We start from the raw sequence: 55,022 nt of genomic DNA on the forward strand, positions 1-55,022 counted from the left end.
TTGTCTTTCTTCGAGGGGTGAGAAAAATTAATGATTGCTGGCAGATGAGCATGAGATCAGCTGCTTTGGAGTGACACTCTCATCACAGGTGTGACACTTATATTAGTAGGTCTGATAAAACTGCCAAGATTTGATGTGTAGACAACTCAACTGAAAATTCATACATGGACTCATATCATACAAACATAAAAGGCCTATAAGGGTGTGGGTTGGAATTGTAACGTTCCATGAAAAAAAAAAAGATAATAAATCCATAATTAGCTTCATACAATGACCAAAGACTTCCCATTAACAAACATTGACATGGGGGTGACATATTTTTTTAAGAGTGATAAAGGTGAACAAAGTGAGATCTTTTTTTCCTCCTCACCAAAACTCTTGATATGATGCACTGGTGTGGAGTAAATCATACCCAGCAATTATGTCAACTTTCTCCAAGGAAATGGGGTTGTTGCTGTGCAATGTACCCTTTGACATTACACAAGGGGGGCTATGTCATATTTTTCTGACCAACAGCTAAGAGGGCCAAAATGTGAATAGTTCAAATCAATATTGCCCCTTGTATTTTACCCATAATGACCAGAACATTGCTGTATGGGTCACAGCTAAAATATTGGTCCCAAGTTAATAAGTTAATCATGATATTACAATTGTACTCTGTACTATGTATGAAAGATGTCAGCAAGTGCCTACCCAGGATGGAAGCGCAAAAACATGTATGCACATGTACGATTAAATGAAGACTCTTCTGGTAACTACTTGGCACTATCTGAAGTTCATTTGGATACGTTTTCAACAATGCCCAGTCAAGCTGAAAAGATATGTACAGACATGTAGCAGCCGCAGATGAAGATGGTGGTCACGATGTATTGAGTAGGGTAAGAGCTGTAGAAAACAAACAGACAGTTGTATACAGCAAAAATTACTTTCCTGTGGGATAAAAATACTGTAGAGTTAAATCCATTTTTAGCATTGTAAAACAAAGGTATCTGCAATATCCCAAAGCACATCTACAATGGTCACTTTCAATATTGAATAGACAACTGTAAACAGCTTTTTACAATAACGATGTTCCAATTTGGTATTTATTGTTTTCAAAAATATACCTGTGAGTCTCTGTGTCTTTCTTTTGATCCATACATGTTTTTTAAAATGAGTATGGTGTATAAATATCAAGATTTCCACATGTCATCATCCCCCTACACATACACACATTTACATTGGTATATCTCACCACTTGCCATATGTGTGGTACGTAAGTGTGCATCTGTAAGCTATTGGAATGGGTTGGGTACATAATATCTGTAGAGTGTAGTGGAAGATAGTCATAAGAAGATAAAACAAGTGAGTCAGTAAACATACAATAAGTCCTGAATAAGTCTTTCCTACGAAATAATGACATAATGACTATCATTACACTACATACAACGCGTACATACACGTAGTACAGAACAGGCAGATCCAGGAATTTTTTTTTTTAAGGGGGTGCGTTTACAAACGCGCACTACTCCCCAATTTTTTTTTCTTTCAAAAATAAATAAAATAAAAATAAGGGGGACAAGCATGTGACCGGTGAGGTCCTCCCTGGATCCGCTACTGCAGAAACATCTTGCCAATATTACTAGTAACTATTGTACTAGCAACTACCCCACCAATAGCAGCGAATGTACCCAAGCTTACAAAACCAGACACATCCTTCATGTCTTTGACTCAAGGATCGAATACAATGTACATGTAAGCCCTATGTATTTATTTATTTAGCTACATCGTACTTAGCTTTGCAGCAATGTGCTAGAACAAGACAAAGGGTTGTTGAGACCGTTCTACACGATACATCCTTTTTGGGAAGTTCTATGATGTTTCATGTATCTTACATTGTCACGCCCAGTGTACGAGTGTATGTGGTTGATTGACCCTCTTTTCATAAAGACCTCAATTTACAGGTACTAGCTTTCATCATAATTCATAATCATACATCATTATAGCTATGATGCAATCTGCAGGATTGAAATTCTTTTTATTCTGGAACAGCAAATGTTGATAATTCCATGAAAAGTAAAAATACAACTATGGGTTAAAAAAAGAAAAAAGAAAAGAAAAGACAATCTTACACGTAGAATCTAGTACGTTCAATTTCATGATTGACAATATGTAAGCATTCAAATACAAATGTAGTTTCTACCAAAATTCTAGATGTACGATCAAATTCTTAGAAGTAGGAGGATCCAGTGTCAGTGAGTGGCTGTGCATTAACAATTTCAATGTTGTGAAACTCTGGAATGACCTCCCCCTGAAATTGCATAATTATTATGGTATCTTCACACTCAGCTAATCCACTCTGGTCATACACAAGCTCTCCCAGTTAGAGGTTTCTATAATATACATGTAGATTCTAACCTTAGGCCTACTCATAGCTCATTTGTATTCTGGAGTCTTGGACTCTTAGTCGGATTTGAGTGGCAGCTGGTTGGAGTGAAAACTAAACCACGTCGAACAACTATAGCCATTTGAAAAAAAAAAAAATGTCAAGAACTAGGCTTGGGTATGACGTCAGTGGATGAGCCGAGTGTGAAGATACCATAATAATTATGCAATTTCAGGGGCAGGTCATTCCAGAGTTTTACAACATTGAAATGGTTGCTGACCGCACGGCCACTCACTGACACTGGATTCTACTTCTAAAAATTAAATCATAGTATAGGTCTACATCTAGAAATGTAGAAACTATTCAAATGCATGTATACTTGGTTCTAACTATCAACTGTACAAGGCACAAGGTGGGGCCTACAAGAATGTAGATTGCAAGCTGTCAACCAGTCGCCACATTAGATCTGATTAGGATAGGATGAAATTATCAACAGTGCAGTAGAGGGGTCTATATCTCCACAAGCACTAACAAGTTACATGTTAGTTCCTAGCTAGATATAATGTCACGACTACTTAGTAAACAGCTTTACTACTACAGCCAAGGATGCAAGGTTAGTAGGTACTACCAAGGAGGTTTTAAACATGGAATAACAACAAAGTTATTCCCTTTGATCTCTGTTGGAAGCCACCGCTCAAAAATGTTTGAAGCACGTGCCAAACAGGACCTGCTGAGCCGATACGAAAACAATTGACTCGTGTCTCATTGCATAATCACCACCCACTTTCAAAAGGTAGATAACAGGTCTTTGTGATGGCAATTACTTTTTGCTGATTCCTTTCTAAAGCTAGGTGGTACAGATACGGAATGCGCGAACAGAAATCAAGGAAAAAATGTTGAAATTAAGTTGAAAATTACTCGACTGGGCATACGCGGGTACAAATCTGATATATTCATCAATAAAGAATTTGTTTGGAAGATTATTACATGTTAATTTTATTTCGGGAAATTGGGTTGAAAAGTGATAAAACCAGCTGATTCTACTCCCTCTCATTCCCAGACCCTGTAACCAGGAGTAGGGTGTATCTAACATTCAATATTTTCAACTAGAGGGTCTACATTAGTGTAACTTTAGTGATTTATTGTAACATACAGTTGTAATGTCACGCTCCCTCCATGCATATAAAGTATGAAATTCACGTCCATCTTTCGTCCATGTGCACACTGTCATCAGCTACGACGCCCAGCACATGACACCGAACTATGTTAGAATTTGTAGAAATACAGTAGGCTATGGTATACCAGATAATTTGGTAATGGACTATTCGGTGGTACTCTGGTCTGCACCATATGAATGGGCGCTAGGTCCTACCATGCGAAATGTTTATTTCTACGATTCTAGCCGGGGAAAAAAAAAACATTAAGAGATGGAGAATGATCTAACAAAAAAAAAAGTGTTAGTGTTAGGGCCTAAATCTAACATTAGCCCGACCAGATGCTGTGAACACGCTGTGGCGCTACGTACGTACAGCAACTGGGCTGTGTATAGTTAATCTAACGTTAGAAGTTTACTCGAGGCTACTAACATAACAGTAGGCGTGTGTTACTATAACACGTTAGAGCTAAACTAAACGGTCTCTAACATTGCTATTTATAATTCTACTACTAATAGCCAAGAAGCCAAAGGCAAATACTAAATCCCAAGAGTAGTAAGACTGAGAGTGCAGTTGTATTATTGTGCGGGCCATTATCAGACAGATTCGCCGGATTTCCACCATCATAAAAAAAAGTAATAAAAAATTGAACATGTTTGTCCCCCCCCCCAAAAAAAAAAAAAAAAAAAAATGAAATAATTGGCGATAGTTGTTTGACGTCGGTTGGTTGTTTTTCACCACAACCAGCCGCCACTCAAAACTCAACCAAGCCCTGCTGTCGCTGTAAGAGTTACACGTGCAAGTGTAAGTTGCTATTGCACGGTGTCTGGTCAGGCTACCAAGACTCCAGAATACAATTACCAGTACAAGTTTCAACTCCCTTGTTATTATTACCTTCTTCTTCTTCTTCTTCCGGCTATAGATACTGTGCAGAACCATATAACTAACACAAGTAAGGTTAAAGAGTATACCAATGACAATGTACAAGTGTATACTCGCGTAGGTCACACCACATTTTTATAGTTAGGCTTAGCTTAGCACAATAAACAAAACAAGGCTGATGAGTGATGGATTACCTCTTCAACTGAGTCGGCCGTTGGTGGCTACATCATGACATAGATAGGCCTAATCTAACATTCATTGATTAGTATTACTAATACTAGTAAGCGTTTTCCAAAAACAGATTTGACTAGCTCAGTAAACTAGGCCCTACCTTTGTAACATTGTCATTGGCCCTACAGTACAGCTACATTGTAGCTACACTCGACTCTCATAGTTACCCTATGAGGCTAGTTACCCTACAGGTACAGCATCGCCATAATTGCTCTGCCGAGACACTGCAGGATACTCACTTCTGTGAGCTGTAAGAACAAATCGAGGCCCTACTTCTAATCAAAGTGGGCGTACCGTATGATCTCTGTTTCACCAAGGGAGGTTTGAGAGAGAGTATACCTCCTTGTTTTCAATGTCGATCTTCCGTCGTAAATACGTACCGATGGGCGATTATCCCTTCGACATCGGTGCATGCGATATGCAGCGCAGCACAGTCAGTGTAGTAGCTGGACGGACGTGACTCCCATGGCCCAGTAGGCTACAGTGCTGGTCTTCCGGTACCGGAGGTGCTGCTGCGCTGTCGCCGATTACCTACACGCGTACGGACGGTAAACCGGTAGGCCAGTAGTAGGGGCGAACGAATGAAGCCAGCCAAGAAGTTGCACGTAGTACAACGTAGTGCAGTGTATGCGCGATCTCACCGAGCTGTGCGTGAAGATCGTGTTGTGTCGATGTCACGGCTCTTTGCATGCTGTAACTGCTGCTGCTGCTAACTAGTACTCTATCTCTAGTGGTATCCGGAAAACCGAATTTGTGACTGCGCGCAGCTTGACCACGAGATGGCGCAATGAAATTCTCGTGAATCACACTCACAACCAATTTTCTTCGTTCAAAAACTAACCGTTATTTTGCGACCACCGATGCTGAAGGTGCTAGCTAAATGGACACTTTACTGGTCAGATATGATTTATTTTGCTCCCCAAGCATCATGTGCTCAATAGTGATGTACCATACTACTTAAAATCACAGTTTTAGTCTCGGATTTTGACTCAAACAGTTACTCTTTATTATCTTTAATCAAAGGTAAAGGGTTACTGCACACTTTCCTTAGAAAAAGTCATTTCAAATCAGTACTTTGACTAAAAATGCCCAGTGGTGATATTATATGCAGGTAGGCAAGGAAGAAATAACTTGACTAATATTTATCCCATATGTACACTGTAGGCCTACATGATAATGGTAATAGGGCAAAGGTTGTGGTTTAAGTTTGCTGTAATCTGGTGAAAATGTCATTTCTAACCATTACCTCGGTTAGGAATGTTCAGTGGTGATACAGCATGGTAAGGAGAATAGGAATGATATACCTAGTTGTTTTAAGCATCATGGATGAAAGGTCAAGGGCCAAGGTCAGAGGTCACCTAGAATTTAATAGTTAATCTTTCATTTGTGGCCATGCTGCACCTGTGGGCGCCTTTGAATGTTTCTACAACAGATATATGGCGCTATACGAATGCTGTGGATCATCATCATCATCATCATCATACAAAGTATATTCCTCAAGATAGGTCCAGTAAAATACATCCTCTGTGATGAGAGGTGTAAAGGTCAATCCTCAGTCAGTGAGTCGAGATCAGTGAACTTCATCATAATGTGAATGAAAGGCCATGCGCAGTATGGAAGATTATTGATTGCATGGGATGTGCAATTGTCAGTTGGAAGTACTGAGTATGGTTTGTTGGGTTACCCAGAAGTTTTTGCTTTTTTGAGTCATTTAGCATTTATTTAACCCTGCACTGTATATTCTCATGGCTTCATATCTGGACACTATTGGGAATTCTAGTAGCACATAGGACAGTGACGCTCAGATTTTTCAAACTGGAAGCATTGTTCGACAACATCTTCAAGGTCCAGAGTAAGTCACTTCATGTGAGCCGCTCAGTCCTGAACTGTCGTCAACTTCCCCAAATGTAGCCAAACACACTGTACACCCAGGATCAGACAACAGACATGCATAACAAGGAGGATGAACTTGACATCAGTAAAATAGTCTAGAAGGAACTCGCACACACACACACTCACACGCACACACACAATCATGCCAGTTGCTCTCGAGATCATGCTTGCGATTAAAGGAGATGTCTAAACCTCCGATGAGAGAAGTCTGGTTTTGATTACTTGACGCAGCAGCAGCAGGACAACAAATTGATGGCACTGGATGTTGATTAAATGCAGCATACACAGTACTCACATCATAGATCTTGAGCACAGCCTTGAGAGGTATGATTTTTTTTTCTCGCCTACGTAGTGGAAGTGAGACATAGCCATCACTTTTTCTGTCATTGGCGTCGGAGTTGTCAACGATTTGGTGTACTCTCTATAACTTTTCATAACTTTGAACTGTGACCACCGAACTCCCACCACAGGTAGAAAATCTAAAAATGCCAGTCAGGTTCGAATGTGGGTGAAATCTGGCAAGGTTGAAGGTCAAAAGGTCAATGAACTTAAGGAGCCTATAGTGGTGTACTCTCAATAACTTCCCACAGATTGCTATGACCACCAAATTCACTCTACCTGCTCAAAAACTATATTTTTCTTGTTTTTTTTTTTCACTTCATTTGAATTTACAGCTTGCCTTCTCTGTATTGCTGCATGTGGTATTGGTATGATACACTGACACCGGTAGCGAAAACTTGCATTTAGTACAGAATGTGAGAAGACATAACTTGTAAATTTTCTGTACTGCAGTACTGAGTTACATGGAAGACCAACAACAGTTTGAGTCTGCCTTTATCATCTTTCTCTTGTTTGAAACATGTTTCAGTACCCACTATCAAAATGTGTTTTCAAACGCCTTTCGGATCACATTTCTTGAGTTGTTGCATTTATCGTCTTTATCATCTCTGTCGTGCTTCTATTAAAATAACTTTGTGTTTATCAGCTCCACTGAATAGCATTTCTGGGTCAAACACATTTGTATAATAGTTTTTTGGTGTTTCTGAAATGCATTTCTATTCTAACACTATAATCAAAACAGCTTTGCATTTACCCTTCTCCCTGAAAGTTGTATGGATACCTTAATTCTGTGCCAGAAGTGAGTTGTTAAAGGCATCCTGAAATAAACATTTCTGCATTCAAATCTGATACCTGACATTGCTTTCAGACGAACTTATGTAGCAAGTGAACATGACTTGCAGAAGAGGACTTTCAACTATTTCAATAGAGATTCTCCATTTACCAAGGATAGGTAACATTGTCATAGATTTGACCAGTTTAGAGGCAGAAGGGCATTTATCCGTATCACTGATGACTTTAGATGTGCATGCTGTATAGCAGATGACCATGAGTGTCTCTCTGCAGGGAAAGCAATGGAATCATATATTTCCTGTTCTAAGGAGCAATCTTTGAACTTAATATGACCTGGAAGTAACCAGTTCCTATTTTGGTCTGTTTGCCTTGTCATTATTTATTCATATTTCTGAGTTCGTCTACATGTACCTCCCCTTTGGCAATCAATATTGGTGTTGTTGTTGGTTTGTTTGTTTTTTGTCCTGAGTGATCTTCTTGACCTTGTTCAAATCAAATCACCCAATTTGTCATGCAAAAATTATAAAGAAACCCTGAAACATTTAAACCAAGTATTCCAATTTATTGATAATCTTGCTACTGAGGTAATGCAAATAATGAGATTTATCATGGACTTCTCTCAGTGATCATTATAACTGCATTTTATGAAAAATGAATTTGTGCAGCAAGTAATGTGTGAAATCTCACTTGAGAGACAGTATTGCACAAATCATATTTCGTTTTCAGCTGCAAACTCAAACCTCCAAGATTCAATGAATGTAACCAAGTGCAGAGGTTTTCATGCCAAAGTTCATGACGACATGTTCTGCTCTGGCATATCGTTTTATTATTATGGAACTCATGATATTTTGTTGTCATTGTCGTTGAAAATATGGTCACACGAATTAAAATTCGCATTAATGATTTATATGAAGTATTATTTGTTTCGTATTGCCACTAAGAAAACAACTTATGCCTGTATAACAGTATGCAAGAAACCACGGGACCAGCAGGGCTGCCTTTAATGAGCTGAATGTATTTTGATGTAATTTCTGAATGCTATCCTATTCTATGATCAGTTGATATCCAATCAATTTACTCTTCACCACAAGCAGAACTTTGGTTTGTACATGTAGAAATACAACTCTAGACTCAGACACTTTGTCTACATATTACAATTACATAATATGAGATAATTTTGTTAAATGTCTGTAAACGAAGGATGGCCAAGGAAACAAAGCAATTTAATGAGACCTCAAAAAGATGATTGTTTTATCACAAGTACCAGTACATGTAGGTGTACATGTACAATGTATGTCATTACATCAAGCCTCTCCATGCTCAAGTTTTTACGGAACATTCATTTCGTGCCCTGAGTTGGGAACTTGCTCTTAAGAAGGAGAGCGATCAGGGAAGTGAGAGACAGTTCGCCTTGATGCCAGCATTCATTTCCTGATCGGGAAGATGTGTCCTCTCTTCCTACGCTTTCTTGTAGGTGTTGGCCGGCACGCCATCCATTTTGTTTTGTTTTGTTTTATTTTGTTTTTAATATGCCAAGACGCCTGGCAAGCAACTTTATTGGCAAATCTTGAAAAATTCCGACCAAGAGTGTGGCAGCTCTGTCCTTGTGCTAGGCTTTGCCTAGTTCTATGTAGTACATGTAGAGAAAAACAGAATTAAAATTTTGAAGTAATCATTGAGATCTTTTCGTTTGTAAACTTTATCTGTTACTTTTTGCGGGTATTGCAGACTGAGGATATTTTACAAAGTACTTTAAGTAACAGTTTGCTACTAAGTAAAGGGATATGACATGCAACAATGCTCTAAATAGTTCCCACAAAGGCATCCTTTCTTTGCTACAAAAATCAAGAATACCATGGAAAAGAGTCTAATTGTCATGCCCACATGTTGCGCTGCTAATGTGGCCATAATCTGTATGACATAAGATGAATCCATCCCCCCCCCCAAAAAAAAAAAAAGATAAAAAATAAAAAATAAAAAAATGGGGGGGGGAATAGAACATGGTTCAGAGATTCAATGAGCAGACGAATCAAAACATGTTTTAGAAAAAAAAAAGAACCTTAACAAATGGAAGAAACTGTAGATTTACCAGTATTTTCTTATCTGAAAATGCATGAATTTGGTATCATAGACGATAAATCTGTACATATCTTAGGATCTATAGGAGGACAAGAGGTTACAGTAATGCAATAAGTGTCATTGAGTTACATGCATGTGGAGGTGCAATAGGGGTCATGGTAGCAGCTGTTGGAAAGCACCTCAGCATTAATGCACCGTGACACGAGATGCTAAAAAAGTAATTTTACCTGATTCCTTCTCCTCCAATGGGGGGGGGGGGGGGGGGGGGGGGGGGGATCACAACAGTGTGCTTGCTGTGCGTAAATGTTCCGAAGAATCTGTTCACACAGATTAGCCGGTAAATGATTATTCAACAGTTCTGTGAGCAAGTTTTCTGTGGGTAATCACTTGGCTTTGATTCTCAAGCAATCTTGCCATTTTTCACCATATAAATCAATCAGCGATCTGTGTTTTGTGTTATGGAGATTAAAATAATTTTATACCCTGTTGCAGTTGTACACCATATCATTTGAGTGACTCAGTGGGCAGGTTTATGTTTGCTGGTGGGCCATACGGCAATGCTGCACATTCGTCACTGGCACTGGTCCAACCATGGAGCTACTGTAGCTCCATGGTCCAACGGTCCAGGACCAGTAAAAATCACTGTCACTCAGTGTCAGACCAGTGACTTTTTCAGGAATGGACCAGTAAAAAATTGAAAAACTGAGTACCTACTGGTCCGACAGAAAGGTCAGACCAGTAGAAAAAATGGGTTATTGTGCAGCCCTGCATACGGGCATGTGGGCTCATCGTGTCCTTTGTTGACATGTTGGGGAAATCAGGTAGTTGGTCGTACTCTATACATAAACTTCCCGATTCATGAGATTACTAAGGTAGACTCCCGTCTGGACAGGATGCAGGAGATTTTGCACTCACAGGTTTCCCAATGCGTACAGGAATGGCAGCACAGATTATGCAATGCTAGCACAAATGTGATTCACTCGAGGCTTTATGTGTGCATGCAGCCCGTCACACGCTGTATTACATTAAGGCTACACCAGGACAAGATTGACAACATAGCACTCATACTCTCTGATGTACACTGTAGACTGGTAGATTAACCTTGCAGATTGCTACTACCAAGTATCTCTTCTTGTGAGGACTACCACTAGTACCAGTGATTGACTGTGAAGGAAGAGAAAGATGAAGACGAGGGACAAAAGAGGGAAGGAACAAAGTGATACATGTAGATGGAGGAGGAAAAGAAGTGAATGAAGGTGGAGATGCAGAATTATATTGCCCCCCTCCACAATGAATGTGATTACATTATGATGTGAAACTGTAATTATTGTTGTTTTTAATGTGGAAATAAATAATACTATTACTGTATATGCTATTATTTTCACGTACAGATATTTTCGCGAATGAGGAGGTCATGGAAATTTTTGTGAGAGGTTTTCGCTTTGACACAGACGCCTTCATATTAAGTGCACTATCACTCTAGCGCGTGGTGACATTTTTGTGTGTTGTGAAATTTGCGGGGCAACTGTGATTCGCGAAATTCGTGAAAATTAAACCCTTGTGAAAATAACAGCTCATACAATAACCTGTTGAAGACAGACTGATTTTGCTACAACATGCATTTCCCATAGACACCTGCCCGAATATGCTCGGGACTCGTCCTCAACGGGTTAAATTAATAAAAGGAGATGAAAAAGAGGAGGAAAAGAGAATAGCAAAAACATTTATAGGCCTAGAGTTTAAAGAGGGAGAAAAATTGAATGAATTAAGAAGAATAAATTGAAGAAGATGAATAGAAGGTGAAAGTGGGATAAGAGGGATGAGAAGAGTGAGAGAAAATACCAGGCACTGTTTTTTTTTTTTATAAAGCAATGACAAAACTGCCAAGTACCCCCACCCCCCACCCCCCTCTCCCATTCTACTGATGGAAGCTCCTTGAAAACTTGATCGTGATATGTCTGACATGAAAATGTCACAGCCTCTCAGATTTGGGATTTTTTATTTTTTTTGCCACTGGTGGAGACCCATGTTCAACACATGTTTCTTCCAGATGGCTCTTTGGATTTCCCTGAATTTGGTGTTTTCTAGAGTGTTGGCAGCCCCATAATGATTAATTGTCATTATCAAGCGTTGTGATGCTTTTGTTTAAAATACATTTTTTAGTACCTTTTGAGTGATTGCCCTTTGAAAACAAAATTGACAGATGAGTTTATCGTACACTTATTTGTTCAGGAAATTATGCACTCTAGTGTCATGTCCTTAAGCCACGATAGGCGTGCACAGGAATATTTGCCTTCCGATAATTCGTGTTCGGGTCCCTGTGCATCGAGGGAAGAAGAGAGGATTTTATTTGGTAGGGTGTTACACAAACATTAAGGCAGCTGAGTGCTATTTGGCATAATCAAAAACTTGATGGAATCTGAAAAATAATTATGAAGTTATTGTAGGCCACTGAAATAGGTATATTTTCCACTTGCCCAAATTGTCCTCAGGTTGAAGGTCCCATATTTTTGGCAGGCAGGTACCCATTCATTTTATTTGCCTCACAGCAAAGTGTTAGTTGCCCCTGGGCAAGCGGGCAAGTGAGTTTGTCGTGCCCTGTAGTTTGTGTGTGTGTGCTCTTCCACTTTTCTGTGGCTGGATCCTGATCTATGGATCAAGTCCTGTGCCAAGACACTCACACATTTTGCCAAATCATGTATTCAAGGCTACTATCCATCACAGTTATGTAGACCTGTGTTGGTATGTCATTTACAACAGTGAAATATTGCAACATTGGAAAAATCGTGGCATTTGAGCGAACCCTGCCAGGCGAGTGTGCCAAAAGCCAGTGGGAACATCGCCAGAAAAATTGCACAGCAGAGTATGATTGTCCCCAAACTTCATGCAAAGTTTTCCATCACGATTTCAAGCTCAACCCAGAAAACTTGCAGATTTTGTCCAGTGGTTTCTTCATGCACTCTGCATGACCACACACAAAATGCATAGAGCTCTTCAACCTGACCAGGCTCTTGTTATGAATACCATATGTACGACAGACTGCTGAGACAACTGCATATGGGCGTTAAGGTTGCAAAAAAATAACAATTTTTCTCAAATTCCATTTCAACATCACAATATTTCGTTACACTGCAGCATGGAAGCGAATGTTAAAATGGTTCCATGACATTTGCTCAGGACTGCGACAATAGCTCCCATGAAATTTCTGCACGCGAAGCCAATCATAAATTCTACCCACAAGCATTTACCTTAACCCTAATCCGTGAATGTCGAACTAAACCTAAAATCCTGTCACAATCCTAACCCAAACCCTGAGTCCTTGGAGAAAATAAGACCGAAGCAATCGTCGCAGGAGCAAATGTCATGTTAAAACATCACAATTTCTTTGATATCACAGTATTCTCCAATGAGAATGGGCCTAGTTCTGTGAGTTACTTGTTGCATCTGTTTCTTGCTATTGCCAAGCTCTCTTCACCTGAGTGAAATAAAACTAGAGCCACATGTTTCTGCTAGGAATCATGCTGAGCCTCTATAAATAGGTTGACATCTTTCACACAGACACTATTGTGGTCGACCCTGTCTAACCTGCAATACAGTAGGTGTCATGGATCCCCTGTGCTCACCAGTTTGTGTGTGAAGCGTGTGTTAAACATAAAGTTTATGTTATGTAAGCAGGTAGACATGTAAACCAAAGGATATTGACTCTGTACTCCATACATACATGTACATGTCAACCACAATCTTATTTCCATGAAACATATCACAATAGAGCACAGACAGATATATTGACAATGAGAACCCTGGAAGAATAAATATTTGTGAAAAGGAGGATATCTTTGTTGGTTCTTGATACCTTTAACTCTACCTGTGTAACCCTCCTGGAGCCAGCACTACTGTGATCATTTCTACATTCTACTAGATTGCTTGTGGTGCTCAGAATTTTAAAGCTAAAACACCAATTCGAATTTGCTTGCAATATACAGTATCGGATCAAAGATCTACCAAGAAACTTGTTTTGCTGATGCGACTTACCAGAATAATGAGTCATTTTTGTGACATTGTGATGTTAAAAGTGTGAAATAAGGAAAGTCAGTATACAGACTTTTATTCCAGAAGAATGATATTTCTGAGCCATTTTTTTTTTCATCATGTAAAGAAGACGCAAGCACTGTTTAATCACGAAGTATTTCCTGATGAGAAAGGGCCGATGATATTTTTTCTAGGCGGAAGAATGCTCACTTAGAGGTGGAAGCACTTTACTTTTTGCAGGGCATGAGGAGGGGATTTAATTCCATATTATGTTAATTTCAGCTGTAAAGGATGGTTTCCCCAATAGAACATCACTCCGTTTTATTCATATTAAAGGGATGGTACAGTATTGGTGGAGATGAGAATTGGGATTTTTATTTTTTGCGAGATACCAAGAAAACACTTATGAAATAGTACAGAGCATACCATTTTAAGAGGAATTCAAAGTTTATTTGATGAAAATCGGGTTTAGAATGACTGAAAAATCCAAAAACAAAGTTTTTAATTTAATTCCATATTATGTTAATTTCAGCTGTAAAGGATGGTTTCCCCAATAGAACATCACTCCGTTTTATTCATATTAAAGGGATGGTACAGTATTGGTGGAGATGAGAATTGGGATTTTTATTTTTTGCGAGATACCAAGAAAACACTTATGAAATAGTACAGAGCATACCATTTTAAGAGGAATTCAAAGTTTATTTGATGAAAATCGGGTTTAGAATGACTGAAAAATCCAAAAACAAAGTAAAACAAAGCGATCGTAATAAAATGTGGGTCCCACACTTTATTAGAATCGCTCTGTTTTGGATATCTCAGCTATTTCAAAACCAATTTTCATCGAATAAACGTTGAATTCCTCGAGGAATTACATGCTCTTTCATATTTCATAAGAGGATTCTCATTATCTCACCAAAAAAAATGTTAGAAACATGAAATTAGGTCTCCACCAAAACTATACAATCCCTTTAATGCTTTGAATGTTTACATGAAGTGCAACAGTGTCTGCAGAGTGTGATAAATTGACATTGCAGGTGGTACAAGCTTTCAAAGAAAATGACTGTAAATGCAGCAATATTTTGGTGATGCTGTGGTCATTTTTATGCCTCCGCCAGGAAGTAGTGCCGGAGGCATTATTTTTCTCACGTTTAATTCCCATTCTGAAATGTGTAAGAATATCGAGTGTTGATGGAAAGAAAAAGAGATTATTAGGAGGAGGATCTCCAGTCAGATAAAGGAAAGATCATTAATTGATTGATTAATGATCAAACTGAACTTCTTCTGATATTGAGGGGAAATTAATGCAATTTTTATCTTCCTCGTGAAGACTTAAATGTTGAAAGGGGAGGTGCTTCCTGATGTCAGAAAGTGACTCAAGATACAGATTCGGAAATATGAGAGAAATAAGAGCATGAATATCAGACATTATTTGAAGTTGATTGTGCTCTGTTTGATGGCATCCTATGGAACCACCAACTGAGGATAAGTTACTGTCTTTGAGGGGAAACTGTCCATTAACCTTGGGTACTTCCCTTTCACTATCAAGAAAATCCTGTGGAACATTTTGCTGAACTGAGCGAGTCTTCCCTTCTTTCAGGCACAGAAAAGGTCAGAACTACACAGGTAAAACAGATGTCTTCATCTGTGAAAGGGGTGGGGCAGCTTCAGGGTTTGATACCCAACATTCAACAGGTTTCTAGTGTCGACGTGAAGAAGGTAGAAGGGACAGTGGACCCTTGTAGCATCTTGTTTTCATCCACAGCTAGTCTGCGTAAACAGACCCTTGAATCTGTCGTACTCAACAGTACCAATCGCACGCCATTCTAGTCACTGATAATCAGAGCATGTAGTCCCATCATTGCAGCAAAAGAGCTGTGAATTGCGTTCCTTGTGGCAGAAACTCATCACAAGAACCAAAGTCCCTCAAGAAAATGGGAACGTCATACTTGGAGGAGGTCTGTAGAAATGCTTGATCACAACTATCCCTTCTACTTAGGGGAGTTATCAACACTATTGACTTGTGAGGCATCCTCATAGAAATCGCTAGCTGTGTGTGTACTCGCTTGAATTACAAAAGGATTGGAAAGAAGACACGTACATGTACATACACGTGCTGTGCTGTACAAGCCACAAGCCAGACTGATGATGCAGGAAAGCAGAGATTATAGCTTGGTACAGTGTTGTTGATAAGGAAGAAAATACACAACTTGAATAATCTGACTGGACATGAAGCAGTTGTATTGGTCATTTCTACTGACCTCTTCACATGCTGATGACTGCATTCAACAACCCTCCTGTACATGTATGATATTAGTTTCTGGCACCCCCTTTAATCTCCTCCTAGTTTATTGTAACGCCAGGGGTGTTCTTTTTAGGGGAACCACCATCATCAGTTGAAAATTGGGACTATGGCTTAAATAAAGCTATCTATATTTTTCAACCATTCATTTTTTAAGGGGTTGTCAAGTTTCAATCAAAAATCATTGTAAGACCACTGTTCAATCATATCAAAAGAACTATCTCGCTCATAAAGTGTTATTCCACCTACAAAACTCTGTGCGTTTTTTATTACATGGCCTTTTGTCAAGTAGGCATGTATCGTCAAAGTCTCATGGCTTACCCATACCGCTCATGTTCTCTAGCAGATTCATGGATCTGGTACAAAACCCTTTGTTCATGGCAAAGCTCATGTAATTTCCTATTAAGTTCACACTCAGCTGGATATGAAAGGAAATGCCAGAAACTGAACAAAACCATTTTTTCTCCTCTGTACTTGGTTCTTCTCGTACATGTGTGCGTTTTGTTACTTATATAACAGGAAGCAAGCGCACATGCATACGTCAGTGGAAACTTTGGAGAAAATCCGAATGAGGCCTAGCTATTAGATATTACCTATTAAGATGTCGTGTCTTTATGTTGGTATCATACTGTATCTAGCCGTGGTACAAAATTAAATTAATTAGCCTCTCCCCCACCCCCTCACCCCCCCCCCCCCCCCCCCCACCTCCATCAGTTGCATGCTAGAAATGGTGCAGTGCATCATAACCGATGTTTTGGGAGAAGATATTACACGCCCAGCGAGCCAGGGTAAACATCATTGACAGAAATCTGTGGGCAATGAACAAACATTAGATGGAGTAAATGAGTCAGGCAGTAGAAGCTCCACCACGTACAGGATACGATAAGCAGTGATGGAGATCTACACTGTGTGCATCCAGGGTTGTGAGATCAACTCCTGAGTGGGGGTGGGAGGACTCTCCTAGGCAGGAGTCTGTGGGTCGTGGCATTTATTCATCAGACGAGGGTTATTGCATCATCCCCTCCTCCCCTTGTCTGTTTGTGTGTGAGTGTGTGTGTGTGTGTGTGTGTGTGTGTGTGTGTGTGTGTGTGTGTGTGTGTGTGTGTGTGTATTGTTTAGTTTTCTTTATGGAGCTATTTCAGAGGCACAGTAGATTTAGCGGGTCTAGGGTTTATACATGCAGCAGAAGATGGAGAAAGCATCACATAGCTGTTGCATCTACCTGATTCTGCAGTCCGAGACTCCCAACATGTCCCATGCAAAATCAAAGAACAGAAATAGGAAGGGAATGGGGTTTCAAAGTTCACTTTAAAATAGTCATCCCACAAACTAAGTGTTGCACACAGTCATGTATAATTATATGCAGTTTCATTTTCCTATGGAGGACTCATAACTACATTTCCATATGAAATAAATTCATGAAGCAAACTGTACATCTATTTATTATGCACACCATGTTCTCTTGCCTTCCATATGCCATGTTGGTTGAGTATCAATGTCAATGAAAGTCTATCCCAAGAACCACATGGTCTTGTCATACCATTTTTGATCACATGATTTATAACCAGAGAGTAGGGCTTGGTGAAATGGAGTGGAGATGGATACCCAGTCCACAGTGTTGGAGATAGTTCTAAGTCATTACATTTTTTTTTTTATTTGCTTGCATGAAAAATATCTTATTTTGCAGAGTTTTGACTCCATTCTTGCTGATGTCTTGAAGGGAAGCCCTCTGTAGAGATGTTTTATAAATATCTCTCTGATGACTGGTATCAAAATATCAGGCTATATGTGTTTCATTCATTGATAGAATAGTAAAGTTAATATCTATAATGAATTTTCTAGGAAATTGAGACATGTTGTTTCACCTTGTACTTTAAAACAACAACAACAAAGATTATTTAATATATGCCATGCTATGAACGCATATCTATTTTATAGTACCATTATTGCCTTGCCGAATATTAAATCAACATCTCGAGTTGAAGGATGTGGTTCGTACCCATTAGAAACCAAGGTACTGCCACGTACTGGTAAGTGAAACAAATTTTCTATAACAGTTCCAATGTGTGTCAAGAACGAGGAAAAGTCACGTTAGTCCTCAATTGTTGTTTTTTTTTCCTCTTGTTTTCATTCATTCATCCCAATGCAGAGTGAAGAAGGCACAGATGTGGAAAAGAGGACAGCTTCAGTTTCTGAACTCATGGGAGATGGAGAACAGATGACCTCAAGTGACCCTTCACCTTCCTCTAACAAGAATGAGGCTCAGACAGATAAAAAGAGGTGGGAAAAAAAGAGAGATTTTGGACCATTTCCCTCTCACTCTTGCTACTCTTGTGTTTTTATAGTCAGTGCTATCAAATCATCTAGACTTTTTCTTTTCAGTCTAAATCCAAACAGAATACCCGCAGATTTCACGCAGAGTATGTTGTAATTCATCATAAAACTTTAGCATTAACTTATCATTATATCATGCTTATTTTCATATTTATGTTTGTATGTATGTATACACTCAACTCCAAGAAAAGTAAATCTTGATGGGACTTGGGAAAATGCATTACACTTTGCTAGCTAATTATTTGGCATATGCACCATCGACTTTAATACACAGAGTTGACTGAATGTGAAATAGGCATCATACATGTACGTGGAAGTTTTGACATGCATTACCTATGACATAAATTCCTCACTTAATATTGTGTAATACTTTGTGACCATATATTTTCAGTAAATGGTACTCTGAATTTACAGTACCATAATTTTTAGTCTCATCAAGATGTTGCTGTTTAACAAAAGAATTGGTTGTCTGTCCGTCATACAAGGTCAAAGGTTGGAAGCCAGAATGCATCTGGGAAGAAGGAAGAAGGCGTAGATGCTGAGAAGGATTCCATATCCCAGTCAGCATCCAAGACCAGGCAAGTTTTCTGTGTAACTCAGTAACTCATCAAGTTTCGGGAAATTTTGCTGTAGAAATTAAGCATCTTGCCATCATTAAATTGGCAACACTGAATTTCTCTGCGCATCTTACTTTGGAGAAAGGCTAGATGGAACTAGTTAAAGTTATTCAATCTGCACACAATCAGAAAGAAAAGTTCGCTAAGATTTACTGATCTGGGAAAGGAACGGGAATTGTAATCTTTTTTTACAAGCGTTGCCAATTTAAGGATCAGTTATCAATTTTAGCAATTTTGAGACTTTCAACAATTCTTCAATGGACAGTAGAAACAAAAAAGAAAAAACAAACAATGCAATGTTATATGACCCAAAATCATGCTACAATGAAGGAGAAACATCAATTCAGCTATTTATGAAGTAATTATGATGAATTGTCCAAATTATAATACCTATACAAAGATTCAGCCATAAACTAGTAAATGGTTTCAGGGACTTGATAGGGTTTAAACCCCCTCTGCACCTTAATCTCAAACTGCCATTGGCTTTGTGCACAGGTGTGGTCAGTGTGGGATGGGAGTGAAGGGGTTTCAACAGGATACTTTATGTTCTGGTGACAATGGAGTACAAGTTGCTATGTGGTTATGTGTATGGTATGTATTTGCATGAGTTTGAATGGAGGAGGGACGGTTGCTGCTCGCGGACTATTTTGTTGTATATCTGAGGAACCTCAGGACAGTGCAGTAGAGTTTTGCTCTTTCTTGTCTCTCGCTCTATACATCATCTTGATTCATTGGATTACTGTAGTGTGACTTCCAACAGAGTCCCTCTCAGAAGGCAAGGCAGTTGTTTTGTGGTGGGTTACAGTATGCGTCATATATCGTTCTGTGGTTTTCTATCTTGTGAACTTCACAAGACAGCTAATATTTGCCAAAGGAACAATGCACCAAAATGTTGCCTCATGTTACACAAATGCAAACTTTATTGTCTCCAAGGTGGGAAATTGCAGAATTTTACATCTCAGATGGGGATGGTACAATTCATTATCAATCATTCCATCAATGTGGTTCTTGATTGCAAACTTATATGTTCAGAAAATTGTCTAAGCAAGTCGTAAATCACTAGATTTTTCTGCATTGCAGAATGGATGGGATGATTTTATACAGTAATTCCTCTTGTATCCAAGGACATGTAATTATGTAGGCTTTTAGCGGTTGTCCTCCTGGGTGTGATTTTGTTAGTGTAAATGAGCATGTGCCTGTATGTGTGCATAATATTGCTTTTTTTGTGTGTAGGTGTGTATTAGTATGTATGTTGTACAGTCATATTAAAGTGTATTTTGAAATGTATGTGAAAATGTGTGTCATTGTTCATGTGTGAGTGTATATACTTGTATCCTTGAGAAGTGTCGCATCTTGGTTTATCTTTTCTTTCTTTCTTTTCTTTTTTTTTTTTGCTTCTTTTTTTTTCCTTGTTTTCTTTGTTTTGTTTTATTGTCTACACCAGGCAATGTGGGCTGCAAGAAAAGTGTAACTTCAAATTTCGATAATGACCCAACATGATGCTGGTTGAAAATCAAAACTCAAACTGTTCCCACAGTCTAATTTACTACTGAATCAATCTACTACTGAATCAATTTATCAAGGCCATATGCTCAGACCAATGTGCATGCATAACAGGTTCTTTTCATACCCTTGTACACTGGGTGCTTTTCACAATTTCTTTCAGTATGCATCTTAGGTCCAAGTGAATTTGTATTGAGGTGTTGAGGGAAAAAAAAGAAGTGGGAGTTACAGTGAAGTCTTTCCATTTAGTCATGCTACTTTTAAAGTGGCCATTTTTCTGTGCTCAGATAAAGACTTCCATGCTGAAGCTGTGACTTGGAAAGGTCATTTGTAGAACTTGCTGATTTGTGATGCAATAGCATGAAGGATGTGGTCAGTGGTCACTCTGGTCAGTGGCTGTACAGCGTTAGATGGCAGGTCAGGTATTTATTGTGGTGTGTCATTCATATTTATGGTTCAATATTCTTTTTTTTTTTTTAGCTCACCTGAGCCAAAGGCTCAAGTGAGCTATTGCGATCGCCCTTCGTCCGGCGTCCGTCGTGCGTCGTGCGTCGTGCGTCGTCCGTCGTCCGTCGTCCGTCGTCCGTCGTCCGTCGTGCGTCGTCCGTCGTGCGTCGTGCGTAAACTTTTTACATTTTCATCTTCTTCTTGAAAACCCCAAGACCGATTTTCATCAAACTTGGCAGGTAGCATCCCTAGGGGGTTAGGAACTCAATTTGTTAAAATGGGCACCATGCCCCGCCCAGGGGGCCCCCAGGGGGGCCCAAACCCCCCAAAATTAAGGAATCTGTAAAAATCTTCTTCTCTAGAACCAGAAGTGATAGAGCTAAGTTAATACTATGAGTTAGTACATTGATGACTGTAGTTTCAAGTTTGTTCATGGCAGAATCAGGGGTGCCCCCCTTGGGACCCAGGGGAGGGGGGTGGGGAAGGGTTCTAATGGGGCCTAAATTGTACATTTTCATCTTCTTCTTGAGAACCCCATGACCCATTTTCACCAAACTTGGCAGGTAGCATCCCTAGGGGGTTAGGAACTCAATTTGTTAAAATGGGCACCATGCCCCACCCAGGGGGCCCTCAGGGGGCCCAAGCCCCCCAAAATTAAGGATTCTGCAAAAATCTTCTTCTCTAGAACCAGAAGTGATAGTGCTTAGTTAATACTATGAGTTAGTACATTGATGACTGTAGTTTCAAGTTTGTTCATGGCAGAATCAGGGGTGCCCCCCTTGGGACCCAGGGGAGGGGGTGAGGAGGGGTCCTAATGGGGCCTAAATTGTACATTTTTATCGTCGTCTTGAGAACCCCATGACCCATTTTCACCAAACTTGGCAGGTAGCATCCCTAGGGGGTTAGGATCTCAATTTGTTAAAATGGGCACCATGCCCCACCCAGGGGGCCCCCAGGGGTCCCAAACCCCCCAAATGAAGGAATCTTTATAAATCTTCTCTAGAATCAGAAGTTATAGAGCTGAGATAATACTATGAGTGAGTACATTAATGACTGTAGTTTCAAGTTTGTTCATAGGAGATCCAGGGGTGCCCCTCTTGGGTGGGGGGGGGGGTGGTTGGAAGGGTCCAAATGGGGGCCTGAATTGTACATTTTCATCTTCTTCCTGAAAACCTCATGATGGATTTTTGTCAAACTTGGCACGTAGCATCCCTAGGGGGTCAGGATCTCAATTTATCAAAATGGGCACCATGCCCCACCCAGAGGGCCCCAGGGGGCCCCAATCCCCCCAAATTAAAGAATCTTAAAAAAATTAGGCCTTTATTGTACATTTTCATCTTCTACTTGAGAATGCCTGGTCAAATTTTGGTGGAGCTGTAAATAATTTAGATTTGTGACTGCGTGAAAGGTGAACTTGCGATACTCAGGTGAGCGCTAGACCCGCGGGTCTCTTGTTTTTAATAGCTGTACTTGCCCGTGATACTGAGCAAAAGTTACAGAGCCCTAAAGCTATTTTTTTTTTCCGAAGGGGGGGGGGGGGGGCATAGTTATTTTTTCCGGTCCAGGAACTTCTTCGCTCTCTTGGGGTGTGTATATGCTCAATTTGCGAAGGCAGAATCAGCGTTTTGAAATGCTGATTTAAAACGCTGATTCAAAACACCATTCACGGGAGCACTGTTTATGCTCACTTCCTTCGAGCCTTGGAAAGAGCGTTTGCAATTGCTTCGCTGACCTCAGCAGAGGCAGGTCAAATTGGGGCGCGCACTGCGATTAATGGCCTGGCCTGGGAGAGCAGCTGGGAAAGACATGCGTATGCACAGTACATGGGAAAATTGCACAGGCCAGGGTAGCTGGCTGGCCGGGCGCGCGCTTTTTCACGTGAACCAGAAAGGCATTTAGATGACGTCACTCTAAACGCGTATAGAAACGCTGTTGCGTTTATGCTTCCCCGTCAAACGTGATCAGTCAGAAACGCTGATCGTAAACGCACCTTTTTGTGCGTTTTGGATCGGCGTTTTGAATCAGCGTTTCTATGGAAATGGGCATGAACGCAACGGCGTTTTGCACTAATCACGTTTCAAAAGCCTGATTTTGGCCCCCAAAATGGAAGCATAAACGCACCCTTGGTTGGCTGCTCTGTGTATCTTATCTCACTGCATGCATGTAGACGACGGTATTTGCCAGGGGATAAAGCTTTGCCTGATAAGGGGTTTATCGTCATTCATAGATTCCCCCTTTAAAGTTTAAAGTTGCACTCCTTTTTTTATCTCCCCTTAGATGTATTTGGTAAACAGGATTTCTGTTGTCTTTTGTACATATGACATTTCCCTTTTACCTTCTCTCATTGCAGAGGTACTTGTATATAGAAGTAACAGTCTGCACGGAGAAAAGATATAAATCAAAATGCACAGTAAAAACAACATTTATCGGGGGGGGGGGGGAGGACGGGATGTAAAGGCACTTACGGAAGAGAAGCAGTGAAGCATTCCTAATGGTAAGCCTTCAGACCGATCACTATTTGATCTGTTTAGATTTCAACTCGTGACCTTTTACGGGCCCTTTTTTAAAAGTCAAGTGCTCAAACCTTTCAACACAGTGGTGCCAGTGGAAAGTCAAGGATGCTGCTATACACATAGATGACAAAGCCCCCTCTCACCCACACCCACCCATTGAACTCAGCCCCTTTGCAGTGGGAGAAACTTTGTCTTGTTCTCAAAAGAAGGAAAGAAAAAAAAACTTCAGTGTGCCCAGACAAACAAAGGTTCAGTTTACTTCAGTAAACTTTCTCATTCGTGGTATCGAGATGATCTCCCGTACCATTTGAAGATGATGAATTCAAACCCAGGAGAAGTGAAGGTCCGGAGTAAGAATTCACTCTAATGAATCCAGTACACTCAAATAAACAGAAGAGTAGAGGTGTCACTGAAATAAGATATGAAAATAAGATATGCGTATAATAATTGATATCAAAGTTTCAAATATTCTCACAAAACAGTGATATTGTTGGCAGTCATACATGCAAACTAAATAATGTGACGTCATTGTATCACCAGTCTCACATTAACCTGCTCACAGATTTTTACTAGTGTATAATTTCCTTTTTTGAAATGAAATATAAAGATAAATCATTTCCATCCTGTCCAGAGATTTAGAGTTTTAATGGCAGCTGGGAGGATTTTGGTCATAGTGAAGTTCAGTTCAGATTATTCCATAAAGTACCATAAACGATTTTAGGATGGACACTCAAATAATAATCTATTCATATCCTCCACCAAGGATGTTATGTTCTAGTTGGCGTTTGTTTGTTTATTTGTCTCTTTATCATTTCAAAAAGTTGTGAGCAGATGTGGATGAAACTTACAAGAAAAGTTGATAATGACACAAGGAATAGATAAATTGATAACCGTCTGGATCCAGGATACTTTATGAATATTTTTGAAGGATTATCATTGACGAATAGGGCCAACAGATGAGGGAGTTCACGTCGCACGTATTTGAGGTGTGCATATTATGTGCACTGAGTGCGTGCTCGAGACGCAGCGTTGCAGTTAGCTGCTAATGAGGTACACAGGTAGATGCAACAGACAGGCTTCTGTACCATTGGGAAATAGGTATTTAAATTTTCAGCATGCGTGTACAAGAGTATGAGTGGAAATGAGCTGCTTGGTGGAGGTCTGTGCTCCCTGAGTACTTTTCTAGTGTATGTCTGTTTTTGGTCGTATTCCAGTGTTTATAAATATCACCCTCTTTCTCTTTCTTCTGTCTGTCTGTCTGTCTGTCTGTCTCCCATGCATGCACACACACACACACACACACACACACACACACACATGTCTGTCTGTCTCCCATGCATGCACACACACACACACACACACACACACACACACACACATACACATCTCTGTTATCTCCAGATGTATAAATCTCATCAGACTAGGAGTATGATTCAAGAATCAATTACTTTTTAAGGATGTGCTGGTGAACAAACTCATCAAGTAGGCTGTTCTTCTTTGTATTTGACTTGAATGTTCCTTTTTATATCCATGGAGGATAGTAAAAGGTATTGATGTCTCAGTAGAAGTAATCAATTACTTTATGTTAAGATTTATCTTTCTTCTTGTTACTGAGATGAAGACATGATATGAGATAAGTGAAAGAAGTGAGGAAGAAACTGATACTTTCTATTTTCGTACCTACCAGTATTATTGTCAGGAAGAGATATGTGAATTTTGAAACTTTTGCTGGTAGGTCTCATAGGAAGTATGTTTCCAGTGTGCTTAAAATGATTAAAACACAGACACACACATGCATATTTATATACTACATTACTCTGTCACTCTCTCTCTCTCATGCTCTCTCTTTATATATTGTGATACGTGTCTATGTATTGTACAAGTGCATACGTTTATATATTATTTGTATATCTCACATATGTTTACCTATTATATCTAGAAATGTCACACCCAATTTTAGCACAATCTGTCAAACAAATTGAGATGTATATTGGAAATGAATAAAAATGTAACCAATGAAATCATTGAAGCAAGTCAACACTATTAATGTGTTACATTCATGTGCTTTGTGAGCCATCCATGCTGTTCAGCAAGTGCAATTACTTTTCAAAACAGTTATGGCTTTGTGAAATCGTCACTTCATATTCTTTGTGAAGGTGTAGTGTTGTAAATGGGGAAAATTTATGTGAAGGTTGAGTTTTCAGATGAAATTCTATAAATCATAAACATACTCTTGTTACCTGCAGAAATGTGCCATATGGATATTTCATACCATTGGTAAAATGAGTCCCTAAAGTGGATATCATAATGTACAAAATTGTCAATATTGTAACTCATATTCCTCGAGTCATTTTCACACGTTTGGCTTTCTTATTAAAAATCAAGATGAATTTTCAGACAAAATTGCGTTGTGGAATGACTGTGCTTCTCAGATTTCAGTGATGCAGTAGATTAACAAAACATGCAAACAAACAGACAGACAGACAAACAAACAAACAAACAAACAGACAAACCATCATTACAGAGCTTGTGGCATCCACAAAAAAAAAAAAAAAATGATGAAAACCACACACAAAAGTGAAGAAACAGCTGATCTGTAGCTCCATGTCTGGTTGCGGCAATTACACATGTGGAATGGATTTGAGGGTCTGTCTTTGTGAGCAGCTGGTGAGGAATTTTCAGCCACGCCCACCTGTTGCACTGTTTATATTCGCCATAGGCGGAGTTTCCAGCGAAGGTGTGAAGTGTTCCATTGACATGTGTGCCGACAAGTGGAATGCTCGACAGGTTTCCGGTAAGACCTTCCTGCAGATCCAAAAATAGGTATTCCCATCACTTGGAATTCAACCGTCACTTTGAGCGCTTTCACACTTGCGGAAGAACTTGTGTTTCATGATCCGCATTTCTGAAACGTGTTTCTAACCATGTTTTGAGTTTTGGGATGCTTGGACACTGAAAGGAATCTCCTCACTGACTACTGACTGCATTTGGCATTCCATACGTCGGCTGCATTACCGGGCTCACATGGGTAAACAATTCCCCATAGAGAAGTGTGTTAAAATTCAAATTTCAAAAAACTATGTAAAATAGCTAGGAGAAATGAGGTGTTTCATCTTCACTAACCTGGATAAGTGAGATATATCCTTTCAGACATCAAATTTCCAGGGTGGGTTCTTCTGCTCAAATTCTGTCCAAGCGTCCGCAAAGCCAGAGTACGAGTTCTTGTCACTCAAAAAATCACCTATTTTCTGTACACGTACCCAATGAAATATAGTCCCCTCAAATTCCATTAGAAGAGCTTTCATCTTCCAACCAAAATGCAGTTTGTAGAGGAATTCATACTCAATATCTACAGCTATTCGGTTTTTTGCCAAACTACATCATTGACTTTAATCAATTTTTTTCTTCATTTATTTTGGTATCTTTGGTACGAATTTGTGAAGGGGTCTGGGACAGTCCATTTTATTTACAGGTGTGAGCCCTATACCAGTACATCTCCCTGCAAGGGGCCTACATTCTACAAGCTTTGCCTTTTTAGTGGGTCCCTCCATTTTTCAAAGTTTGCATATTGTTATTTCATCTTTGTCAACCTGCAGTTTTCATGACGTGTTATTACTACAAGGTTCCACAATTACATTCTTCTCAGTTTACTTTGTTATGCTTATTTACCTTATTCTCTGTTTAATACCAAGGGAAGTGAAATGTCTATGTTCTTTTCGAAAAAATGAAATGAAATTTGAATTTGAATTGAATTCCTAACCTGTCAATCATTCACACAGCTCTCTATGCATTTATACTTCTGAGGTAATGCCTATACAAGGTCTAGTCAAGCTTCATCCCTTGCATCGTTGTACATGTTGGATGGTTCAGGTTACAAATTTGTGCCCCAAATTGAGCAAAATTAGGTAGGCAAATGCCTCCAAACCACAATTGCACAAATGCAATTTCTAGAATAAGAAATGCACTTGGTAGGAACATGATTTATAAAATGGGTTCAAGAATGTAGCCAATTGGAGGCGCTGAAATGAGTCACGTGTGCGTGCATTATTTTTTACGATCATGCACGGCCTGACGTCACAATGTTTACACTAGCAGTGCGCAATCAATCATTTGTTACAAGTGCATCACGCGCTACTATAAGCGCTGTCAATCCTGTAAACAACTTCTAGTTCGGGCTGCCAGCCAGCCTTTCTTGTGCATAACATGTGGCGTACGTATACTCTTATACGTACAGTACTTATATGTGCGGGATTTCCGAGTGCGACGCGCGTAAATGTTTGGGACGAACATCTTCGGACATCTTGACTTTTGAACGAGTGCTACATGTACTGATGTAGTTGACTGGTATTGACCCACAAAGGTACGTGAAAAATGCTGTTAGTTTTCGACCCATTTTATAAAACAAATGATGCACAGGATTATTTCTTGGCGTTAGTGAATGTGCGGTGCACTCTCGAGTATTGAGCATCATTTGTATATCATTCAACGAGTTTGCTTGCAGACTTAGAAGAAAAACCTGACAAGTGTGAAACGTGGTTCAATATTGTCTATGTGGAAAGATTGGTTTATGCTGTTATGTACCTGGTCCTGGTAAACAAAACAACCACCAAACGAACAAACATACCAAACACACACACACACACACAATGTTTATAATGTGACCATTACTGCCTTCTAAAGCATACAATTTTTTCATTGCCGCTGTTATTATTTCTCTTCTGCCAAACTTGATATGGAGAGGGATATCTGGTGTGGCAATAGAAAAAAACAAACAAACAAACAAACTTTTAACCAGAGCTCTGTTGCATAAAAGTTGAGATCAAACATAAGTTAGAAGATGAAACGTAAGTCTCTGAATACTTGCTTTTGATCGGCCGACACCTGAGCTATATTTGATTTTCTGACTTATGCTTGATTGTATCTTTTTATGCAACAGGGCCTTGTCACCAGAATTGAGAAAGTAATTCTGTACATTTCCAGCCAACCTGACGATGTTGACACGTAACTCAGCTTTGCCACAGAGACAGAGTCATCACTCTCGGTGCATTAATCATGTCCCATTTGACCCCATTACACTAATTAATTGGCGTCATGCTTCTTTCCCTTTTTTTTTCACTATTGAGTTACCCTGCTCTGTCATTTAATAGTGACTATGGCTGCATCTGTTTGTTTGGTGTTGTTTTATTTTGTTTTGTTTTTTAACACAAGGAGCTACTGTTGATGATGAGCATAATATCAATGAATTGTAACTGATAACATTGGCACCAAGTCAAATATTGGATGTGTAGAAAAATGGTGCGTTTCTAGAGGCAATTCTCAATGCACTTCAACTTTATCCATACCAGTCTTGGATTTCAGTTCCTTAAAACAAGGAAATGAAAGAAGAAAAAAAAAAGAAGTGAAGGAAACCATGATTGGTGCATTGCATATATATAATTAGTTGATGTTTTTAGCTTGTCATCTCAAGCAGCTGTTGCACTAAATGTGAAATGGAGGTCTCATGTGTGAGAGACTTGCAACTCTTGCAGACTTAAAGGACAAGTTCACCTTCATAGACATGTGGATTGAGTGCATGCACCAATATTAGTAGAACACATCAGTGAGAGTTTGAGGAAAATTAGACAACCCATTCAAAAGTTATGAATTTTTAGAGTTTCTGCTCAGTCACTGCTGGATGAGAAGACTACTACAGCTTGTGATGTCATATGTGTACAACGATATAAAGAAAATATAAAGAAAATGCAGCATATTTTCACTTTTCTCACATAAGAAAAGAATGTTTTACTTGCCTCTTTTAGAAGGCAGGGGGAATAATAATACCCTTAATATACTTCACCAACAAGTCAAGGAAATCTGCACTTTTTTCCAAAAATAAAGATTTGTGAAATTTTCTTTATATTTCCTTTATATCGTTGTACGCATATGACACCATACACTGTAGTAGTCTTCTCATCCAGGAGTGACTCTGCAGATACTTTAAGAATTCATAACTTGTGAATGGATTGTCCGATTTTCTCCAAACTTTCACTGATGTGTTCTAATAATATTGCTGCATTCACTCATTCCACATGTATATGAAGGTGAACTTGTCCTTTAAAAGATCTTGCTCCATTCATTTATAGCAAAGAGCAGGGTGCATGACCCCGATGAAGTGGTCTCGCCTCACATCTAACTGGACCCCATGGTAGACCAGCTAGTGCAGTTGAATATATGCTATCCAACCATCTTGTCAGATGGAAAATTAAGATAAACAAAATAGTCTTCAGGACACTAGAAGACAATTTTGAATGTTCCAACCAAAAAATAAAGGACATTTGTCAGTAGTTTATGTCTATCTTGAAAGCTTATATGCAGAGAAAGAATATGCAGAAATTTGTGCATTTACTCAGTTTGCCTCAAATCATTTTGAGCGTACTTCCAACTGAAAAAAAGGACATATGTCAGTAGTTTATGTTTATCTTGAAAGATTATACGCAGAGAAAGAATATGCAGAAATACAACCATTTAGTCAGTTTGCCTCAATATTCTAGTGTTAGCTGTCAAGACAACTGATAGCAACAGAAGGAAATAGAGAGTAACATGTCCGTTTCCTTCTGTGAAGATGAGGATATTTAAGCCAAAGCCTGACAGAAACTATCCTGATGCTCCCTAACTAATCAAGTATGTTTCGATGGATTTGTGTGAGGCATAGATGCTTTGGCATACATCCTGATCCACAAGCGGTGATGTCTCCATAGTATAATGTTGGCTCTTCAGATTTCAGCAAAAGCATAATAGTAGCAGCAGTGGAAAATGCCATCAGAAGCTTGTAGATATGCCTTCACCAAAATAGTCTGCATTGGCTAGGGTGGAAAGGTGAGACGATGATTGTCACAATGGAATGCCTGTGAAGTGCCGAGGGGGAAACTCAAGACTCGGGGTCCCCTTAACCCTTCCAGTGCCAAGAATGGTATCAAATTCTCCCTTGGAGGTGAGCTGGAGGATGGTTGTGTGGCATTGTTGTAGTTAGTGCCGAGATAACCTGGCTGCCATCGTTGTTGGCATCAACGGAACTTAAAGCGGAGCTGCCAAGTCTCCCTGATTCTGTAGGAGTCTCCCTGAAAATGTCTCAAAATCTGTTCACGTGTTAATAAGAGAATATTAAAATCTCCCTGATTTGGGAATTATTTTTGCCCATTGAAATGCATGTAACACACAGATATCTCCCTGATTGCGGTACGGAATCTCCCTGATTTGGATATGGGAATGTTGGCAGACCTGCTTAAAGCAGGCTGTCTAGATCCAAATAATATTTGTTTGTTGTTGCTTTTTTTCGGGGGGGGGGGAGGGTTGGTTGTTGGCAAGTTTTCTTCATCTCAGCAAAGTAATCTTTGGATGCCATGTTTCCTGTGTATGCGAGGAACACTCTGGGTATGATCAATAATCAGTGTTTTAAAATCTCGATCATAGACCTTTTTTTTTCTAAATTTCTTTTAAAGTCGTGTCTGGATTGCCCATAAAAGATTCAAACCTCTGCATAGATATTATAATAATCTTTTAATAATGTACTGTTCCTGATCTGAGTAGACACCTGAAGTTAACATGCTAAACAGGCTAGTAGTTTTAAATCTTCTGTTTCTTTTCTCACTTTTTTTGTGTGTATGTACAAAAATATGGTTATTCTTCGTACAATGTTCTGAGCATCATGGTTTGTATTTGTAAAGTTTTGGCACGAATTGTTTGCCAGCGTGAGAAGCAAAAGCTGAAGCCTATCCCAGAAAAGAATGTAGGCCTATTGCAAGTCCAGCCAAGAACTCTAATGATGTGCTGGTATGTTCGACATGAAAATAGTTTGTTTTTTATGCCCCATGTGATGGCATGCTGTTAAAAGAATGTGATAAGTGTCTATGAGTGCAATTTTGTCTTTGGATGTGTGTCTTGCATGCTGAGTGTTGAAGTAAGCTAAGCAAAGAGTCGTCCTACGAAGTGTCAGAGCTGAGACATGGAATAGCTGTCTCCTCACATTAAAGGACAAATCCACCTTCATAAACAAGGATTGAGAGAATGCAGCAATGTTAGTGGAACACATCAGTGAAATTTTGAGGAAAATCAGACAATCTGTTCAAAAGTTATGAATTCTTAAAGTATCTGCGCAGTCACTGCTGGACGAGAAGACTACTACAGTGTATAATGTCACATGAGTAGAATGATATAAGGAAAATATAAAGAGAATTCCACAAATTGTCATTTTTGTTAAAGTACACATTCCCTTGACTTGCTACTGACATATGTTAAGGGTCTGAAAGAGGCAAGTCAAGTGCTCTATTATTATGCAAGAAAAGTGAAAATATGTTTTCATCCAGCATTGACTGAGCAGAAGCTTCAAAATTCATAACTTTTGAATGGATTGTGTGATTTCCCCCAAAATTTCACTGATGTGTTCTACTGATATTGCTGCAGACTCTCTATCCACATGTTTATGAAGGTGGACTTGTCCTTTAAGTTATGGATAAGAGCTGAGGTACATAATTAGCCTTTGATGCCGTGGCTTTGCCCCGTGTATATACGGATTGGTTCGTTGTCGCAGCATTCTGATTGTGCCAGTCACGACCGTCGCCAGGAGGGCAGGTAATGTCTCATTATGTTCGCATTACAGGGTGCAGACGATGAAGTATGTGCCGCCGCCACCACCGCTGCTGTCCCCGCCACTGCCGCTGCCTCCCTGCATAGGTTTCAGCACGTGGGTTATGCTCTCATTAGCACCAATGTCACGTTTCGTGTCTGGCCTGGGAGTGAGGGAGATTAACCACCCCCCCCCCCCCCCCCCCCCCCATGCAGTGTTCATGATCACTGTGTAAAAGGAATGTGCACTTTTTATGGGGGCATTTACATTTAAAGGGGGCAACCTGGATGAGGATGAAGGGATATTACAGTACATGAGTGTTGATGAAATAGTAATGATGTTGCTGCTTAATATACCCTAGAATTAAAATGATGGTAGTGATTGATTATGGATAAAATGGTAGTGATAATGATATTCAGGCCAGTAATGATAGTAATGCTGATGATTTCTGTGATCTAATCATAATGATGGTGATGTTGATGACGGTGATGGTAATGATCATCAGCAATAAAGTTTGTTGATTGATGATGATAAGGATGATGATGACAATAGTAGTGATGATAACGATGATGTAGAAAATTATTGTTTTGTCATAATGATGCCCTATGATAGTATGAATGATAGTGGTGATGATGATGATGCATAGTAGTAAAAGACTTTGTTGTGCTTGTGCCCATATATAGTGTGAGTTTGCAGACAATTGTTGATTATTATGGGAGATTTGGACTCAGCCATCATTTTTGCCAGACAAATTAGAATATCAAGTGCACTACCAGCATAGCATTTAGTGCCACCCACTGTTGCTAAATTTACAAATTAATCATTAATGGCTTATATAATGTATGCATACAGAGAATTCAGTGTTTCCTTATTAACTTATATTCATTCATATATCTCTTTATCAAACCATGTATTCATATTAATCTCATAATTGCAAGTACCTTTTTATAAAGAAAACTGCAGATACACTTCCGGTACTTCTCTCATTTTGGTGTGTGAACAACAAACAAGATATTCAATAACATGAAATGACAGATTGACTAATGCAAATGGTATTTCTTTTTCTACCTAATGTGATAATATCAACAAATGTTATGATACAACACACAATTCCATATGGTCATTAGTGAGTGAAGAAACGCAAGTATAAAGAGGAACAAGAAATTTGATAATGTGAGGATGTTCATATTTTTCTGGAGGATAAAATGTTTATTAAGAGCAGGGGAAAAGTAGAAATATGATATAAAAGGTAGAAGAAAGCAACATGGGGAAGTATCCCAAAAGTTTTTACTTCTCATGTGTGTATTTATGTGAGAGTGTTTGTGTTCCTGTGTATGTGTCTGTGCTTGTGCAAATGTGTTTGAATGTAATTTGTATGTGTTTTTCTATCTTCATGTACATCATACATGTGTGTGTAAGTGTGTATTATATATGTCAGTGTGAATGCCACTGATTCCCAGCATGTAGTATACAGATGTGACATCATATTTCACCGCAACATATGGTATCATGCTGTATAGGTTATTCCCATCAACCCCTCTCTCTTCATGTCAACTCTTCTTTCCCTCTCCCTCTCGCCTTTTCTCCTTCTTTCTCCTTCCTCTCATACAGACATATATACATTCTCTCTTCTACCGCAAATAGGATGCATAAAAATCAACTCACTTCCGGCATGGAATTAAGGTTTCCAAACAACTCTCAGGAAAATATGGGCATTTATGGGGTTAGAAACACTTTTCTGAAATGCCCCAAAAAGTGCAATTGCAACAGTGCAATTGCAAACGTGTTTGAGCCAGAGTTTATGTATTTCGCTGTTCCTCGGGTCAAACTGCACAATAAAGCTGTGCAGTGACAAGACCTCCCTCTCAGCTCACAATAGAGATGATAAACTTGAGAAATGCGATCCGAAAGGCCTTCGCAATCGCATTTTGATAGTGGGTATTAAAACGTGTTTCAAGCATTGGAAAGATGATAAGAGCAGCCATGTACTGTATACGCCATATATTTAGTGAGTCTGATTCTTCGCAAATCGGGACTTCCCGACAATTTCGCAAGTGGTTAAATTCGCAATAGTGGAGTACAGCACTGAACGGAGAAATGCACTTCACTTTCATGTCGAGATCGGAGTAAATAGAATTCGCATATTTTTGAATTTGCGAATAGCACCCAACTCACAAAATTTGCGAAAATAAAAACCTGGCGAAATATTCGGCGTATGCAGCACACATGTACTCTTCTCGTCCTGTGTGCAACAGGGCCTCTCCCTCTAAAACATATTTCTCTCTCTTTCTCCCCGTTTCTGTCTCTGCTTGCAGGGGTGGTGAGACAGACCCCAGGGATGCAGTCCAGGGTGGGGCTCAGTCCAAATCAACCTCCAGCAGCGACCTCACACTCACCAAGGTCGATGGTGAGAAGGAGGTGGAGGAGGAGGAGGAAGAGGAGGAGGAGAAGGAAGAGAAGGACAAAAAGGACCAGAGGTCGCCAGAGGTCAATGCCGATGTTTCACTGGATGCAGCATCTGGGTATTTATGGAAGTTCTAATGTTCTACTTTTCCTCTCAATACCTGTCATCCTCCTCTCTTTCATGAGAAAAAGAGCAATCTTGAAGTTTGTATGTCTGCATAGATGTCCATCTGTTTGGCATATCAGCTTTCTGTGTGTGCACCTGTCCTTGTAATCATAAGAGGAAACTCTACCCCACATTCAAGATGTGTATAGTTACGTTCAGACGGCAGGCCCTAACCTCGAGGTTAGGAAACCTCAAGGTTTAGCTCTTGCCCCCTAACTACGACGTGTGTCCACATGACGAATCTTAACCTCAAGGTTATGAAACCTCGATGTTAAGCTTCTGCTTGTGCTTCTGCTTCACGTGTAGTGTATTTGTGGTGTACGTTTGGGAGGTTGACCCGGAAGCAGAGAGAAATTGTGGGGGCTGAAGTTTACGGCGCGGTCATTTTTAACTTCGCGTTCGTTGTTTTTTGTGTCCACACGGTGCTTAACTACAAGTGGGGACCCCCGCGGCTCGTAGTTAGAGCGCTAACCATAAGATTTCTCGTGGCTCGAAACATTGAGCAAACCTCAAGGTTTGCTAACTACGAGTGCGTCTTCACGGTCCCCAACTACAAGCTCTAACCTCGAAGTTTCCTAACTTCGAGGTTAGGGGCTCCCGTCTGAACGTAACTTATGATAGAAGTGCCATAGTCAAAACTAAAGGGACGATGTAAGTTTCCTCATGAAAGCTATTTTGCATGCTGCATGATTAATACAAAATTGGACACAATTATATATAATATGCAAATTAGATGTGATTCTACCCGTTATGACCCCCTTGACCCAGGTGTGTAAATGGGTACGTGCCTTTGCTTGGGGTAATAAAAGTTGCAGGGTCCTCAGTTGAAATTGAATTTTCACGTGAGAGGTTACCGTTTACAGGTTGATAAAATTATGTTGTAATTGTTGATACGTCATCTTTAATGCTACTCGAACTTGTCAAACTTTCATTGTGTGTATGTGTGTGTTGCTTGTTTATTTTATTAATATTGCAGGAAAATAATGAATGATGCCAGGCCAAGTTTGAAGAAAGGACAAGACCTGTCCAAACACCCAGAGATGAAGGATGTTGGAGATCCGGAAGACATAAATGATAAACAGGGTAAAGAAAGAACTAAAAGGGAATCGAGTTCCGTGAGAGATGCGCCGATCTCGCCGCCTCCACCAGAGGAAGATGGCAAAGATGACAAACTGGGGCGAGTAAATGTTGAGGGTGAGGGGGAGATTAAGGTACCAGTAGGAAATATCAAGGAGGAGAATGATACCAAAGATGAAGACTCCCATGACATCATCAAGACGGGAGGGGCAAGCGATGCTGATGGCATTGTCAGCTCAGACAGGGATAATGCTGGAGGAGCGCAAGAACATCAGACAAAAGAAGATGCAGAGAGAATTTCCCCGCAGGCAGATAGAACCGAAAGGAAAGATGAAGTCCAGAGACCAGAGAGGGGAGAGGCTACCGATGGAAGCGTGGTGGAGAGGCTAGACAACACGCGGGATGTTGTTGAGAAGGAGGTCGCGAGCATCCCGGGAGCGACAGAACCTCGGGAGGAGAAGGCAGTGGAACAGAAGGAAGGCAAAGGTTCTGATCAGGCAAGGGATGGAGTGGATGGACCGGCAAAAGAAGGAGAACAAAAGAAGGAAGAGGAGCAGAAGAAAGAAGATGAGGCGAAGAAAGCGGTGGAGGAAGATGAGCCAAAGAAGATTAAGGGGACCAACGAGACAGTGCCCACGGATGTCGCGGCAGTTCCCACGGATATCACGGCAGAAGATGGTGCCAGGCTCAAGAAGAAAGATGAGGAAAAGGCTGCTGAGAGTGTTGAGGGGCAAGTTCCCAAGCCGGAGGAGGAGGTGGATGAGGAGGAGGGGAAGGGGGAGGAGAAGATGCCCTCCTTTGACGAGTGGAAGAAGAAGAAGCTGGAGGAAACTCAGAGTCTTGACAAGGAACTAAGTGAGTTCTGGTACCAATTGTTTAGGCACAGTTGTATCTTCTCTCAATCTTTCCCTCTCTGTCTGACCATTCCTCTTTTATTCTCTCCCTTCTCTCCATCCTTCTCAATGTCCTTCTCTCTCTCCATTGCTCCATCTCTCTCATTTCCTGTGTCTCTTTTACTTCCTGTGCTTCTCTCTTGCCCTCCCTCCCTCTCTCTGTTCCCGTTTTCCTTGTCCTTTCCTCTCAGTATTTAAGTTTGAAGCCATGTTTGTCCGCCGCCAAATCATGAAGTGCATTGGTCCACCCCTCCCTGTCCCTCTTCCCCCCTCCCCCTCCCCCCTCCCCCTCCCCCCCTCCCCCCTCCCCCTCCCCCTCCCCCTCCCCCTCCCCCCTCCCCCTCCCCCTCCCCCCTCCCCCTCCCCTCCCCCACTCCCCCCCTTCTCTCTCACTTTCTCCCTATCTCCATATTTAGGTTTTACAGTCACTTCTGGTTTCTGCATAGTCAGCAGTACATTTGTGGTACATTTGAAAAAAAGTCCATTCAATTTTGATGTCCATGATATGTCCTAGCCATTAACTAAATGATGCAATTACTAGTAATGTATGAATTTATACAGTGAGTGGTCATTCATCAATGAGCTAAGCTACACTACATCTATGAGCTAGGCTACACCAGAAATAAATTATGTTATGAGGGGGTTATGGCTGCAACTGTATGTCTATGTACATTACCGTTTGTTTGTTGTTGTTGTTATTGACACTCCCAACAAACAAACAAACAAACAAACAAACAAACAAATCATTTCTCTTCTGCTAACTACATCTGTGCATCGCTACTTTGTAGGTCACAGTGGGCAGAGCACGCAGCAGAAGTTCAACCTGAATGAGAACAGCAAGAACCATGCCTCGGCAGATTGCGGGGCCAAGATCCTAGGCACCAACCCCGAGGCCCAGAGCGCCTCGGCCATCCTCAACATCAACCGGGACCTCTACATGCTGAATCCATGCCATGCGAGCAGCATCTGGTCAGTACTTTCTTGTAATAATTTTTCTCATATTGCTGCACTCACTCAATTCACAAATATTTTTTTTTTTTAAATCATTCCCTCTAAACTTCACATGAGTCAAATTCACATGAGACCAAAATTGACTCACTCAAAGCTCCCCCTTCCACCCCCCCCCCCCCATAAAATAAGGCCCTGATCTTTCTAAATGCATTAATGTTCACTAAATTCCCACTGAAACAAAGTCACAGAGATAAATGTGAGAAAAGTTGAAGGCAAAATTCAGCCTTGCAATGATGTCGTGAACTGTTGTATTCTTCTCATCCAGCATTAGTGACATTGAACCTTTAAAAATTCATAATTTTTTAACAGATTGTTCTGTCTTCCTCAATCTTCACTGATGTGCTTTTACTAACATTGCAGCACTTACTCAATCCACATGTATATTTGGGTATCATTTTCCCTTTAACTGTATTTAAGTTATTCATGTATTCAGCTATTTACAAAGCAATAGTGGCCCCTGTTTGGAAGATCTCCTAAATACCTTCCAGATCTTTTTGGGTGTCTGTTGTTTATGAACTATACATACCGATCCTAAATCGTGAGCATGTTCTGTTCAAGACTAGGTAAGTGAATGGAAGAATAGCATAGAAGCTGACAGAGAGGAGGGATTGTTGGAAGGGGTTGGAAGAATTATGTGAACACACACCTGTTGCGATACTGACGAGTTGACTATTGTATTAAAGGCATTATTTACCATTTGCAGATGAAACTAAAACCCAGATATAGTGCTTCAAAATAGTTCTAACATGTGAGTTAGGGATGGAAACAACCAATGTAAAAAAATTTAATCAGTATGCTCAATGTTAAGTATTGTTAAACATACAAAATGTGAACAATGCTTATAATGAAATTGTTTCTAGAATGAACCGTCTACGGTTATGGTTTATTGAGAAAAATAGTGATATCTCCTCATACATTAGGATTTATTGCATAATTTTTGTATGGTTAGATATTATGTGATACAACTGACCTACACAAATGCAGCAAATGTGATAACTCAAACATTTTTGAAATCACTGTGCCCAATGGTAAATAGTACCTAATATGACTGTTGCAGACTGGGATCGCAATAGAATCAGGTCTTTATTTTTTGATGATGTTTGATCTGGGTCCCGTTGCATAAAACTTTTTTTAGCAACCTTAAAAAATTCAGGTTGGGATTTGCCCAACCTGAATTTTTTAAGGTTGCCGATCTAAGAATGTAAAATCCGTTGCATAAAAACTCTGGTTGGGAGCTTCCAACCGAATTTTGTGATTTCAACCGGAAAAAATCCGGTTGGAGTTTTATGCAACGGGCCCCTGGAGATTCCCGGGTGGAACATAGCAACCAGGTACTATTGCTAACCACTGTGAATTAAATTACCCACTCTATATATGTGCAGTGGGGAATAATTTCTGACGTTTGACTCATTCTTGACACATCTCTTCCCCCCCCCCCTTTTTTTTTTTTTTGTCTGACCTACAGGTTTGTCGTGGAGCTGTGTGAACCCATCCAGGTGAAGCTACTTGAGCTGGCCAACTTTGAGCTGTTTTCAAACGTGCCAGAGAGTTTCAAGGTGTCTATCAGTGACAGGTCAGTGACTCCATCCAGGATGGAGAAAATCAAACAGCTTTTGTGCACTGGGGCGTAGAATAAGAACTGAAGTTGAATATGATATATTCTCTCATCTGTAAAGAGGTGCATAGCAGGAGACATACTTGTACTTGTAATGCATCACTAAAAACAACAACAACAAAAACGGTTTGAAAAGAAAGAGCATTATTTTTTAGAACTAATATTGTGTTTTGGAGTAGAATGGTCTCCAATGTACAAATATCAATATTTGTGTGCACTGATGCATTGAGGTTGTGGTTTATTGTCAAGTGGTTAATGATTTGTGGATATTGATACTTTAGTTTACAAATGCTGACTCAGCCCGCAAGCACCAGCTGAACAAAAAAGAACATGAAATGAAGTACATATATGGCTGTAGAAGCATCTCATTTTTAATGCACTTGATGGAACATATGTCACAAATAGGTCTAATACATAGAGTGTAGCTCATTTTATAATAGAATCATATATAATCTCATGGATGTCAAGGAACCTGTGTTATTGGACATTAATGGGCCATTCTCTGCTAAAGCGTTCAAAAACTGAAAATATGTGTCGCCAGCGTTCCCACGATTATTTCCATTGCCAAAGGCCTGGTTTGAATTGCCAAAATTGTCTCTGTAACACTTGAGGGTTTGAGGAGAAAAGTAAAAAAAAAAAATATTGTTGTCGCTTGCGTAAATTTTGGAATATCCACTGGTAAAGTTGGAGAAGTATCCCAAAACCCAATGTTGCCGCAATCATGTACTTTTTGTATTATGCTAAAAAATTATATAAAATGAGCTTGAACCCAACATGATATTGGTAAATATGATTAACGTCTGATATATTTATGCATAAACAAGCCAAAATTTGAAATTTGAAAATTTGAAATCCCTCCGGAGCTCACTGAAGGTGTGTCGCCAAAATTCATGTCAGATACGTTACCAAAACATTTTAATTGATAAATTAGTGAAAATAGCAGACGTGAGATACGACAATACATGTTTAATATCAGAAGGATATACTTTATCAAATACAGTTAAGTTTGATTTTCTGTTTCTAAATTTCGGTTTTCAAAATCAGACCATTATCTCCGAAAACACATTTTCCACATTTTTTTCGCAACAGATACGTTACCTATAAATCACGACCTCCTACAAAAGTGTTTGATGTAATATTGTTTAATTGTACATTGATTAAGACCTTTTGAGATTATGCATCATCACAAAAAATAATTACCCATTCTTTGCAAATGTTTAACAGTTATTGCGCTTTGAAAAAACGTGCGATCAGATACGTTACGTCAGATACGTTACGTCAGATATGTTACTGAAATATGCGCTCTCTGTGAGCGTAATTCTCCGCTCATGATTACGAAAATTTAGCAAAGAGACCGTCTCGTATATCATGTGCTGCAGTCACTTTTTTCATGGCTACCCTGTGTGGAGTGCTCGGTAGTCGTTTCGACGGAGCATTTACAGTAAATTTTCATCGTTCTTCGCAAGACATCTCGTAAATGCGTTTGTCAAAATAATCTTTAGATAATAACGGCACATTTGGCATGTTTATGATATCAATAGTTTACGTTTAATGCTTATTTAGTACAAGTGCACCACCTATACATTTATCCAGTTGTCAGTAACTCGATCATGAATCTAACATTGTGTGTTGTGCCACAAAAAGCTGGTAACGTATCTGACAGGTGCTGTAACGTATCTGTCGGTTAGGATCTGGTGGTTTTCTAATAAGTTATTGTGCCGGTAGACGAATTATTTCTTCCCTAACTGCTTTGAAATGAAGCATAATGATACTTATAATTATCATTATTATTATTATCAGTAGTAGTAGTATTACTAGGTCTATCTTTAATAATACATTATTATTGGTCGACATCGCACTGAACTTAATACTGATCCACCCATCTCTGTCCTTCATATACATACATACATACATACATACATACAGTGTGTGCGTGTATGTTTGTATATCTTCTTTATATGCAGGTTCCTTGTTAAAGTAGAGCCCTGCATTTTCAGATATTTCACTTACCACTTTGCGCTCCTTCTCTTACCTTAAAATGTACAGTATATTTATGTTTACTTGTCACCTGTTTAGTCTCATTGTTTATATTTAGGTTAGATCTCATTAAGTTTTTGATTCCAGATTCTTTAATGTAGGCAGTATTCATCTTACATAGAAATATAGGCTAGTTATGACTAGTTGATTCCTTTTTTACACTACTATGATGAACATAATTATTTTGATAATCATTTTCTTGGTTTCATTTCTTCTTCGGAAAATGGGGAAAACACGAGCACAAATACAAAAGGCCTATACAGGGAAAGGAAGAAATTAAATGACCCATCCTTCCTACAGAATGAAAGATATCGCCAGGCGAGATTATCGTAAACCTGTAGCAGATTTGTCAAACTCAGCTCAATTCAAAAGACGGGCATTAAACAGGATTCACACTCGAAAGTACAGGTATAGGCGTATACATCATGATGATCATATTTTCATTTTTGCTTAAATTAATTGTTTGTTTAGAAGTAAAACAAAGGTCCATAACAACAAAATTATTTTATTCAATTTGATAATCTAATAAATAGAAATTACAAAATTTGCAACTATACAGAGAAAACCGTTTTCTGCATGGTGATAATACGTCATGAATAAATTAATAAACTTGTATGAATTAGAACTCAATAAATGAATATATAAATAAATGATATATATATATATATATATATATATATATATATATATATATACATACATATATTGTCTGTTGAGAATGAGAAGGGCTTTAAGTCTTCTCGAACACTATGGTTTTTGTGGTCACTTAACGCCCTTATCATTCTCAACCGACGATATATAAACTCACATATATACAATATATAGGATATATGATGTGCTGTCATTACAGGGCAAAGAGAAAGAGTGCTACAGTACAAACAATAAGGCATTATTTCACATTTTCTTTAACCCATCAAGTACATGCTGCACTGCAGTACATGGAAGTCATTTCCAATTTGCTCAAATAAATTGACAACCATTTGAAAATTGAAATCTCACTTTTTCTCATCCAAATTGGCACCTTTAATTTCCAGCAGCATGACCTTTGACATATTTGACTTTGCGTAAAAAACTTTCAAATATCGCATTTTAAAGGGATCTTCTGTAAAATAAAGAATTCTATGTTGCAAATTTAATGTTGTAATATGAAAATTCTCTCCTTAAAACTCAAATTAAGTTTTCGACCTTGATGGGTTAACATGTGTAATTATGGATGTGGAATTATATTTACATGATTTTACATATATGGCAAATCGTGTAAAATGCTATTGTAAATATGTGTTAATTACATAACTTTATCATAAAAATTATATCTTAAGCGTATGTTAGGACATTGCTTGAAAATACTTAGACTGCCTGCTTGAATATCAATTGAATCTTCATGCGGGCACTGTTGAAATGTAGCCGACGAATATGCATTATACTATCATGCATCCTTCTTATGGAGATAGATCTCCTCAATGAATGCGTATCAAAAAGGGATTTTCTATGGTATGTGATCAGAACAGGCTACTAAAATGTGTCACCTTAGATATGAATAATGACGACAGCCACACAAATACTGCATTTTATCATTTATTTCACACAGGAATTACACAAGATACACTTACAATGATGTTTCGATTCTGCCAGGTGCCAGAGAAGTTTAGGCAGAAAATGAATAATTATCTTTTTGTCAGATACGTTACCATGACTTTTACCGTGAAAATAATATGTTAATGAAGAAGCAGGTGAGTTCACTGATTCGCATATTCAGTCTTTTTACACTTTTGCAATGAGCGTTAGTAATACAAAACATGAAAAAGTCAGATGTGATTTACACGGATATACGACAAGTTACTATTGCAACAGATACGTTACCATGATAAGAAATTATCAAAAAACTTCCTTTGGTGATTCAGTCATTTACCAAAGTTTGTAACCATGCAAAATAATATAATTGTAACATTGTTTTAAATCTATTTGTGTGCCTTTACAATTTGAGTTCTTCACAACACATGGTTGAGAATTTATGGAAAATTAACGATTAGATTATTGGATAAATGTACAGTTCTGATATACAGATACTCACAATTTACCTTTGAATTTTGATATATACCGTCAAATTTGATAGTAATTGAAGACAGAAATTGTTACTCTTCCTGCTCTGAGCTCAAAATTCAAAAACAGATAGAGCTCATTCATTAAAAGAGGTATCAATATCAATAACAGTTACGAAAAAGATGCAGAAACAGATACGTTACCATGGACATGTGGTCATTTGCGAGATTGTTGTTCCAAAAGTGTACAATAAAGCCTTTTGGAAGATGGTCAGTTTTGGTCGTGTTGGCCATCCATGTAGTTTAAACCAATTTAATCAAATATATTGGCATTTTTGTTATTGGCATGTCTAATTGAAATCAAGTGAAAAAAAAAGTTAGGAAATATATACAAATTTTTGCGTGAACTCCTTATCAATGCAGCGAAAAGACAAATTATATAATGAGTTTGTCTTTATTCTTACTTTAAAAAGGCAATTCGTGTTGTTGTACAGGATCAGACGCCATTCTTGGGTGAAATTCGGTTTCAAATAGTCCGATATATTGATCTAAACCTGTTTTATACCATGCTGTGTCCTATCGGTAACGTATCTGTCATAGAGTTATATAGAGAAATGTATGCCCAACTTTGTGCCATTATACATTGTAAATGCGTTCCTTTGGGAATTTACTGTGTTTTGTTTCTTATCCAGCAGGTGTTGTTGTTTATATAAAGACAAGTTTTGAACGAATATTTCGTGATTGATTTTTGGGTTTTACTCTGACTGAAATTGAACACTTTATGTGAGAATGGCCCTAATGTGTCTGCCATCCATCTCTAAGAGCTGCCTGAATGAGATGAAGTCATAATATGAGTACACACGTCTTGTGTTATTTCAATGATATTTCTCCTCTTTTTTTTTTCTCTTTCCATAATTCTTGTCTATCTATTAATATCTATCTCTCTGTTGTTGTCTGCATGTACGGTATCTGTATCTCTGCAAATGATTTTTTTTTCTCCTCTCGCTCCCTCATTTTATGTCCCGCTAGGTACCCAGTGAGAGAGTGGCATCTCCTCGGGACGTTCCTGGCTAGGGATGAGCGAGCCCTGCAGAGTTTCCCCATCAGCGAGGAGATCATGTTTGCCAAGTACATGAAGGTGGAGATGCTGACCTTCTTCGGCTCGGAGCACTTCTGTCCCCTCAGCGTTCTCAGGTGAGAACCCTGTTGTTTGAAGTGTCCTAGAAGGCTGCACTGTGTCCCCCCTTTCACGCTGTGTCATACTCTTGTCATGCAGTGCACTACCTCTTGACAGTGAATCCCACTCCTTTTCCACTGTGTCACAATCTGTTCATGCAGTATCCCACTTCTTGATACTGGATTCCATTTCTTTCACACTGTGTCTTACTCTGCGTAGCATGTGCTTTACTTTACTGTTTATCTGTCTTGCCTCTGTCACGTAATTTTGCTTCTTTCATGTTCTGCCCTTTTCATGTGTCCAACTTTATTCAAACTGTGTCGCAGTCCTGTCCCACTTTGTTCCACTCCTTTCACCCTGTGTCCCACTCCATTCACACTGTGTCCCACTTCTTTCATGCTGTGTCCAACTCCATCACACTGTGTCCTACTCCTTTCACCCTGTGTCCCACTCCATTTACACTGTGTCCCACTCCGTTCACACTGTCTCACTCCTTTCACACTGTGTCCCACTCCATTCACACTGTGTCCCACTCCGTACACACTGTGTCCCACTCCTTTCACACTGTGTCCCACTCCATTCACACTGTGTCCCACTCCTTTCACACTGTGCCCCATTCCTTTCACACTGTGTCCCACTCTGATATCTGACATACTGTGCTTTAGATCAAACATTTGCATTTGCACTGTGCAGTTAGCACTAGAATTATGTAATGGTGTCAAGTCATTGAAATCATATAAAAGTTTTCAGCACACTACATATGCACCCACTTGGGAGTGTAAATCCACAAGATTTAACCTTCCATTTGCTGATGGCATCCATGTTTTGTCTCCATTTGACATCTGCCTGTTTTCTGTCCCTCCATGGGCCTTCTAACAGAGTCTTTGGTACGAGCATGGTGGAGGAGATTGATGAGGCGGAGGGAGACAACAGTGACCATGGTGCCGCATCACTAGAACAAGGTGAGAAGCCCAAATAAATTTGTATATTTGGGGGTCTAGGGCAATTACCCCCTGGGCAATTACCCCAGACCCTTCCCCTGACCCTAACCCTAACCCTAATCCTAATCCTGAAGCTTATCCTAACCTTAACCCAAACTCTAACCCGAAAACCTAACCCTAAGCTTTACTCTAACCTCATCACTAACCAGTATTTAGCCGGGGGGTAATAGTCCTTAGGGGGTAATTGCCCTGACACGATGTTTAGCACAAAGTCTAACCTGTCTTTCACCTAGCAGGGTTTTTGTTGCTGTTGTTGTTGTTATCTTTGTTTCTCTGAAATGCAGCAAAGACCAAGGCTTTTATGACGAGTATACACAGTAACTCAACAAACGATGTAGAGAAAATGAAATAAAAGAAGCAGTGGATATTATTCTCAAATTGGCAAATATTCACTAAAATGAGACTAAAGTGTGGAAATTCACTTCAGTTAAAAAGAAGATATTCCTAGTTTTGTGTTGGATTCACAAAATTGTCAGATATACAAAGTAAAAATCCGTAAATTTCTTGAGGTTTTATGTTTGAAAACTTCATCCTGTGTGGTGCCAATAGACGTACTCCCTGTTCACCCGACGCCACTGGCTGAGGACATCAAGGGGAATGGAATACTGGACCATGCCAAGGATGCTGTCTTTAAGCTGGTGGAGAAGGCTGCCAAGGTGTTCACAGGCACCCAGACAGATGAGGAGACGTTCGTGGACAATGTCACAAAAGAAGACGCCACAGCTGTCCCTGGGTAAGGCTCCTCCCCCTTTGATAAAGTCATGGGCAAGGTCAAAGTTGAAGGAAGCTGGATGAAACCTTTGGTGGTTTTTTAGCTCACCTGAGACAAAGGCTCAAGTGAGCTATTGCGATCGCTCTTCGTCCGGCGTGCGTCGTGCGTAAACTTTTTACATTTTCATCTTCTTCTTGAGAACCCCAAGACCGATTTTCACCGAACTTGGCAGGTAGCATCCCTAGGGGGATAGGATGTCAATGTGTACAAATGGGCACCATGGCCCACCTGGGGGGCCCCCCTATAATTAAGGAATCTTTAAAAATCTTCTTCTCTAGAACCAGAAGTGATAGGGCTTAGTTGATACTATGAGTAAGTACATTGATGACTGTAGTTTCAAGTTTGTTCATGGGGGAATCAGGGGTGCCCCCCTTGGGACCCAGGGGAGGGGGGTGGGGAGGAGTCCTAATGGGGCCTAAATTGTACATTTTCATCTTCACTTTGAGATTGCCATGTCTGATTTTCACCAAACTTGGTAGGTAGCATCCCTAGGGGGACAGGATCTCAATTTGTTCAAATGGGCACCATGGCCCGCCTGGGGGACCCCCAGGGGGGCCCAAACCCCCTAAAATTAAAGAATCTTTAAAAATCTTCTCCAGAACCAGAAGTGATAAGGCTTAGATAATACTATGAGTTAGTACATTGATTACTGAAGTTTCAAGTTTGTTCACGGGGTTAGTGGAATCAGGGGTGCCCCCTCCCCCCCCCCCCCCCCCCCCCTTGGGACCCAGGAGAGGTAATGGGGCCTGAATTGTACATGTTCACCTTCTTTTTGAAAACCTCATGATGAATTTTGACCAAACTTAGCAGGTAGCATCCCGAGAGGGATAGAATCTCAATTCCTTCAAATTGGCACCATGTCCCTTTTGGGGGGCCCCTAGGGCCCCCCCCCCCCCCCCCCCCCCCCACCACATTAAGGAACATTTAAAATCTTCTACTCTAGAACCAGAAATGATAAAGCAGTTAATACCATGAGTTTGTACACTGATGACTTTAGTTCCAAGTTTGTTCATTGCAGATCCAGGGCTGCCTGCCCCCCCCCCCTGGAGTTGAAGGGGGGGGGGGGGGGGGGGATCCATATGCAGACCTAAATTTCCAATGTTCTCAGGTAAGAGTGTGCAAGAATGCATGGAAGGTGAAATTGCGATACTCAGGTGAGCGCGTGACCCCCGGGTCTCTCGTTTGTTTTGTTTTTCGTAAATTTGTATGCAATTTTGTGATTGTTGCGCAGTCATGTTAACTGAATATGATGAAGAAGCTGATAAATCTTGCTGAAGGCTGTAACTGTTCCTGCACAGATTATGGGGTGTGTGGGACTAGTGCGCACATCATCTGGTTAAAAGTAGACATATAGTTTTCATGTCAGTTGTGCAATAATCCGGGATCATTCGACAATACATATTTTGCATGATATGTTGCACATATGGTCTGCAAAATTGCGAAATATTCCAAGTTATTCCACTTATTTGACATAGGACTTCTAGTCCACATTTTTTGAGGACATTAGCTTTGCCTGTCAATAATAAAGTACCACTACTGTAAGCCATATATGATTTTGTTCAATGAAAAATTATCTGATTTAATCTGATAAGTAGTTCTAACTTCTAAAGAATGTGTTTGTGAGGTAGTGAATATGTGAAAATTTTTATGTTACTTTGTTGTCCTGTATATTCAATTTACACAATTGTCACATGGATTAGTTCAAGCTCCATTGGGATGTTTGTATTGAATTCATTGCCACACAAAGCTGAAAATAGACCTTGTGATGCGTCTACAAGCAGTCCAATTCCATATTCTTTCATCTCTCCTTATCGCTCCCAATATCTCTCCTTGACCACAGTGATCTCCCAAAAGAGGAGTCATCAGGGAAAAGCAGCAACCCGTTCGAGGAGTTTGAAGATGCCTTCTCTGCTGGTGGCAATGATAGCTTCAAGGAGACACGCGATGGGTGCAACGGACAGGCCGTCTGCTTTCAGGAGAACTACTCCACCCACTTCCAGCACTGCTGTCTCAGCCTGTTTGCCCACACCGCCGGGTCCATCCTCATCTGCTGCAAGGCCATACGGAGGGCTACAAAGCCGCTGGAAGAAGGCGAGGAGTCAGTGGAGGGGAAGAGCAAGCTCGTGTTGCCGGGGGAACCCGGGGAGATGCCCTCGTCCATCCGCGCCACGGCAACGACAATGATGCGCACAGAGACCGATACTGAGATGCGCTTACCACCATCGGTGGTCCTAGAGCCGACGCCCTACGACAGCCTCATGGGAGGGGGAATGGTGGACAAGATGGAAATAAGCTCTCCTCCATCTCTCACCCTCTATACGAAAACATCATGCACAAGCAAGACGGTGGAAGATACTGCTCCTCGGGATGTACTGGCCACGAGCTCGGATTCGCGCGGCATGTTAAAGACGGCAGCACCCTCACAGGATGTCGGAGAAGGGGATACCAATCAGAAGGATGCAGCAGGGGATAAACCCATTGCATCATCGCAGTCTTCCAGTGAGGGAAATATGGATACCAGTCATGATCCCGACATCAAAGTTCTACCCATCCCACCTCCTCCAACAGAGGATCTTGGAGGAAAGGCAGTGTCAGCTGACGAGGATGCTATTGTGGTTTCTAAGGAAGAAGAATTCAAGATAGAAGACCCGGGTCAGAAAAAGGAAACCAAAGTTAGTAAGCCACAGGGGGACTCCTCTGCTCCCTTGAGTGAAAAATCAGATTCCTCCACTTCCTCAGATAAACTCATCCCACCAACCGAGTCAACCAGAATAGCAGAGAAAGACTCCAGCTCACCTCAAGTAGATGCCAAGAGCAAGGATGCAACTGGCAAGAACAAGGATGCAGCTCCCAAGAAGTTCTCAATAGCTGAAAATGCGAGTGACCAATCGGACAAAGAGACAGTGGACAAGGCATCTCAGGATGACTCAACAGTAGCCAAAGACAAAACCCCTCCAACTCAGACCGCCTCAAACAAAACCATCTCACCAAAGACCCAGAAAGAGGAGGAGGTGGCGGCCGACCCGCCAAAGTCCTCCACCGCCTCAGGGTCGACAGCCACGCCTGGCAACGGCAGCATCAACAACAAGTCCGCGGCGGAGGCCAGCAACGGAGCGGCACCCAGCGGGAGTGCATCTGGATCTTTCTCCCCCAGCGCTTCTAGCCTCTCGGTCCCCCATGGGGCCCAGAAGGAGTCCGTACTGATGAGGCTCAACAACCGCATCAAGACCCTGGAGATCAACATGTCGCTAAGCAGTCTATACCTGGAAGAACTGAGCCAGAGGTAGGCAGACCCCGCTTACAAGTACAGGCAAAATTTGGTTATATTAGCACAGATGGAATTAACCATAATATAACACGCACATTTTTTTTGTTCTTTTCGTTAACACAAAGAGATTGGGATATGAGAATATGATCATCTCTGCTCAGATTTCCTCTAGTCAAGGAATTCAGCCCAAAGGTCCCATTATTGTGGGGAGGTTCCTCACTGTAACGTTTCAGAAATTGCTCTAAATTCTACATGATTCCATAGCATATCCATGCAACAACCTCAAATTATCAGTGTGTAGAAACTGCTGACAAGTTCAATAGTATATTAGTAACATAGTACATCATTAGTTTAATCATAGCACTCTGTGTATCTCACAAGTGTATGCTCAAGTGCAAGCAAAAGCACGCATGGAGGTCATGTGAAAAAGTCAAATAAACATAGTCATTAAGGAGAAACACAAGCAGATCCACTGGCATATTTATTAACAAAAACATATTTTTCTTTTTGTTAGGAATTATGATGCTATATTGCAAGAAATAAAAAATACCTAGTCATACTATCCAAATTTTCCTCTTCAACTTACTTTTTTAGTAGGTGGTTCAACCACTGCACTGATTTTGTATGTTGATCGTAATGTGAATCTGAACGCTCTGAATGTGAATTGTATGCTTTGCTAATTTTCAAAATATTGAAACATGGATGGATGAGATGATGATCAAAATGAGCTAAAATGGTAATGATGATCAGAAAAGAAGAAGAAACAAATGGTGCAGGCAGGGAACGTCATTGTGTGAAACAAGGAGAAAACTCCTTACCTCTAGCAACATCTTCAAGAGATAATGGAGGAATTTCACGTCTTCTCCCACCCCACCCCACCCCTAAACCAGGTATCGCAAACAGATGGACGAGATGCAGAAGGCATTCAACAAGAAAGTCAAGACCATCCAGGAAGGGGCACAGAAGGCCCAGGAAGTGGTAAGTAGGACTGAGAGCCACGCCCATCTCCCCCCATCCCCTCCCAAACCCTGGCGAGGGACAGTTGTGATTGCACTACAAGTCTGTTAACTGCAATGCATTAAGGAATCAGATCCACAGGTTTAATTGATCCATATGAAACTGCTACTGTAAGTCCGTATACCAGGTTTTTATAATAGGTGGGATTGAGGTGGCATGGTTGGACTGGTTGACACATCAATATGTCATGAAAAGATTACCCAACTGACTTTCAGGATCAGATTTGTTTGTTTCCATGCTTTAACTTCCATCTTTACATAGAGAGCAGCAGGTGAGACTTCATGTGGCTGTTAGTCACATTGAATTCTTGGTGACCAAATTTGCAATAAACAAATATCTTCAGTGCCATTTCTTATCAATGACATATGATAGCACTGATGTGGCCTCATGCACCAATGTAATATGTGTTAACAGCACTAAAAGTACCCTGATATATGGTCTTCCCAAGTTTTGTCATTTAAGCTTACTTCTCAATGATTAACTAAATACTGCCCAGTCTTGAAATTCATTTTAGTTGCATAACTCATCACTTCAATCAAGTCTTTAACTCTTTTTCCTGGAAGTACACCTCTTTTAATAGCAAACTTTACTTGTGTTTTCAGACCATTAAAAAAAAATGGAAACACTGCAGTGTTTTGGTTGGCTGGATTAAAAAATCAAGTGGACTTCCTTTTGGAGATAGGGATTATTTATCCAAGCAGATTATGACATGTGTACACACCCTCAATTCCTGTACTACAGAGACAGCAGCAGGCGGAGCACATAGAGCGGCTGGAGGCAGAGCTGAAGAACCTGACGGTGGCGATGAGGAATATGACCTCGAGAATGGATGGCATCCTACGAGAGGTAAATGGTCCTCCGTGCCCCTCGCACTTTTCTCCCTTGGGCTTTTCACTCGACATGTCAGGGCAAATGTAAAGGGACATCTTTGTCTGCACTACGTTGGCCACTACCACTGTAGCAAGCAATTGGGTGGTATTTTTTCTCCCTATCTTCCATAGATTGTCATTGCAATATTGATTGTAAAACTGTGCCAGAATTGCATAATAGGTGTATTTTAACAATTTTTTGTCATCACGTATGGCTGGCGAGGAGTTGGTGGGTTGTAAATAAAAGTTGGGTGGATTCTGTAGGAAAAAGAAGAAAGGTCCTGCCTCACCCTTCTCCAGAAGAGAGATGGAAAAATGTCAGCTAGATAGTGATTATGAAAATAATGTGGTCTTGATATGCATAATGTAGGTAGCCTCTTCTGAGTAGGCACCCTTTTCGTTACCCAACTGAAATTGTGTTACCACAGTATTATTTCACACTTTTCCTATGCGTATGTCTCCATTTTAGAGCAAAAGAATTCTGCAGTCATACGGAAACTGTGTTTTACTTTTAATTCCCCGACCTCCCACATCCCACAGGTTGTGGAGCGCCACTTCTTCCTCATGCTGTGTGAGGTGGTCGTCATGCTCCTTCTCTTCACCTACTGCCTCAAGCGGACGAGGAGAGGCGGTGGTGCCGTTGGCATGGAGACCGTCTCCGGCCGCGCCCACAAGCCGGTGGAGGCTGCATCCAAGGAGTCCGGCCGTGGCGCTGCTGCGGCGGCGAGCAGCGTTCAGAAGCAGCCGGTGGAGGAGGTGGGCAGGAGGAACTCGGACGGCCTGCTGCACGTCCCCGTGAGGGACCGGCTGGGGCTGAGTCCGGGGCTTAGTGCTGGACTGGGCATGCTGAAGACAGACCTGAACACCAAGACAGGTATGGTTCATTGTCACTGATGATAGTAACTACCCTTTTGTACCACAGAGACTCCAACTCTCCCGCTTTCGACGGAAGATCTCCCGCCGAAAGCCCACTTTTGCAAAATCTCCCGTTCTCCCGCTTGAGATTTAATTTCTACCGCCCTGACTCTGCGTCTCCCGTTTGAAATGATTTCTTACTTTTTGTCTTCGTATGTTGAAAAATAAGCCTTAGATAGCACGAGAGAGCATCAAGAACCCTAATTATTAGGGCTTCCAGAGCCCAAGCGGGCCCTGGACCCCGGCCACAAGGAACTTTGCGCTCGTGATATGCGCTTCGCGCACATCAAGTTGGAGTCTCCCGTTTGCTAGGGGTTTCAGGCGGGAGAATCTCCAGATCAGAAGGTGCTTAGGGTTGGAGTCTCTGGTACCATGCCGTGTGAGAATTGTCACCATTTTCTCTCAAGCTCTCTCTGGAAAGATCAGACCAAATTCTCTTGGTGCTTAGAAGGATGGTATAGTTTTGGTTGAGATCGGGCTTCAGGTTTCCAACTTTTTTTGTGAAATGAATAGAAACCAAATATGAAATATTGAAGGGCATACAATTTTTTCAGACGAATTCAAAATTTATTTGATGAAAATCGAGTTTGAAGTGGCAGAGATTTTCAAAAACAAAGAGGTTCTAGTAAAACATGGGATCCACCTTTTATCAGGACCACTTTGTTTTACTTTGTTTTACTTTGTTTACTGTACCAAAATACCCGTATCCTAACCCCAAACCCTAAACTCTAACCACGTAAGAAAAAAAACAAAAAAACTCATAAAGCCCTAAGTAAGCCTATGCCTAACCGTGAACACTGAGCCTAAGCCAGAAGTCACATCTTGATGGATACGAAAATGCACTAGTTCGGCAGAATTTACCCAGGACTTGATGGCTAAAGCACTGATTTCGCTTTGCATACACACACAGGCAGCTTGGATGATCTCCTCATCATTGGACCCACCACACCCCTGAGAGAGGCCCTACGACAGGTGAGCTAGTTTGAGTTAGTCATGTGACCAAGTTAGCATTAGTCACATGGCCAAGCTAGATGTAGTTACATGACCAAGTTTGACTTAGTTATGTGACTAAGTTAGAGTTAGTCATGTGACAAAGCTAGAGTTGGTCATGTGACTGATTGTAGAGCAAGAGCAAGTGGCTCTGGGAGGTTTTAAGTCCCAGAGGCAGACAGGAAAGGTCCTCAGTTCCAAACTCGATGGGAGCCATCAGTGTTACGTGAATGTGAGAGCAGGTGTTCCTCTTCTCACAAAACTCTCTTTCCCTTGGGGTAAGAACATGTTATTAATGGAGAGGTCCTCCCCCCCCCCCCTCCCGTTCCATCAGATAGCACTAGAAAGGGATGGAAGAAATGAGATTCACCTGTGGTACATATATGTAGCATAAAGCACTGCCTTTTAACCCTTTGTGTGCTTTTAGTGCTGATTGACACATAAAACCCCATAGCATTGTACACACTGTCTGAAGTCCCTGGCACAGAAAGGGTTACCAGTAAACAGGAGATTCTTGATTAAAAACCTTTGCCTACTGTAAAAGTGGGAATGTTCGCAGTGTTGAAGTTTTCGTGCATTTCACGCAACCAGAAACTAGTGCAAAAATAAAAGCATGAAATATTTTTGCATGTCATATGTTCCAGTAGTTGATGTCTTGATTCCGCGGGATTAAGAGCACGCGAAACTCTTCTTACCCCACCAAGCGTGAAAAATTAGTCGCGCAAAAATATTCATTTTTACAGTATTATACCAATGCTGTTTTGTTCAATGATTGTATTGCAGGCTTCAGAGCCATCCAAGCAGAAACATAAAAACAAGAACAAAGGGAGGCATAAAAACAACCAGCAGTCTCAGCAACGACCAGCATCGGCGTCCTCAGCCTACGACCACCAGTCCTCCGGTGCCTTGGCCACATCGGCTCCATCGTCGTCATCATTATCGTCCAGTTCATCCCTCGCATCTCTCTTCTCACTGTCATCGTCCTCCTCGTCATTGGCGAAGACGGGTGCGGCAGCGGCAAAGCATTCCACCGCGGGGCTTCTCTTCCGCGGACCAGCGGGAACAAAGAAGAAGGGGCAGGGAGGAGGAGAGGGCGTGTCCAAACAGGGTACCGGCGGTGGAGCAGAGGGGCGGAAGCGCCCCCCAGAGGTGCTGGGGGAGATGAATGGGGCTCAGCAGGGGAGCAGAGGCACAAAGGTCAATGGCTGGAATGGAGGAGGCAGTGGTGGCAGTGGCAGTGGTGGTGGCAGGCAGAGTGGTGGCAACATGGCTGGTGGCAGTGGTGGTGGCAGGCAGAGTGGTGGCAACATGGCTGGTGGCAGTGGTGGTGGCAGGCAAAGTGGTGTCAACATGGCTGGTGGCAGTGGCGCCAGTGGTGGAGGAGCCGGTAGAAAACAAAGCCAACATGTGAACGGATACAGTAGAAGATGATTGTTATATAAAGTATGACATTATACAGTATTTCTGCTCACCTTGCACCTCTTTCTATTCCTCCGGTTTTTGTCAAAAGCGGGACAATGCACCGTCCTTAAGTATATAGCCCACTTTGTTGCAAGAACAGTAACGAGCATCTGCCATTATTAGTCATGTTACTTTGTCTTAAAATATTTTCATGTGAATGATGTACACCATTAAATCACGCCAGCACATTGACAAATGCATGCGATATGTGCAAGTGGAGTGTGTATGTTCC

At 40.5% G+C, this 55,022-nt stretch overlaps 1 protein-coding gene across 1 annotated transcript; it reads left to right on the forward strand.

Annotated features, from left to right (window-relative positions):
- Positions 1-5,014: 5,014 nt before the first annotated feature.
- LOC139719841 (uncharacterized) lies at positions 5,015-54,760 on the forward strand. The gene is made up of 16 exons (XM_071631225.1): positions 5,015-5,065; positions 18,213-18,343; positions 18,883-18,975; positions 34,395-34,601; positions 35,625-36,580; positions 37,407-37,587; positions 39,095-39,202; positions 44,350-44,514; positions 45,377-45,459; positions 45,934-46,231; positions 48,111-49,553; positions 50,429-50,516; positions 51,297-51,401; positions 51,965-52,298; positions 53,250-53,311; positions 54,113-54,760. The coding sequence occupies exons 1-16, from the start codon at positions 5,015-5,017 to the stop codon at positions 54,758-54,760; spliced, it is 4,953 nt and encodes a 1,650-aa protein (XP_071487326.1).
- The last annotated feature ends 262 nt before the right edge of the window (positions 54,761-55,022 follow it).

This window comes from Diadema antillarum, unplaced genomic scaffold, assembly GCF_040938485.1.
Source record: "Diadema antillarum isolate AM-2024a unplaced genomic scaffold, OU_Dant_1.0 scf00000115, whole genome shotgun sequence".
Classification (NCBI taxonomy): domain Eukaryota; kingdom Metazoa; phylum Echinodermata; class Echinoidea; order Diadematoida; family Diadematidae; genus Diadema; species Diadema antillarum.

Coding starts and splice junctions, on each gene's coding strand:
- LOC139719841 (XM_071631225.1), top strand. CDS start 5,015: ATGGGCGATTATCCCTTCGACATCGGTGCATGCGATATGCAGCGCAGC. Junction 34,602..35,624: donor TCACTGGATGCAGCATCTGG/GTATTTATGGAA, acceptor TTAATATTGCAG/GAAAATAATGAATGATGCCA. Junction 52,299..53,249: donor AGACCTGAACACCAAGACAG/GTATGGTTCATT, acceptor ATACACACACAG/GCAGCTTGGATGATCTCCTC.